We start from the raw sequence: 71,358 nt of genomic DNA, 5'->3' as shown, positions 1-71,358 counted from the left end.
TTCAAAGAGCATGAGCAAAAAAAGAAAGAAAGAAAGAAAGAAAGAAAGAAAGAAAGAAAGAAAGAAAGAAATGCTTTACTGCCCAGGATGCAGACTGTGAAAATAAAAGTTCTCCAAGTGCAGGTCCCTGGTTGATGACAAAGGACCAGCCTCTATGTGCCCTTCAATTCTGGTTCTAAAAAATGCAAATAGCATCAGGGTGGAGGGCTGGAAATTATTGGGATTACAGTATGAGGGGGGGGGACTTAACCCTTTCCTCCTCTGCTAGATTCCTAAGGAATATCCCTCCTCTGAAGTTGGTATTTGCTATGCAGGGAAATGTCCCATTAACACCTAAGGTCATTGGTCATAGCACAGCATCTAATGTATAACATAGCTCCACCAATGAAACACAATTCACATATATCAAGATGCACAGCATGGGTGGGTGTCATGATGACTATAGAACCATGAGCACGTAAGGGGCAGCTTGGTGTCAGGGAAATTTTGTTGAAAGGGCACTTTGCAAAATGCAGGTATGGGGAAATTGTGGCCTTCCAGATGTTGAACTACAATGCTCTGAATCTCTGACCCCTGGCTATGCTGGTGGGGACTGATAGAAGCTGGAGTACCACAGCCACAGGTCCCCCATACTTGGCAAAAAGAAGCACAAGCAGCCAAGGAGAACAATGAAGAGCAAATTATTGACATTTGTGTATCCTTAAGTGTCTTGCTATACTCCAATCACAAGCGCACATAGGAACTCGTTCCACCCCAGCAGCTGTAATGGAGGCTAACAAGGACTGCGGATGCCAGGGGATGTACCAGTGAGAGTGAGACCATACTTTACAGCAAACTTCCTGAATATCCACAGCCACAGGGCTTAGGATTGTAGTCATTCTCAGGAAAACTCAATCTCTCAGTGGCCACTGGGTCTGGGGATAGTGTACTGATGTGCTGCGTAGCAGCAAATAACCATAACAGCCCAGAAGGATGTCAAGCATCGTTGGACTGGTCATGTTGTGCGGATGCCTGATGATTGTCTTCCAAAGCAACTACTCTATTCCGAACTTAAAAATGGAAAGCGTAATGCTGGTGGTCAACAAAAGAGGTTTAAAGGTTGTCTCAAGGCAAATCTAAAAAAATGTAGTATAAACACTGACAACTAGGAAACACTGACCTGCGAGTGCTCCAGTTGGAGAACAGCCTTTACCAAAGGTGTCATGGACTTTGAAGAAACTCGATCTCAGGACGCAAGGGAGAAACGTGCTAAGAGGAAGGCATGCTTGGTAAATCCACACCATGATTGACTCCTGCCTGGAAACCAATGTCCCCACTGTGGAAGGACGTGTGGATCCAGAATTGGCCTCCACAGTCACGGACACATTATTAAAACTGTGTTTATGGAAGACAATCTTACTCGGCTACGAGTGATCACCAAAGAAAGAAGAAGTGTTGTCACTACTCCCACAAACACCAGGAAAGGCCTTAAGCAGAAGAGTAGGTGGGCACTGGGGGGAACTCATGAGGAGAGTACTTGAGGATTGGTGTGGGAGGATGAAAGCTGGGAATTTTCTTCAGTGCAGACTTTAACCCAAAGTGGGAAAGAATTTCAGGTTGTTAAAAGCTCAGCTCTTGTTTGAATTTCATCAGCATCTCTTGTGAAAAAAATTCAGTGTATCTCTTGCCTTAAGCACTTATCCCCTCCTGAGTCCTCATGGAACTCAATTTTTCGCAAATGAATTTTGTCCATTGCTTTTATCCTGACAACATTATGTTTATTTTCCTTCCATGCCTGTTATTAAGCCCTCCTGTTTCGCAGGGCACTTCCAGATTTTCAGTATTTTCAATCAGCTATCAGCAAATCCAATTTGTGCTATTAAAGTTGATTTGGAGGACTTGTGTAACAAATCTGCTTCTTCAAATGATTGAAATTTTGATATAACATTGTCTAAACTCCTCACAAGCAAATCAATATGAATTTCCTAACATCTCTGCGAACTAATTAAGATGAATGCTCAGTATTCCAGGTCACCTGGAAATGCCCACAGTTCTTAAAAAAACCAAACGTAAACAACAAAAATAAACTTTAATAAACCATTGCAAATTCTGTACTGACTGAAATCTTATGCCTTTCCAAAATTTCCCAGGGTGTGTGTGTGGTTAAATAGCTTTTGGAAGACAGTCTTCAAAACAAGTTAGCTAACATGTTCTTTTCAGGCTTTTATGTATACTTCAAGATGATGGCACCATCGTGTGGTCATTTTTATTTTATTTTTTTACTGTTAATGGACAAATTATCTCTGTGTTACGGTACAATTACTATTTTAACCTCATATATCAAAGTAGATATTATCCCAACAGACACCTCTTCTTGTGATCCAGATGTAAATATGGAAGGGGGCACCATGGTGTAGCTGCAATGGCTCTCCCCAACACATTTTGCCGTATGTGAAAACTGGGGTTTGCTTCTCAGTTTATTGTTGCTCTGACCCCCCCCCCAAAAAAACCCATAGGAATTTCTGTCACTCCACACACACAAGGTGGCACCCAACATTTAAATTCCCCTACAATGCTTCTAGTGCTTTGGTTGCCTTATTCCAACATAATGCTTATATCTAGGTCCCGGAGGATTGAAATGGCAGGCACCACCAGCAATAGTTGCTGCTAGACTGACCTCCCCGCCTGCTGCTGAGCCTACCACTCTCAAAGATCAGGGAAAGATGGGGAGCTGAAGAAAGGAGGAGAAGGGGCTCCACCAAGCCACGACAAAAGGAAAGGTAAAAGGTAAAGGACCCCTGGATGGTTAAGTCCAGTCAAAGGTGACTATGAGGTGCGGCACTCATCTTGCTTCAGGCCGAGGGAGCTGGCGTTTTTCTGCAGACAGCTTTCTAGGTCATGTGCAATGGAACACTGTGACGGAAGCCAGAGCGCACGGAAACGTCGTTTACCTTCCCACCTATTTATCTACTTGCACTGGTATGCTTTCGAAGTGCTAGGTTGGCAGAAGCTGGGGCAGAGCAACAGAAGCTCACCCCATTGCACAGATTTGAACCGCTGACCTTCCAATTGGCAAGCCCAAGAGACTCAGTGGTTTAGACCCGCGTTCCTGCTAGGACAAAGGACCCACCTAGGTGATGGGATGCTGAAACTCCCCACCCGGAATTGGTACCAGCACCATGCAGTATATATTTTTTCTTTTATTTCCTTTTATTTAACAACTACTCTGTAGTACTGGTGACCTCAAAAGCTTGCTTAATTTTTAATTGGTCGTAATACTCATATTATGCAACTATTGCTGTTTGAATATTCCCCCCCAATGGACCAACAAGGCTGATTACTTTAATGAAAGATGATTAAATCCAGAGCTGCACAAAAGCTGCTGTCTGACAGAGCTTGCCCAGGGTAAAAGACATATAAATGGGACGAGGGGGACCATAGATCTGGGATAGAGCTCAAGCTTTGCACAAGAGGCAGTGAGGACCACCAACTAGGATGACTTTCAGAGGACTGGATAAATTAATGGAGGACAAGTCAAGCCTATCAATAGCTATGGAGGAGGTTTCTATTACCCTCGTGCAGAAAGTCTGCTGTTTGGTCCCTGGCACCCCTACCCCGTTCCCCCCCCCCTTTAAAATGGTTCAGGGAAATGGGATGAGAAAGACTCCTCACTGCTTTAAGCTCTTGGAGTGCAAGCCTTGCCACGGGCTTTGCGTGCCAAAAGTCCCAACTTCAATCCCTTGTGTGTCTCCAAGGAGGTAGGGCTGGGAAAGAAAGACTCTCTAAATCCTTAAAGAGTCACTGAGCTAGACGGATCAACGAGGTGGGGGAGACTTGGTGCAAGACAGCTTCCATCCCGTGCGATCATAATGCTGTGTAAACCTCCCGCCCTATATATAACAAAGCCACTCAATTCGGTGGCGCGGCAGGCTTCTGCTCCTCCTTTCCGCGCGCGAGAGGACTGGACGCCTCGCAGAAATACCGGTACAGACAGTAATCTGAACAGGGAACGCCTGAACTCCCAACGGCTGCTATTGCTGCTTCTGCGGCCATGATGAGGGGCGCCAAAGAGCCTTGAGGAGAGAGGGAGAGCGCGCGCGATTGGGCGGCACCTGGAAAGCGCCTTGCCAGCAGCGGAGCAGCATTCGCCCTTCGACGCGGTCGTGATGGTTACGGCTTCCTTGCGGGAGCGCGCGTTCCCTCGGCCCCGCCTTTCGGGGGGAGCTGCCCTGTTGTCCCCCCCGCCCAGCGCGCGCTCCCGCCCCGTGTGCGTGTGTCACGGCGGGTGTGGGTGTGTTTGTTTCCTGTTGAGCTCGGAGAACTGAGGAGAAAGAAGCGCAGTGAAAGCAGAAAAGTGTGTGTGTGAGAGAGACAGACAGACAGAGACACAGACACACACAGAGATAGTGTTCCCTGGCGCCAGAAGAAGAGGAAGCCTGGCTTTGGGGGACGCCTTCTCCGCCATGGGCCACTACTGCCTCCGAGCCTCTCCGCGGCCCCTGCTCCTGCTCTGTGTCCCGCTGCTCTTCGCTGTCGCCCGCGGAGCTCCCACGCCCGGGCCCGGGGAGCAAGGAGGTGAGAGAGACCCCGGCCGTGGCGCCCCTCGGGGGCAAGGAGTTGGAGGCGGCCGAGACCGCCCCGGCCCGCTCCTTTCCCCGCCCCTCGCCGCTTTGAAACGCCGATTGCGCGGCTCTCCAGTGTGGACGTGCCCTTTGTGGCCCCCGGAGGGCCCCTGCGTCCTTTCTCCTCTGCCCTTTCCAAAACAGCGCTTCGTTTCTGACGAGGAGCGGCGGCGCCACCGGGGCATGCCGTGATTTGTTTTATTTTATTAGCTTTATTTCTAATAATAATAATACTAATAAAGCTAATAAAATAAAACAAATCACGGCATGCCTCGGCGGCGCCGACGAGGAGTTTTACCCTCTGCGACACGTTGCCGGGGATCCGACGTCCGTTTGCCTGAAAGTTTGTTTTTATGGCCGCGTACGCACGATGCCTGGAAAGCCCGTTCGAAACTCAGCGATGGGAATGCGCGGGGGCAAACCCTATAAACCATGGGCGTAGCGGGGGGGGGGGGACCTGCCTCCCCAGTCAAGTAAACTTTAGATTAAAAATACTTAACTAACTGAGGTTATGTCCCGCCCCCAACATGAAGCCTGCCGCCCATGTTAAAATACTTACAGTATCTAACTGACCAGATACTTAGGTTCTGCCCCTCCTCCCCAAGTCACGGCTACGCCCATGCCCTATAACCTGAGGGCTGCAATGTTTAACTGACGAAAGGGTGCCTCAGCAATATCGCAGATTGGGTGCCCACCTCACCCCAAAATGTATCATGAATCCATGCATCTTTTATTTTTAAAAAATAGAGATGGAAAACTGTTATCTTAAAAAGGGGCTTCTTCTTTTTCTCACATGAAAGGGGATTCCTCCTATCACACCTGTCAACTAAAGCATGTTTCCTGCTTCAGAACTATTTTTTTACAGACATGCAAGTTTGATTGCCTAAGATTTATGAAATCTGGTGACAGCCCTAAAAAACTGTACTGGACATAGCAGCTTGAGAAAGCACTGGTGTAATCAGTGTCTTGTCTCTATTCCTGTCTGTATGCATTCCTTAAGTTGGAACTGAAGCATTAAATTTAAGGGAGTACAGTTGGTTTCTTCAGTCTCTGAATTTGAGGCTGAGTTCATTTGTTCAGTGAGCTAATGTTTATGTTTCAGTGCCAGGCAATAAATAGTTGCAGCAAAACTCTGATATCCAACCATGTGATACAGATTAGTTGCTCCTTAGCACACTTTGATCACTTGATTGTATAAAGAGTGCTATTGGTGTAGGAACTTCAGATCTATGGAGAAACTGCAAGTCCAAAGTTGGCTGTTGTAGTTTGTTCTGGTCTATTCATTGTGTGGTCTTCGGATCACACTGATGCTATTACTTAATTTCATGATGTGGCAAATTGCTGTCTGCATAAAAGTTTGTTTAGGGTTGAAAATAGTGGGGTTTTCTCTTATAAGCTTGAATGGCATTGTTACGCTCCAGTGGGTTGGTTTGTAAGAAGCACCATGCCATATGCTTTGCATACAGAAAGTACCAGGTTCAGTCCCTGCCATCCCCAGTTAGAAAGCTCATATGGTTAATGTCTAACTTAGTATAAGCTATCCTATATTTTTAGTGTCAGTTTTCACTTGAGTAAAACATATAATAGGATAGGGCTATAGCATTGCTTTCTTAGTTTACCTCAGTCACTAGTTCATTTGAACTGTGTATGGGCATAGGAGCATTTCACTTCCTTTAACCCAGATGTTTCCTTGGCCAGCATTTGCGACTGAGTAGACAACATTGTGCAGATGCTGGAAACTAAGATGAGTGCCCTGTTTCTAAACAACTTTCTTGAAATTGAACTAAACCAGACTGTGCCACGTGCTCAGGGTTGTTCTGTAAGACACTTGCTTAGAACGTTATTCTGTAAAGTTGATTGCTAAACATGACCTCATTAATCAACTGCACAATTGTACTGACACTAAATGTCGAATCTTAATGGCATCATATTATTACACCTACTTTGTGTACCTACCTGAGAGCGGTTCAGCACAGCATATATATACAAGTAAATAACCACAGTTTAGGACAGGTACCCCAAAACTTCGGCCCTCCAGATGTTTTGGACTACAATTCCCATCATCCCTGACCACTGGTCCTGTTAGCTAGGGATCATGGGAGTTGTAGGCCAAAACATCTGGAGGGCCACAGTTTGGGGATGCCTGGTTTAGGAGCTTCCTCTTTGCCTAAAATTTAATGTCTAAGAAATGATTGTTGCAAATTATAGGAATGAATTTTGGACTGTCTTAATTTTCTGTGCTAAAATAGGAAGTAAATGTTTACAACCATAAGCAACTTGGCTTAGATTCCTGGCATCAGGGAATCCCACAAACTACTACAAGTAGAGTTCAGCCTTATTTTTTACAATAGCAAAATATGTTATGGGAGAAAACTGCAAAATGAGGGACTAACTTAAAGCATTGTCAATTATAAACTAACACATCATTCATCTACTCTCTCACAGTAGGCTGCCAACAGTATACAAACAAAACTTGCGAGGAATGCCTGAAAAATGTCACGGTAAGTAGCATACAATTGCAGAATGCATCTTGTACTGTAACTTGAAATTGTATATGAGCCTGCTGTGTGCTGTGATGTTAAAGGCCAGCCCAACCCAGAACTGCTCAGGCACTCTAAAGTGCATCCACAGGGCTACCTATATTGAACCAAAGGTGAATGGTTCCAGAAACCCTGCAAATGCAATCTTGGTAGTCAAGATAACCCCACAATTAATTGGTAGTTGTAACCATGAGCTCGTATATGTTCATATTCACTTGCTTTGATATAGGCCAATTGGCTTGCTTTGATTTTATCCTTATCTGTAGGCTTGGGTTGCTGGGCTCTGAGCCCAGAAAAGGGGAATTATCTGTAAGATTTGGTTGTTTGCTATTTATGCCCTCATCTGGTCAGGTGAAGTGATGGAAAGTCCTGGCCAAAATGACGTAAGCCAAATCATCCTGGGATGAATAGATATGAGGCATAGGCACCACTCTTCATTATACAGTATATTTCAAATAAATTAATTAACTAGTCCCCTTCCTCAACAGACTTAAGTTGCAAGCCTGTGATCTCTTATTTGCAAATTGTATTGTGAAATCCCTCTTCCATTTCTTGAGAAATGTTTCTTAATCAGATGCTAGTTTGTCCAACTAAAAAGAAATCACTGTTAGTTGACAATAAGTGCAGATTCATGTTTAGGCAAGGAAAGAGGGGTCGTTAAGTACAAAAAGTTTGAGAGCCAGCATCTTTGAGTTATGTATGAACTGGAGATACCCAAGAAACATCCACTGAGTATTCGGATCTATAATGTACCAGATGTTGCTTCTGAGCAACTTCTCTATAACCTGGACTTGAGCAGGGGTTTTATACAAGTCTCAGTGTACTGAAGCATCCAGAGCTTGGTTGTTGTTTTTTTGCAGTTGTCTGGCTTTTCATATTGGGAAAATGCAGAAGGACTTATTGCATTCAAGTCTTATTTAAAATTTAGTCAAAATAGTTTTTAAGGGTAGCAGAATTTACTATCAGTTTTGGACAAATGCACTATTAGTTTATAGAACTTATTTGGACTCCCTTGCCATTCCCTATAGCACTGATGAGGAACCATTTTCAATAAAAAGCTGCATTCCCTTCTGGGCAATTTCTAAGGGATCACATGCCAGTGTGGGCAGGGCTAGAGGCAGAAGTGTGCATTTTACTTTTGTACTGTAGGTTTGCTTCTATACACATTCATGCATCACTTTCTGTTCTCACTCCAGGCAAGCAGGAATATTATTGGAGTTCCAAGGACACATTCCAGCCAGGCAAAAATATTTGAGAGCCAGATAAGAGAACAGTGGAAGGCTGCATTTGGTTTCCAAGCCTGAGGTTCCCCATCTGTGCCTTATAAGCACAAAAGATTTGTACTAATCACCCTGCAAACAGATTATGCAAAAAATGGCATCTAAATATGAACATGAGGGCTTAATTTGGGAAGTGTATGTGTTATTGTTGTGGCTATTTGACTGCACAGTCTTTTAATGTGCCAGATGCATTGTTTAGAAAGCACTGCAACTATGGAGGTCCTAAAGGTGCACAGTGTATAATTCTGAGTCTTGGAAAAACAGCTTCCAATTTGCTGCCTCTTTCTAGAAGAGTCTGAATCTAATGTTAGTCCTTGACCTTTAGGTGCTTTTGACAGGGTACCCTTTGGGTTCACTTGTGCTGATCACAAGAACAGTCTTCCTTGATCACTACAGTTTTCTGCTTCCATCTATAGCCACTTTATACAGTTTATTTACTGTTCTATTATAGTTCCCAGTTTCCACATGGTAAGAATTTTATTTGGTACTAATCCAATGCATATGTAACAGCCAACTATATATTTTAATGTGGTTGGGGTTTTTTTTTGTGTGGACATGTTAAATGTGATCATGTGTTTAACACAATGAGTAGTTTGTCTCTCTGCTGAATTAAGGGAAGCTTGCTTCAAGAAAGTACAAAGGATTGCAGTTCTAGACTAAACAAGTTTTTATGACCTTTTAAATGACCTACATGTTGATGCTTTTTCAGATGGGATTACTTGGCAAAACAAAACTCAAGAGGACCTAGTGCTTCAGTAGTGCGGTGTTGGGACTAAGTTTGAAGCAGTGCTCTTGAATTCTTGGCAATGCCCTCTAGTCAATAAGATTACATAGAAGCAACATTGATAATGTTGGCATACAGTTGTGTTCCTTTCGCTATCTTTGGGCGATACCCAGCTAGTTCATTCTCAGAATAGGCTGGTTGAAATCAGTGGCTTGAAGTTACTTAACATATTTCAGTGGGTCTTCTCTAAGTATGGATATTGCCCTTCAACTTTATCCTACTCAGCTGTTTTGTTTGTTTGTTTGTTAACCGGCTTGTTGTATTTACCACCTCTTCTTTTCCCAGTGTTTATGGTGCAGCAGCAGCAAACAATGCCTGGAATATCCTGTTCGAAATATCCTCCCGCCCAGTTCACTTTGCCAGTTGAGTAAGGCCCGCTGGGGTGCCTGTTGGGGTGAGTAACTTCCAGGAATACTGCATGTGTCATTGGCATTGCCATTTTCTCTATAAACAATTCCTGGATTGCTTCTTGGATGCAATAAATATTCCTCTTCTCAATAACTTTCTTTAATATTATTTAAGGTATTATAAGTAAATGTATCAGAAGTTTGCAGTCTCCTTACAACATGGGCAGATCAAGTTACTACAGCTTACAAGTTGATAGAAAGGAATGGAACTCCTTTACTTGCTACCAACAGCAAAATGTTCCATGAGGTTATTTTACAGGCAGAGATTTTTTTTTCCTGGATTTTTTTCCTGGATTAAACAGCAAATCATTACTGCAGCAAGATCACGGGGATTCTTTCTAGTTACGTTCCTATATCACAGCAAAGATATTAGCATTTTTAGTGGTTAGTTAGGTGTCACTAGGATAAGCAGAGTATGATGATGCTTCTCCCAGTGTTTTGGTAATTAGAAGGTAAGCAACTTCTGAACATGAAGATTCCATTATGCATTTTGTGTGTGGTTAGTAGTTTTGGATAGTAAATGCATCTAATCCTTAAAAAAGAAAATTTAAAGCTATTGTGGTAGCAGAAGGCTCAGCATGATTGACATCCTATAGAGGACATTGCCCATGCAATGGCTTATTTGTATGAAGCTGCTGCACTTAGTTTGTCCTCCATGCTTTAACTGGGCAAGTTTGCAGTGATTTGTGTAAAATAACTTTAATTTTGAAATAAATGACAGGCCGATTTTAAATTCAGAGTTTGTTTTTTGGCAAATGGCTCACTCACTACTTTTCTTGTGTTATATATTTCAGTGAATTTTGAAGCTCTCATAATTACAATGTCCGTGGTGGGAGGAATAATCCTTATTGCTCTTTGTGTTTGTTGCTGTTGTTGCTGCAGGCAAAAAAAGAGCAGAAAGCAAGTATCTGAACATGTTCTTATTTTTTATAACGTAAATACCAGTAATATACTTACCTTAATGACACCCCTCAAGTTATGGCAAACCTAATCATATATGTCCTAAATGCTCTTGTTTTGTGCAGACCTGATAAGGAGGATGAGAAAGTTGCCCGAGAGAGAGAACAGAGAAGAGTAAGACAGGAAGAGAGGTAAGTTGCTGTCAACCTACAGATGTTGTCAGGCCTGCTGCCACCTTCCCTTTTGATGTTAAGACCAGATGTTTGCAGAAAACATCTGGAGTAACAGGTTGTTGCAGGTGCTGTTTATACATTATTCCTCTGCTGTGATACTTAAATGTGTTGGCCTTGGAGGACTCCAGTGTTTATAAGCATCTGGTTATATTGTAACCTGCTTGAAGGTCCTATTGATGAAAAGCACTTTGAAGATTCTATTGGTCAAAATACAGGGTATAAAATTAATCTTGAATGTAGAAGAAGAAGAAGAAGAAGAGTTTGGGTTTGATATCCCGCTTTATCACTACCCGAAGGAGTCTCAAAGCGGCTAACAATCTCCTTTCCCCTCCTCCCCCACAACAGACACCCTGTGAGGTGGGTGGGGCTGAGAGACTTCAGAGAAGTGTGACTAGCCCAAGGTCACCCAGCAGCTGCATGTGGAGGAGTGGAGACATGAACCCGGTTCCCCAGATTAGGAGTCTACCACTCTTTACCACTACACCACACTGGCTCTCAGTAGGTGGTTGGGAGCTGTCTTCTCACTAACATAATTTCCTTCCTATACAAAATTATTCTAAATTGCAAACATCTCATGACATGTTATATGTCTTGCAGGAGAGCAGAGATGAAATCAAGGCATGATGAAATCCGGAAAAAATATGGTAAGTGCCAATGGCTAGTTGTCAAATGCATAAGATACTTCATCTTAGTGTGCTATATGTCAACATGTGATAGTTATCACTTCAACTCATTACCAGACGGGTGTCCCACAGTTTCTGACTGGCCTTGGTAACCAAGCCAAAAAAACCCTGATTGCCAGCAATCTCTCCCATCTGTTGCACCTCCACACTAATGTTAGGAAATAAACCCTGCTCCCTAACAGTTCAGCTGTTCAGAAAATACTAAAGGCACTCTGCCATAGCTGCCAAGTTTTCCCTTTTCTCGCGAGGAAGCCTATTCAGCATAATTTCCCTTTAAAAAAGGGAGAACATGGCAGCTATGCACTCTGCCCTTAGTAAGGGTACAAAACTGACTGGAGTTTATCTTCTCTAAGTGATTTAACTGATTTTTCTTAAACTGTAATTTTGGGGTCACGGAGAGTCGGACACGACTAAACAACTAAACAACAACAATTCTGATAAGCTGTCGTCAGCTTTTCCTTATTATTATATCAGTACCCCTGACACAAGAAACAATCAGTTCTGGGTTAAGCCAAAATGTTATATTATAACTCTTTAAAATACTTGTCCAAAAACATGTTGCAAGAAAGGAGTTTGTTGTTTCTTTACCAGATGCCACATTCTGTGGAATATTTGGATAGCCAAACCATTGACAAATGCAGTTCACTAGACTTTGATCCACCCACCACCCCCCCCCCCCCCACTTTCATGAATACTGGCAACCACTTTTCATTGCCTCCCCCTGGCTACTTCCTTTTCGTATTTGCCCCTCACCAATATCTTTGATCTCTGTGTTCTAACCAGATGTTATTTTTTTCCAGGTTTGTTTAAAGAAGAGAACCCATACGCCAAATTTGAAAACGACTAAGATTTCTTTTGAAAAGCCAAAGTAAGCTCTGCCAGTGCTGTATATAGAATGTGTAGTACAGCTGCTAAGAGATCCAGTAAATTGCATGCCTTAATTGCAAATGGAAAATTGGTCTTAATAGAAGACAGCTGTTAATATACAGTGAGATAAACGAACAAGCCAAACATACCTCTGAAAACCAGATTGCCTAGCAGGCTGGAGATGTTAGAATTTTTCTTCTTTCTGTCCTGCAGGTGCCTGTGCTCTTATATGTATAGTATAACATAACTTTTGTTTGCTGGTCAAATCTTGGAACAAATTTGTTCATGAAGTGGAGAGAGACAGTGCACATTTCTTGTTGCCAATCTTTTCTATGGTCAACAAGTTATAGCTGTTTTTAATTGAAGGGTAGGAGTTGGGTGGTCATCTAAAAAAAACTAGGTGGGTAGGCTATATGAAAGGAACATAGGCTTTAATTGTGCCACTAGCAAAAAGTGCCTAAATCTATCTTTAAAAACATTTTGTTTGCAGCACAGATGTTTTTATAGTGGGATTGTGAAGGTTTGCACTTTTATATATTAATACTTTTCTTCTGTACTACATATGCATGTTCCTTCTGTTCCTCTGCCTCTTTTAAATCACTTCAACTACAGAATTAGACTGATTTATGTTAGTAACAGTGTGATATGAATGTTTTACTGGTGCTGATTAAATGGCTGCTTGTATTGGAATTTTAAAGGCTCTTCTTATATTTAAGAACTTTGTACTGCTTGCAATTAAGAAGTTGCCAAATACCACTTGTATCTGAAGCAATGTATAATCTTGGAAAGAATGCCCTTAGTAACCAAATCAGAAGAATGAAAAGGTTTCTTTTTTGAAGTAAAGAACCATAATGAAGCCTTGGGGTTGATTTCTGCTGCCTAGAGTAAGGCCTGCCAATAAAATTTTGGCTTGATGCAATAGCCTGTTTTTCTTCAGGCTTTTCTACGTCAAGAGTCCTATGCACTGGAGTTTCTTTATGAAGACAGATTAATAAGGAAAGTAACTTATTAATGTTTACTGTCAAGTGGAAGAGTGGATTAAAACAAAACCGTGAAATAATGATTTGGAAGCCTGGCTGCACTTGGAATGTATAAAATTTGTTTCCAAGGAAACTTTAAACACTACATTTGCCTGGAGTGAAATAGCACCTAGGTCATAAACACAGAACTTGTGAAAAATGTGGAATGATATTGTCATTTCCCCCACCCCAAAACTGAAAGCATTAGATAGTATAGAGAAAGTAAATGTCTGACTTTCATGCCCATACCCTTCTAAAAACATTCATACATATGGAGGTATATTAATTACTGAAGTAGTAAAATTCCATTGTAATCTTAAACTTTATATATGTTGTCAAAGTCACACAAACGTTATACTTTCTATTCATTTAAATATCTTTACTCCTCTGTTGACATCTTAAAAACAAGTTGAAATCTGCTGACAATGCATAGTAAATTCCAGAAATACAGGATATTGTATTATAAAAACTTTCATATAGTTATTCTGCCGTATTAACAAGTAAAATCAATTATTTACTGCAGCAAAATTTGTAATTATTTACTTAATAAAATAAATATTTAATATCTTACGTCTCTTGGCATTCTATCATTCTGTTGCCCTCTTAAGCAAATATAAATAATGGGGAATTATTGTACCACATGGTCATACAATCTCCCTTTTCTGAAGAATATGAGTATGTTGCCCATCTTACGAGTGGGTAGGGATGTCAACATCTGAAGAAAGTGTTTAGTGACAGAATCACAAATTTGAAAACGAAAAATGCTTGGCTTATGCTGTGTGTGTGTGTGTGTGTGTGTGATCTATCTCTCCTCGAAGAGAGGGTATGACTGGCTGGAACTCTGAACAGGCTCCACACTGCAATGTTTTGTGGCAGGTCCCACATACATCTATAACATCCTCAGGTTGTTGGGGCTGGCAGCCAGTCCAAGAATAAAGCCTGCTACCAATATATAACATAGTGGAAGATGGCCTTGAGATGGGAAGCAAATGAAATGTGTCCTTTATTCCTTCTTACTCTGCCGCCCCCAAGAGGGCTGAACAATAATACCTTTTGGGGATGGGGATACACTGCAACATTCCACACAGCCTGATTACCTTGCTGTGTTTATCCACATATATGGGCTATCTACAGGACTTAGTAATCTATTTAGTCTTTACAATACTACTAAGATCTCACTACCTTATGTTGGCTGTTCTAAAATTCTAATACATGTTCTTATTGCCTGGATTACTATAATGTCTTGGTCCCAGTTTCTCTCTCTAAATGTCTTCTATCCTTAGCTCTGTGGCCATCTAATATTTGGCTCACTGTTTAAAAGCCACATCACTACACCATTCATTCACTCATTTTGCATTTAGTTCAAACATCTTGGTATTGGCTCTTCTTTTATCTCTACACTAGTCATACTTCTTTCATCTAATACAGAGGTAGGGAACCTGTGAGATGCTGGCAGGGGCTAATTAGAGTTCAGCAATTCTGGAGCGCCAAAGGTTTCCCTGTTCCTGATCTAATACTGACTTACCTGCTTAACCTCTAGTTTCTTGTGCCATTTATTTCTGCCAGTTCTCTGCAACAGTTCATGCACCTAGTCTATGCACCTGTCTTCCATTATTATTATTATTATTATTATTATTATTATTATTATTATTATTATTATTAAAATTTGTATACTACTCTATACCCACAGGTAGTTCACAGAATAAAATCTTAATTTAAAACCACAAAACATATAATCAAAACAAAAACAACCTAATAACCCCTACATATTTTTAAAGGGCAATAAAAGCTACCTACATGTCTCCTCTTTTTTAATTGCTATCTTGACCTTTTAACAGTCTTCCCTTCAGTCTTCCCTCTTCCTAGATTTCTGCATTGTGCCCAATATTTAACAAACTCCCCATCTTCTTTGTTGCTTCTAATATACGTACAACACTTATGAAAAGCACTTCATTAAAAAATGACATATAGTGAGGCTGTGTGCTGAGTGACAGTGCAGTCCTACAGGTATCTACTAAAAAGCCTTACATGGCACAATCGGGCTTACTCCTTACAACAGAGCAGGGGTGGGGAACCTGCCCCCCTGCAGATGTTTTTTTGGGAGTACATTTCTCATTATCCCTGACCATTGGTTATACTGACTGAAGCTGATGTGAGTTGTCGCTCAACATCTGGAGGGCCAGAGATTCCTCAGCCCTGATTAAGGACATAGGATTTCAGCCTGAGAGAGTGTCAAATAACACTCATCTGACTGCTTTCAAGATACTCTTTGGGAAGAGATCATTGAGTTTTTATCCTACTTAAAATATTTTGTACTTCTTCAGGGTGAACTACCTCACCACCCCAATGAATCCCTCTCCTCAAATATTACCGGTAGTTCCATCTCAAAGGAAACCATTGTGGAGGAGAGAGGTTTTAGAAGTTAACTACCCAAAGGGGAAATATTTCTCAGTTGTCCCAAACCAAATCTAAGTACATGTTGTTCCTTAGTAAAGGGGGAATAGCTGCACTAGGCCAGTGTTTCTCAACCTTTTTTGGGCCACGGCACACTTGTTCCGTGAAAAAAATCATGAGGCACACCACCATTAAAAAAGTTAAAAAATTTAACTCTGTGCCGCCCTATATTATAATTATGACTGTAAGAAACACTTGCCAAATATTGCTTTCCAGCGGGTCAGTGTTTTATGTATTGGCGGCCGCCAGGCTCGTTTGCAATGAGCTTTGGGAAAGAGGAGGAGAAATATTGCTTTCCGGTGGGTCAGTGTTGTGTGACAATGCAAATCGCCCTTCATGTCGCCGCACGTCGCGGCACACCAGCCAGCGTCTCGCGGCACACTAGTGTGCTGCGGAACAGCGGTTGAGAAACGCTGCACTAGGCAGAGGGGGGCAGGACTACTGTGGTTAGAACTGAGATTCCTCTCTCTGCATCACAGCTTGCAGAGAAGAAGGCACAGATGAAAGAAGCAGTGTTTATATGCCGCACTCTAGAGTTTTGAAAGAAAACCAGAAGTTAAAAGATTTATTTACCATACAAAAAACTTTCATTTAAAGCTGCAAGTTATGCTTTTGATCAATTGAACAAGACGGGACATGATCAATGTCTCCACTTCCTTGAAATTGCCTCAGAACACCCAACTAGGCTCCATTGTTTATGTTGCACATATCCAAGGTACTTATTAAGATGTTTTGCCACAACTACTGGTGCAAGATACAGTGCAGGGGTTGCCCAACGTCTGGATCAGCAGTCACATAACACAAAATGGCTGTCATGGGGGAGGAGCATAGTGTAACAAAATTAGAGTACAGTACAGCGCAGTCATTGCTGATTCCCCTCCTCGACCTCACAAATGCAGAGGTCTGCACACATACAACACTGTTAGGGGGCTGCACACAAATAACTGTTAGGAAGATTTGTTCGTAAGGACTCATTCCCCAATACCAGGAGGGAGAAAAGGTAGCCACCCCACACTCACTACACAGACAAAAACCAGAGACAGATGCATCTCTCACTCATGCGCATACCTCACATGCACCTATTTCTGTCCAAGTCCATCTCTCACATTTCATGCATACAAACAGATCACACACACACACACACACACACACACCTCTTCCTCTCTCAGACACATACAGATCCACCCATGAACCTTTCCCTCTCTGCCTAAGGGCATCTCTCTCAATCTTTCTCTCTCTCCACACATATTTAAGCTGCCCTGGGACATGGGTGGCACTGTGGGTTAAACCACTGAGCCTAGGGCTTGCCGATCAGAAGGTCGGCGGTTTGAATCCCCGTGACGGGGTGAGCTCCCGTTGCTCGGTCCCAGCTCCTGCCAACCTAGCAGTTCAAAAGCACGTCGAAGTGCAAGTAGATAAACAGGTACCGCTATAGCGGGAAGGTAAACGGTGTTTCCGTGTGCTGCTCTGGTTCACCAGAAGCGGCTTAGTCATGCTGGCCACATGACCTGGAAGCTGTATGCCGGCTCCCTCGGCCAATAATGCGAGATGAGCGCCGCAACCCCAGAGTCGGTCACGACTGGACCTAATGGTCAGGGGTTCCTTTACCCTTTACCTTCACACACACATACAAGTCTCCCCACAGCTGAAGGAAAGTGCCTGTTGCCTCAACCCCACCCAGTTCATCCCCTACAAATAGACAAGGGCAGTGCTTTTTTTCTGGGGGTTCGCATGCCTCTAAACATTTTGTGAGTCTCAAGTTTGGCCTCATTGAGGGGCAGTATTTCAATATGAGAAGGAAAATGAGAGTACTCCTAAACATTTTTTTTAGAAAATAGCACTGCACAAGGGCACAAAACTAGTACTCACAGGTGCCAGGTTGGTAACCCCTCATAAGAATGGGTGACTCTTGATTGTGATAAATATAGTCAGTGTATCTAAAACGGAAACTAGAATTCAAAAATTTGCTTCTTGTTAAGCAACAGTACAAGTTCTCATTGTCTGAAATTCCCTTATGTTAGTTGTCTCTTCCCGCTGCCTGTCAAATATGGGGTGGTCACTGATATCCCACTCATGGCACAAAACTTGAACAATTGAATTCTTTCTTAGTTCTTCCTAAACCAACCATAGCACAAGGAGACAGATGCTGGGCCAAATGAGCCAATGGTCTGACCCAACAGGGTTGCTTGGGGTTATGGAGGCCACCTGTGTGGCCTTGATCCCCATCAGATATGGCTGAGTGGATACTATTGCTATGGTTGGTTTATTGCCCTGTTTTGTTATGAAAGTTAGTCACCTTCCATTATCTTCCAAAACCTTCCCAATTCTAAGCATATTTGCCAGGGGAAAAGTACTGTACTGTACGGGACTTAGTACTGTACTGTACTCAGAGGACTGTAAAAAATCCTCTTAGATAAGTGGAATGCTTTTTCTTTGCCTTTGTTTTCTTCATACCAGTTTCTTATCTGCATTCAGTGTCATTCAGCTATAGCAGATTTCCTGACAAACTACTTGGCGGAAGTAGTAGTCTTTCTATTTGTATGGCTGTTAAGAATGTATTTCTGTACCAGAGTGCAGTACTGGAATTCCTGCCTCTGTAGGGGTGAATTTGACAAGTCAATAAAAATGTGCAAATATCTGGAAATAATTGTCAGATTTTATTTTTAATAATACGGAAGTCGCCAAGAGAAATATTAATTCAGTTATGATTCATTATGATTCTTTGTTGCTTTCAAGACACAGTTTTTACTTATAAAGCAAAGGACTTAGTGGCTTGGCTCAATAGATCTCTGGGAACCTTTACAAGTGGCCACAAGAACATCTACCGGTACTTTACACAATGCACCTGTTTTTGAGCTTGTGGATATGCTTATTGCTATACTTGAATCAGTAAACAACACTCTCAAATGCTCTCTTAATTCTAATCTGGCTTCGTATTCAGAAGGGATAGTAAGATACCTTTTAGAGTTGCACATAGCACTAGTGAATATTGGAAATGTGAAAGTGTATTATTTTACCATAAAATAGCATTTCATTTGAAAATGTGGCTTTTTAAACAAAAAGGTTCAATTTTCTGAGAGAATGATTAATTACTCTAGTTTCAGCAAAAAGACATATGCTTACACAAATTCTTATTGCTGAAAATGAAAGAGTAATTTCTGCATCTTTTCTAATTTGGATTAACTAATTCCTTAGCTAGTGATCTCTAATAGCGTACCCAGATGATCAGATCAATGTCATCCCATGCCATTTGTAGTCTTTGTAGTGTAAACTTAGAGTAGCCTTACTGCTCCAAGTGAAATATCCATGTCTCGTTTTCTTTCCCAGTCATAAATATGGATGCTGTACATAAAGTACCGTGTGGTTGTTCAGCTTATTAAGAGCCAGAAGAGCAATTAGGGGCACCGAAATGTTAACAGACATGAAGCTGATATGAGGCTTTTCCAGAGTTTGTGCTTAAAGAGTTTCAGCTCCTTTGGGAGTCCAACCTTTGCAGCATGGGTACACCTTGGCATGATTTCAAAATTGATCTGCAACAGTTCAGTTCAGACCGCTGGCAAGAGTGATTTGTCCATCACGTGGCGGCTTGCTGTTGAAAGAGAGCAAGGAGAGGAAAGAAGGGGTGACATCACCCATTATTGGCTTCAATTCTTGCTCCATATTACCTCTCAGGGAATGCAGCAAAAATGTTCTTTTATTTATTTCAACTATTTTGAGTCCACTTAACACTACGGTCTCTAAGTGGTGTACCACAAGTTTACAAAAATAATATAGCAGATATAAAATCAGCTAAAATTACCATAAAATAAGAAAACTTGTATAAAAAATATCTGCTAAAAAAGTATTCACCAAGCACTGGATGTTCAGCAGGTAGGTATGATGCTGTTTCTGATGCTATGACCCTTCTCCAGTTTTCTGTGCTTTAAACTAACTTGGAGCTGTTGTGGCCCACTGTAGCTTAATCCAAGTTGTAAACTGTTTATAGATTCATAGAATGGTAGAGTTGAAAGGCACCCCCAAGGGTCATCTAGTCCAACCCCTAGCTATGCAGGAATCTCAACTAGTTAATATACTACTCATCTCTGATGGCAAGTAATGTGGGGTTGTTGCTTTTTTTTTAACTGTCTTTCATCGTTTCATTATTAGAGATTGCATTTGTAAACCGCTTTGGTGTTGTTGTTTTTATTACAGTCAAGCAGTTTATATATTTTATGAAATAAATAAATATTTTGCATTTTGCCTAGTTTGTTGGCCTCCCAGGAAATATTTAGCTGCCACGAATGAATGAATGAGTTTCCGCACGTTTTACAACCAAGGTAGGCCTGCCCTGAAGTCCTTATGTGGATGCGTGTGGAAACAGAAGGCGACTTTTTCTGTGTATGAGAGCAGATGTGCGATGCCTCGAGTCTATTTCTATGATCGGCTTCTTAGGCCCATGACGTTATATCCCCGAACAGGTCACATAGGGGGCTATGGAGGGCGACCCTCCTCCATTCCCCAGGGTGACTTTTATTCCTTTTCAAAAGGCTTCGCCCCGCCCCTCCTTCCTCCCGCGCTCTGACTTGGCTCCTCCCCTTCCCCATCCCCCCCACCCGCGCACCTTCTGCCGCCCAAGCGCTCCCGCTTCAGCCGGCGATGACGCACCTTCGGCGCCATCGCCGCCTCCGCCCAGTCGAAGCGCGCTCCCGACTGGGAGAGCATCGCTCGGGAGCGCGCCTCGGGAGCGCGCGCCGCCCCACGTGACCCCTCCGGGACCAACCGGGTGCCGAAGATTGCGGGGAGCGGAGCGCGTCCTCGCGGGCAGTTGCTGAGGGCGGGAGAGGAGAGCGCAGGAAGACGGGGGCTCCGAGCGCGTACGGACTTGCTCCTTGAGAGGTCCCTGCCTGACGCGACGCCATGTCCGAGGAGAAGCCCAAGGTGAGTGCGAGGCCGGCCCGCCCTCCGCCCCAGCGCCCCGCGCTCCTCCCACAGCCGCTCGGGCCCCTTCCGAACCTGCCGGCCCCTCTCGGGAGAAGAGCCCGAGGCTCGCTGTGGGGCCCAGGCCCCGAGGGTCTGCGTTCCCCCGCCCCGGTTGTGAGCAGCGAGACCGGGATCCGCCTCACCCGGAAGGAGGGTGGCCCGACCGCGCTCTTCCTCCGCGGAGCTCCCGCAGGAGTTCGGCTCCGCTCCTAGGCCGCGCCGCTTCTCTGCGAACTCCGATCCTGGCCCGCCCCCGCCGGGTTCGCTATTGTCGGGCGAGGCCGAAGGCGCGACCACCACGTGCTCCGCAAGGCCGCGCTCTCTTGCCAGGGGCCGGATCCATCCGGCTCTTTCGTTCTCCCCGCCGCCCACGGCCCCTTTTCCGCGCGCAGTTGGGCCGAGGTGTACACGGACTGGTGTCCAGTAATTTTTTGCACCTAAGAGCCTCCTTCCCCCGCGTGCATCCATATAGTGAGGGAGCTGCCCCAGAACAACCCCACTGACCCCGTTGCGACTTGAGACTCAACATGCATAGGATCTGGCTGCAAGTTTGAGGAGAGGCTTTCAGTGCAGTCAAGTGCTGGCCATTGAATTCAATGGAGGATACCTCCGAAGACGGTATGCGGAGGATTACACTGTTCTGTTTTGCGCGTGCGGAACAATCGCTATCCTCATTGTAACATTAGAACAATTTAATGAAAGGTGATACGTTTAGCGTGGTCCCCATCAGTTGTAAGCTTACATCACAGAGTCGGGGGATCTGATGCATATCCTACTCACAAAGTGCTTAAAGGTGAGCTTTATAGATGAATTGTGTTTGTAGGCTGAAAATAATCAGAAAAGCAGGAGTGAAAGCATTGAAAGGTGGTTTTTTTCAGTTGTTTGGATGGTATGTAGTTTTTTTAATTGGCTTTTTTTTAAAAGCAGAGAGGGATCATTCTAAAATTGAGTCTTTTTGCAGACTTGTGGCAATATCCACACTACATTTAAAGTGTGGTTAACACCCATTCTTTTAATTCCCCCAAAGAATCCTTGGAAGTGGAGTTTAAGAGTACTGGAAAAGGTAGTTCTGTGAGGGAAACTGCAATTCATACGATTTTTTAAGGGGAAATCATGTGCTTTAAATGTATAGTGTGAATCTTCTGCTGTTCAACCATGTTCTGATTCTGTGTGGAATTGTAGAGTTGGAAGGGGCCAGGTTTAAATATATTATGAAACATGTAGACTTTTTAAATAATTACAGGAAAATTGCCTAATACTGGAGGCTGTTTTCCCTCCTGGTGCTGGTGAAGCTAAGACAATTTATTGACTATTAAATGCACTCCAAATTTGGGGTAAGCGATGTAGTTCAGTGAAAGGGAATCCACTTTGCATGCAGAAGGTCCCAGGACCAGTCCCTGGCATCTTCAAGTAGGAGATGAGAATATTCCCTGCCTGAAAAGCATAGAGCTGCTACCAGTTAGTGTAGACCAGAGCTAGTCAACCATGACATCCTCAGATGGTTTGGACTGCAATTCCTATCCCTTGCTCTTGGCCATGCCTGCTGGGACTGATAGAAGTTTTAGTCAACAACATCTGGAGGGTGCCATGTTGGCTACCCCAAATGTAGAGAATACTCAAGTAAATGGATCTGAGTCAATATAAGACAACTTCCTCTGCTGCTTGAGGAAGGCTTTCAGTTTGCATCATGATTAGGCTGTGGATTCTTAAAGCATTTAAAGATCATTTTGAGTAACACATACAGCTAGGGAAATGTCATTACAGTGGACCCTCCAGATAGGAACTTAATTCGTCCCGTTGGTACCGTGTTTCCCCCTTTTTAAGACACCGTCTTATAACTTTTTTCCCTCAAAAAACCACATGGTGTCTTATTTTCAGGGGATGTCTTAGTTTTATTATGTTTTTATGGTACCTATGGTTCCGGGCAGTGGGGCGGCAGGCCTCCTCGGCATGGCCAGGAAGAGGCCAGGCCGCTGGCTCGGCGCTCCGCCCGGTGATGCCTTTGTCGTGGTTTTTTTAATCCCACCCCACCCCCTGCCAACCGCTCCGAGGTTCCTGCTGCTTTATTTGGGGGGGGGCGTGTTTCGCGAAATAAACGCATGAGGATGAGGAGGGCTGAGGGATCCCGCCCGGCCTTAGGCAGGCCACCCGCGCGCCTTCCACCCACCGCATGAGGCCGGCCTCCGGGGAATGCGGGGCCCGGGCAAGGCAGCACCGAGAGCCCCCACGGCCGCCGGGAGACATGACGCAGCCGCCGCCCGCGCAGCCATCACCCTCGCCGCCGCGTCCCTTTCATGCCTCTTGCTCAAAGCGAGGCGCGGCGTTCACTGCGCTTGGAAGGAACCGGGTGCCCATGGATCATGCAGCAAGGGCCCTCCCGACTCCTTCCCAGGCGCCCCTTTCTCCTCCTCCTTGCCGGTTCCGGGCGGTGGGGTGGCAGGCAGGAAGAGGCCAGGCTGCTGCGGCGCTCTGAGTGTTCGGCGCTCTGCAAGGCGCTGCTGGGCGCTCCGAGCGCTCGGCGCGGCAGAGCGCTCCGCTCTGCAGCCGCCGGTACCGGGCGCTGGGGAGGCAGGCCTCCTCGCCGGGTGCTCCGGCGGCGCAGAAGGGGCCAGCAGTGCTCCCGCCGCTGCCTGTTGCCCTGGTGGCGCAACACCGCTCTGCCTTGGGCCATGCAGCCCACGACGCTCCGGCGGCGCGGAAGGGGCCAGCAGCGCTCCCGCCCGTCACTCCAGCCGTGCAGAAGCGCCCGCGGGCCTCCCGCCGCCGCTCAGCCTTGGGCCATGCAGCCCCCAGGGGCGAGCAGCGGCCTCGCCTCCGCCTGGCCCAGCAGCAGCAGCAACAGCAACAGCAGCGGGAGGACAAGGACAGCGCTGCTGCTGGGTCCCGCTGCCTCAAGGCGAGCGGCGCTGCTGCGTGAAGGTATGGCTTATTTTCAGGGGGTGTTTAATATTGAACAAATGCTTTAAAAGCCTGCTATGGCTTACTTTCTGACTACGGATTAAAAAAGGGGAAACACGGTATCTGGAGGTGCCGCTTCTGCGCGCATGCATGCAGCACGTTCGTAACTCGAAATTACGTTACTCGAATGTAACGTAACCCGAGGTACCACTGTAGTGTGAGACTAACACTTGGGATCAAGCTCCTAGAAATCGTTTAAAACTGCTAGTTGTTTAATATGCTATGTTGTGTGTTTAAGCCTACAATCCTAACCCCACTTACATGAGAGAAATCCCTTTGAAGCAACTATGGCTTATGAATAGACATGGTTAGGATTGCGACCTAAGTATAAGTTCCCCAATAGTGAAAGTATAAATGCAGTGGTACCTTGGATTACAAATACTTCGGGTTACAGACTCCGCTAACCTGGAAGTAGAGTAGTACCTCGGGTTAAGAACTTTACCTCAGGATGAGAACAGAAATCGGGCAGCAGCGGGAGGCCCCATTAACTAAAGTGGTACCTCAGGTTAAGAACGGTTTCAGGTTAAGAATGGGCCTCTGGAATGAATTAAGTTTGTAACCAGAGGTACCATTGTACAATTTAAAATCCAAGGGTAAGCCGTGGAGGGGAGATTTCAGCAACCCTTTTGGGAGAAGTTTTTATGCCAACCTTTTCTTTCTATCACTTCCTGTGTTGCTCCCTGCGCTACTCAGTGGAAAAAGAAGGCAAAATTGATGTTTGTAGATTTCACCTCATTTTTTTTACCTTGAAATCCTAATGGAATTTCCTAGAGGAACAAATCTAGAGTCCTGTAGCAGAATAGGGCATTTTCAGACTAAAAAATGTGCAGGGGTTGCTAGATAATGCAGTGAGGCTGCATTACATATCACCTGCAGTTGCTTTACAAATCATACCTGCAAACCAGTTGAGGAAGCAATGCTTTGTTTGTTCATACCAAAATAGTTGTGCTGCAGTCACAATGAAAGATCCAAACATTGCTACAAGCCAATGTTCAACAACAGGATGACACATGGGGAGAAGCAGAAATACCCCATTCCAAATTCCTTTCAACTTAGTCACACGGCTTAGCCACCTTGCAGGGGTTACACCATCCTTTTTGCCAGTGTAAGTCAAACTATTTTTTACAGGTTTGTGTGCCTCTGCTGAGTTTGGGCTGTAGCTTCACTACTGAATAGAATTTGGAATAGGAGTAAGTTGTACTGGTTTCCTGTAGTTTGGTTTGCTCTGCCCTTTTGTTTATTTTATTTAATAACATCTGTGTGCTGCTTAGGCTAACTGTAGCGCGGCAGCTGTAAAAAAAGCAAATTCCATGCTCGGGGTCATTAGGAAAGGAATTGAAAATAAAACTGCTGACATTATAATGCATTTATATAATTCAGTGGTGCGACTATGTTTGGAGTACTGTGTACAGCTCTGGTCACCTCACCTAACCTCGAAAATGATATTGCAAAGTTGGAAATGATTCAGAAAGGTGCGCATGTGCAGCTGCCAGAAACCGCGTCTGCACATGCCTAGATGCCGAAAATTGCTTCTGCGCAGGCGCGATTTTTGGCTTCCAGGCATGTGCAGAAGAGATTTCTGGCTTCAGGGGATGCGCAGAAGCATTTTCCGGTGCCCCAGACATGCACAGCGCCGGAAATGGCTTCTGCGCATGTCCGGCCCACGGACAATCCTCTGTGGGAATGATCCGGGCCACGGCCGGAAAACGTTGCCGACGCCTGTTCTAAGTGCTGCAAGTATCAGCCAGGTTCTTTTGACTAATGCTCCCCAAATACAGTGGTACCTCGGTTTATGAACACAATTGGTTCCGGAAGTCTGTTCATAAACTGAAGCGTTCATAAACTGAAGCGAACTTTCCCATTGAAAGTAATGGAAAGTGGATTAATCCGTTCCAGACGGTCCGCGGAGTAACCGTTCATAAACTGAAGCGAACTTTTCCATTGAAAGTAATGGAAAGTGGATTAATCCGTTCCAGACGGGTCCGCGAAGTACTTAAACTGAAGCGTTCATAAACTGAAGCATGGGTGTAATTGGTTCCGGAAGTCTGTTCATAAACTGAAGCGTTCATAAACTGAAGCGAACTTTCCCATTAAAAGTAATGGAAAACGAATTAATCCGTTCCAGATGGGTCCGCGGCGTTCATAAACCGAAAATTCATAAACCGAGGTGTTCATAAACCGAGGTTCCACTGTACTGATCTGAACTTTTATGTTTTGTTTTGCAGGAAGGAGTAAAAACGGAGAATGACCATATCAATTTAAAAGTAGCTGGCCAAGATGGATCGGTGGTCCAATTTAAAATAAAACGGCACACACCACTAAGTAAACTAATGAAGGCCTATTGTGAGAGACAGGTAAATGAGTTAATTATATTTTTGTATTATTATGCACTTGCTTATTGTGAGGTACATAAAATGGTTCCCAAGGTCCCCATGGCTTATTTGCCCAGATAAATTTTGATGTTAAAATATTTTTTCAAGGCATACAAAGTTTTGATGCCTTTGTGGTATAAAACCCATTATACTATTTTGTTGAAGCATACAATTATCCCACATAATCTTTGATGTGCTTGTTAAATTCCTTTCATTTGCAGGCTGAATTTATTAGCTTTGTCCTAGAACTTAAATTTTCAAAAATCCAGTTACTGTAACCAGTTTCTTCCTATCTATCTTGTGTTGTGAGACATATCTGCACAAGTGTTAAGTCATAATTTATCTCATTTATGTTCTGCAGTGTTAAACTGAAGTATGAGAAAACTTCATTTAATGGGGCTGTGTGATGTGGATAAACCTGGGTGCTCCTGAGATTACGTTAGACCCATCAGACATAACTTGTGTGCATTCAGCTTTACGCATTTGGCAAAAAAGAGTAAAAATTAAAAAGAGGGTGGGCATCCGGGGGGGGGGCGGCTTTGGCAATCCCACCCGCCATTGCACCCAGTGTGTTTTGACTATATGTGATTTTGGCTTGTATGTGCTATTCTTGGAATGTAGCCCCCACCTAAACGGTGGCTTAACTGTATACTACGAGGTGGGAAGTCTTAGGCCAAAGGAGCCCTCTGGCTTTTCTTGCTCTGCTTGTGTTTGCCTCTGGCTCTAGCCTTCATTTGCAGGCGGCCTCTAGAAGGTTGCCTAGATGGGAATGTATTTTGATTCTGCTGTTCATAGAATGTCACCTCTACACTTGACAAAGAAAAGACACTGTCCTAATTACTTTGCATCTCTAGCAGCTCTTCCGAGATTGCTAAATTAGACAAGTTTATAGAAATGTTGCATGAGGTGATAAAATTCCTGAGAGATATTTGGCTCATGAGGTGTGTATCCTCAATCAGCTGTCAGTTTAATTCTATGAAATACTGATGTCTGTGAGCAATATCCATTTTGACATGAACTTACATATGTGGATTTACATTAACTGTCATATTTCAGGGTTTGTCAATGAGACAGATTAGATTCAGATTTGATGGACAACCAATTAATGAAACAGACACACCTGCACAGGTAAGAGAGAGTGGTGTTCATTATACAGTTGAAGCTGACCTTGTGGCTGCTGCCTGTGTCTTGGAAGTTCAAATGGGAATTACGTTGATTCCTAGAATAAAATGTTACTATGGTGAGCTAAATCATTATTAACAAGAGTCCATCAAGGTGGGAGAGAGAAAGCAATGAGGAGGAATGAATTGTATTAGAGAAGCTGTAGGCCCTCAAAATTCACGGGCAATTTCCACTAGTGAGGAAATGGTGTGTAAGGTTTCTGGGGTGTAAATAAGGTTGACACAGACTGATAAGGTGACAGATTTTGGTAGGCTCTCTGTGATTATTAGAAGTAGATATAATAGATCCCTTTACTGGAATTAATCCCAGGCATGATGTAATTCCATGCCTGTGGTACTTTGTGGAATTCTCTCATCATTGATAGAAAATATTAATCTTTTCCCATGGAAACTCCCCTGTATCAAATTTATAGTGTGAGCATGCTACAAAATTACGCCACCAATAAAGGATGCACATTTACAATCATAGGAATAGTCAGAGGTCACTTACTGAGGCTGAAACTCTGCACATTTATTTGGGAATGAATCCTATTGAACTCAGCAATAACTTCTTCTGAGTAAAGATGCTGGGTTGTATCAATTGACGTCCCTCCAGCAGAAGCTTCTGACAGTAAAACCCAAAAGGGAGGTAATTATTATTAATTCCCAGCCCCCTGTGCCATCTTCCACTTGGTTTCAAAGGAGACCTCCCCATTCTTCTGATAGAAGGCTCTACTGGATCAAAGAGTCTTCCATTTCAACAGGACACCAAATGGGCATAAATAACTGCACTGTAAGTGTTTGGCTGGAGTGAGTGCAAGAAAATGCATTCTTCCACAAGAAAGATAGGAATTTTGGGTTAAGAGAGCTGTAGCACATATGAGTGTGTGAGCTACTGGAAAGATCTGGTTTCTATAAGTTTTGAAAGGCATTAATTGGGTTAGGAAAAAAAATAAAGTCTAAGTTAACCAGTTATTCAAACTATGCATGCTGGCTGGCCTCAGAAATATTTGCTTTATCCTATGTAAAATTAATCATGCAAGTTGCTAGATTTTTCTGTATGTTTATACCGGTAGTTGAGGGTCTGTGCCTACAAATTTTTCATTGCCTCTCTCTTCCTGAAGTCCTATGACATGTGCACAGAATTTGGGGGTAGAGAGGCCTGCTCGCTCTAGGCTTTTGCAGAAGTTCCAAGCTGTGCGTGTGCCATGAGAAGAAACAGAATCCATCCCTCCTTCCACAAGTTGTGGAGAAGGGAGGGTACTTTCTCAGTCAGGAGCTGGACATCTGCAGGAACTAACAACAGCAATTCTGTGGAGAAGTTGAGTGAGGAAAACTAGTAGTAACTCACTTCTGCAAAAACCCAGTACCGAGAAAACACTTGTCAGTACCTTTCTGCTGCCACTTCTGAAAGTTGTGGAAAGGAGGAAAGAGCATTTCATCTATTTATATGTATGCTTTATCAAAACAATTCACAAGGTGTAAAATGTAAAGCAATAGCAACTGAAAAAAATGTAACATTTAAATAATCATAGTGACAATAAGCAAGTACATCATAGGGAAGTCAATCCACGATGTTTTATTAAACTAATACAGATAAACTAACCTAATTAGCAGCTTAAAACTAAACTGGAGAGAGAATAAAGCTTAATATGGAAAAGAAATAGTAGTATAGAAAACTAAATTCCACAAGGTATTCTATAAAGTTACCACAGTTAACATACACACACTGGGTGGCAGCCACCCACCTATCTTCACTAAATTCCTCTCTTGGATTTATTTGGAATGACTCTGTTAGCGGCTTTCTTAGCATGCCCTCTGAGATGTACTTTAAGCATGTTAATGTTGGGGGGGGGGAATGCACTGTAAATGCATGGGTATCATGTTAAGAAAGCAGGAGGGGTTGGCAGTACATTAGAAATAAGCCAAGAATATTTAGCCTGCCAGATTGTGAAGAGTACCAGTAAGGGTACTTAGATAATGATTTGCTAAGTATATGGTTTCCTCTGTTTCTACCGTGTTTTCCCCTTTTTAAGACACCGTCTTATTACTTTTTTTTCTCAAAAAACCACAGGGTGGCTTATTTTTGGTGGGATGTCTTACTGGTACCGGTATTTTTATTACGAGTCTGAGGGAAGGGAGGTGTGTGCGTCCCTGGTGCAGCCCTCTCTCCCCGGCCCTGGGATGTTCGCGAAGGGCTGCTCTCTCTCTCCTCCAAGGTGGGGACTCACTTAATAGCAATCTGCTACACTGGAGCTTCTTAAATCTAAACCAGTATAATGGAATCTATCTGTGTGATACAGTCCTAGCAGTAGCCTATACATAAAGCAAGTAAGGATCTCTACCAGCCAGCTGCCCAAGACTGCAAGACTGTCTGAAGTTCCAACAACATAGCACTGCAAAGCACTGCATAGCACTGATAGCAAAGAAGCTACCTGCTGAGAACAAAGAAGCCAGCTAAGCAGCAATTAAGATTGCTGACTTGGTAAATGGTAGCAATTGAGAAGCAATTGAGCCAGCGAGGTGAGGAAGCACGTGTTGTTAGGACCGGCAGTTTAACTTTTGTGTAAAGCAGCGTTTAGCAGCTCCTTTTAGCAGCTCGCAAACAGCGAAGGAAAAAGTCCTTAATAAATAAATAAAAGTCCCCAAGGCAAGGACTGCGATCCAGACTACTTACAAATCCTTAAAGGGGCAGCTCCACAGACAACCAAGCAGCATAAGGTAGAAAGAAAACTGCAGCAGGATTTTTAAAAGGCTGCTTTATGCCCGGTAAAAGCAATGAGACAACAATCAGACACGGGAGATTCCCGTTAAGAGGAAATCAACGTGCATTGAATGGAAGGGAATTTAGGGAAAGGTGGGGGGAAGCGAGAGGTGGGCTGTGTGTGTGTGTGTGTGTGTGTGTGTGTGTGAGAGAGAGAGAGAGAGAGAGAGAGAGAGAGAGAGAGAGAGACGCAGGGGGGGGGAGAGAGACAGACGCGCGCACGGAGGTCTCTCCCTAAAAGGGAAAACAGCCTTTGCATTCTTCAATCGCCCCTCTTTTCTTCCTCGTGCCTTCATCTCCTCCCCACCCCACTTTTCTCCCCTTCACCAAGTAGAGCTTACACAGCTTGGCTAAAAAAATTATTTTTGGATCTTTTTATTTAAAAAAATGCTCTCAGAAACGGGGAAGAGAAATCACAAGGCTTCGGCAGCCAGCAGCTACGGCTGTTCGGTGCATTTTTACAAGCTTTTAAAGGAAATACGTGTCTGTGGAGCGACAGCAAAATGGGGAGAGATTTTTAAGGGGGGAGTTGGCTGGCAGGAGGGGGGTTATTGCTAGTGGGTGAAGGGTCTATCAGTATGTCTTATTTTCGGGGTATGGCTTGTATCGCGCAATTGCTTAGAAATCCTGCTATGGCTTATATAATGACTACGTCTTAAAAAAGGGGAAACACGGTAAGGAGTGGTGAAGGGCACTGTTCCTTCAAGGCTATATAACCTTCCAAGCCACATCCTCCCCAACCCTGCTTTGCCACCCACCCACCCCCGAGTGTTCTTGCCTGAGTGGAATGTGTCCTTGAACTCCAGTAATGTTCCTTGCTTGCTTTGATAGAGTACAGAGATGTGTTGAGTGTGAAGAAACTAGCCTACTGTACAAAGGTAGAATTTTGCTTTTGCCTCTGGCCCTGTTCACCACTGGCATATGGTCCCCAGAGGCTCGCCCAGAAGGGAATGCCTCCCCTGGGCTGAAAAAGTTCCCCATCGCTGCAATACAGCTAGCAGATGTAGTTGCATATTTCTTGTTAATTCTAGAACCCAATGTGAGTTTGTGAGTGATGCAGCTTTTAACACTGGAAGGGGGAAAACTGGTGCTGATATAATAATACATCTAAAGAAACCTCTACACAGTATGCTTCCAAGCAAGACAATGAAGTTAATTATTTGTACCTGTAGCCTACCCTTCACCAAATGATCCCAGGGCAAGTTACAAAAATCTCACAGCTAAAACAGGTACAGTTACATAAAAAAACATAACACAAAACTGCAAAACAACCAATGACAAAATAACAGACCAGCAACACAGAACAAGAGTGCCGCAAGAGATAAGGCATCAACTCAACCAGAGGTCTAGATTAAGAGGTTTTGGTATATTAGAAACAAGATTCCTTAAATATTATCTTTAAAACTTGTTACTTTTTTGTCTTATTAACAGTTGGAAATGGAAGATGAGGATACTATTGATGTGTTTCAACAGCAGACGGGTGGCATGTGCTAAATATCCTGTCCTTTTAGGAAGAGGAATGTAAAATTTCAACTCACTTTATCATCTGTCCTTGGATTTGCTATTAAATAGTAAAGAAATGAACATGCCAATCATACAGGAATCTCCTCATGTTCCGAAGACATTTATCCAAATTATTTTCCTGTCCCTGATATACTGCGTGTGCAAGTTGAAGCTGCATCTGTGGGAAATTAATGCATCATAAAAGTGGGCCCAGTCAAAATTAAATTTTCAAATAAGTAAAATGCCGGTTGTTGTCTGCTGTCATCTTGTTTCTATAAATTGGTGGCCTAAATACAAGCCTACTGTAAAAGAAGGATACTTAATCCTGGCTTTTGTTGTTTCTGTTTTACTGCTTAATTATGTAATGTAAATATTGAAATACTTTTCCTTGCAATAGTAAGTTTCTCCTCAAAACAGGTGGGTTGAGAAAGAAAGGATTTTACCATTAATCACATGTATTACTTTTAAAACTGTTAATGGGATATGCAGAAAGGACAGTACTTTCAGATACATGCTTAGTGACAGTTTAAGGTAATGCAAATGTACATGTGCTTTTTCATAATAAAATAGCATAGAATAAAACAATTTTTTAAAGTAAAGGAATGTCTTTGAATTTGTCAGCAGCTGTAGCATTTGCACAGGTTAAGTTTCACACCTACTATTTAACTGTCATATGTCCAAAGTTGAGCACCAGTGTCTGATAAAATGTTTAAAGAATGGACCAGAACCAGAATCCTCTTAGGAAGCTATGGTGTTCAACTAATTTTAATGGAATTTGTTTAGGAGAAATTCTGAACAGATTGTTCCCAGTGAGAATCACTCCTTATTGATGTATATTAGGCAATAAATAAAGTTGTGTACCTTTTTCTGTCATCTCTCTTGAAAGCTGAACTTTTAACAATTTCCTTAGCTGCTACCTTGAAATCTATAGGCTGGGATACAAAGGACCATGTGCCATGTTCTGTGTGCACATCAGGGATTTCTGCAGTCTCTTCCAGCTATAACTCCTCATGTCTCCTGAAAAGTCTCCTATAGGAGGAGGACCCTTTGGAGTATTGTGCAATACTGGAGGGCTGCAGGGGAGAAATGTGTCCAGTACCTGTTCCCCATGTACATGCAGAGTCTCTTGCTTGTGCATGGTGCTCTTTGGATAACCATCAATTCATAGATATTTTAGTTATAATGAGTAAATAAGGTGTAGCTTTTAAAAATATGGTATCAATATATTTGGGGTCAAGTGTGCAGGAAAATCTCTGTAACGATACATTCTTAAAGAGGCTTGCTGTGTCCTACGTCCTCAAATATTTTGAGCTTCAAAATAATGTTTGTAGTGACATCTGGCTTGATAAAATTTAATTTGCAGAGATCCAAAAATATAAGATCATTCTGTTGACTTTCAGGAGGCTGTTCATTGCTGCTTGAGAATGTCACTTCCTCCTTTTAATCTCTACCCATCATGTGTTAGATTATCTGCTTGCAAGAAATCCTGTTGGAAAAGAGTTTTCTGTTTCAGTTATATGTTGTCTAAGGAGGGATATTTTAAAATCTGTCATTGTTTATTCACAATTTTTTACATTTGTTGTCCTTTACTACTGTACACAGTAAATATAGTTTGTTACTCTGTCTCTTGGCTTATGCTTGATGCTGCTGCATTTCATATGACTGTACTCAAAGCTATATCACTGAAATGCTGACAACTTATTCTTATGTACATCTTTTATTAAAGTTCTTTTATTGAGAGTAAGCCTACTGTTCAGGGCATAAAAAGCAGTTTTTCAAAAAATACACCCTGGAGGTGTTTTTCTTTATTAACTTATAATTACATGGTGATATTATTTATCCTTAATATCTCAGATGAAATGCACTTACTGTTTAGAAAAACAGATGGCGTGGGAGGAAGTGGTGATGGTGGCTTAAAGGGCAAGGCCATATTTTCTATTCAGTATTTCAGAGATAATTGCACATCAAACACCCATTTCAGAAAAAAATTGAAGATTCATTTGAAATTGCTTTTATATGTAGTTACACCTGGAGCATACAGCTGCTGCTTCTTGCACATAAAAAGTTTCACATTTTAGTAATTTAGCTTTAGTGTAAAATTTGAGTTGTTGGAAGGCATATCAGGATTCAGAATGCCATGTGCACAGAAAGTGCATTCTGGATATCTCACAATATGCCTTTACCACAGTAGTGTGCCAAAGCCACATTTTTGCAGTTGTAGCTTGGTGGTGGGCAATGCTTAAATCTTTCACTTTGACACTGGGGGTTGTAGCTATGGAGATGCTGCCATTACTTTCTTAAAGTCTAGTTATCTGCAACTTTTGTTTCAAAACATTTGGGTTGTTGGGAGTCCTGCAGAATCTTTGTTCCTCAACTGTTTGATGCCATCGGCATCAGGTTATTTTTGAGTCCATATACTGTACAACAATAATAGAATTATAGAGTTGAAAGTGACCACAAGGGTCATCTAGTCCAACCCCCCTGCAATACAGGAATTTTTTGCCCAACGTGGGGCTTGAACCCATGACCCTGTGATTTGAGTCTCGTTCTCTACTGACCAAACTCTGATGGCATAAAAATTGCTGCATATATTTGTGAAGCAGAGAAACATCCAAATATTGGAGCCCCTCTGGTGAAGCTACCTTTTTAGGAATGACTGCCTATAGGTAAGTTGCTTTTGTTTTGCCCCAAAATGACTTCTGACCCTAGTTAGTCCAATGAATACTGCTTTGAAGGGATGGATGAATGCTGTGTGTAGATCATGAAGTATGTACTACTCGGTCTCTAACCAGGATTTTGAAATGTCCACATGAATTTAAAACTTAAAACATGGTATGAGCGTGTGATAATGGGTGCAGTGTGAGGATATGGAACCCAAACTAATAATATCCCACGATACTCCCATCATTGGTTTCTTTTTTCTTTTTAATCATTTTTAATTTTAGAAATGAATTTATAACCATACCAAATACACATCCATGTAAAGAGATTACTCTGAATATCTGAAGAAGTGTGCATGCACAGGAAAGATACCAATGACAAACTTAGTTGGGTCTCTAAGGTGCTACTGGAAGGAATTTATTTTGTTTTGAGTAAAATAAAGTTAAATAATTCCTGGCGCTTTGGCGATCCCCTTTCTACTTTGTGAAGAGGCAGAAGTCTGTTTCGTAGCACAGCACAGATTCTCCCTGTGTCTTTATACTGTGTAGATAAAAAACTACACAACTTTTAGAAGACCTCTGAAGGCAGACCTGTATCGGGAAGTTTTTTATACTTGATATTTTACTATGTTTTTATATATGCTGTAAACCGCCCAGATTGGCTGGGGGAAAACCCAGCCAAATGGGCGGAGTACTGTATAAATATGTGGGGAGGTGAAGCCGCTCGATTGACGCATGTGCACAAAAGTAATTCAGCTGGGTGGTGATATACAGGTTGGCTCACAGAAATAGGGGGGGGGAATAGCATATCATATCGTGGACATGAATAATTTCTCTGTTCATCTTGTTAAAATCTACAGTAGGGTAGAAACACGCACTCGCTGGGGCACCAGCATGCCTTCTTAGAAGGAAGCAGTAAAGGGGGGAGTTTGTGCTCTTTCTAACTCGAATAGCCCCGCCAGTGCAAACACGAGTGCCCTGTGGTTGAGAACTATTTACACCAACTCTGTACTGTACTGTACTCTGCATGTTGGGGTTGAGCAAGATCTTCTTTGGCGATCACTCGTAGCAATGCAGCATCCCAGGGCTGCTATCACCCACGTTTTAGATGGGAGTATTGCGGCTTATAACAGCCCTTCAACGCAACTCGCTGTCAGAGGAGGGAATGAGACTGGGTTGGCTTTCCATTCAAAATCACCTTATGTGCAAAACACGACCTCTCAGGCTACACACAAATTATTCCTTCCATTCCGAGGTCAGATTCAGCGCCCACTTGCACGCAGAAGCCCTCGTGCTCCGTTTAGTCCGTTGGCTTGCACACCAGATGGGTTGCACTTTGACCGAAAACCCTGAAAAGACGCGACATTTCCCCATGAGTGGCAACCGAACTGGAAAATCTGTACTGATTTGGCGAGGTCCGCTTCCCAACGTCGCCTAAGGAGAACTGCAGGCTTTCTTTACCGATTACCATTATTCCGGTTCCCCTTCCTCCCCCCCCCCCCGAAGCGAGGAATGAAATAAAGCCAGAAAGGTCGATCGAAAACATTTAAATTGAGGTTCCCTCTAAATATTTCTACCTCTAGGGAGAGAATGAAGAGCCTCCTCCGGGAGCGGCCTCTCTATGGTAAAGGGCAACCGGAAGTGGCTCCTCGGATGGTTCCGGTGACCCGAGGAGCAACAGCTGGCGCCGGATCCGACTCCCTTCGTCACTGCCTGAGCTATGGCGGGCACGGCGCTGAAGCGGCTGATGGCGGAGTATAAACGTGAGTGGGGAGGCGAGGGCAGGCGCCCCCGGGGTCTCTGAGGGAGAGAACTCGGCTACGAGGCGGCGTCCCCTCCGGCGGCACCGGCCGTTTCTCCGGGCTCCGTTGCTGGGGGTGGCGGTGGGGCTGGCGGGTGGCAGTCCCGGCCGGCTTCGGAGCGATGCTTCCAAGTCCCTTGGCCGTTGCTCCCCTCACTCCTCGTCGAGCACCTCCGTGGGGAACCCGTCAAGTCACGCCAGTCTCTGGCAGCCCGGGCCAGGGCAGACATTCAGCAGGCGCAAGGGAAACTCCTTTTTCTGGAACGCCCCAGCGGAGGCCGTGAAATTGGCTTTGGCTTTTTGGGACTGAACTGCCCCTAAGCCCCCACCCACATCAGTCCCCTGCATGTGGAAATCTGGTGCGTCGAGAAGGAAGAGTTTCTCTACCTACAGAAACAATGTAAAGAAATGGACTCACTAGCAGGGCTTCAGTAAACACAATCAACAAAAACAAAAATAGAAACCACAAAAGGATGTTAAAATGATAGGAGTATAGCAGCAAGTAATATAGAGAATTCATATATTAAGATAAAACAAAGTAAGCAGGAGAAGGTATTATGTAAAAAAACCAGAAGAGGAAGTTTAGGGAAGTCATGTGGGGGGGACTGTATTCTGTTATGTGATAAGTTGTAAGTATGGTAAAATTTAATTAAAATTATTTTTAAAAGAGAGAGAGAAGAGTTCCTCTTCAGGGGTGGGGAGCCTGCGGTCCTCCAGAAGTAATTAGGACTCCAGTGCCCATCAGGCCCGCCCAGTATAGTCAATGGGAATTGTAGTCCAACATTGTCCGGAGGGCCACGGGTTCCCCATCCCTTGGTTCACTCTATAGTATTCTCCTTCATTCATCCCCCCCCCCATGTGCAGAGGTGTGGGGTGTTTTCTTTAGGTGGTACAGAAATATCCATTTCCCAAGTCCCCTTGGTGGTTTATATTTGGAAAACAAAACAAAATTTGCATAATGACATATTGTAATAAGCACTACCGTCTGAAGTGTTAACAACACAGCTGATACTTTAGCACTTGCTTCTCTTCTGTGTCTGAATTAGACAGCACCAAACAGAGCGTTCTGCTGTGTGTTCTATTTAAGAACTTGAACAGAAATACAATAGTTAGTTTTTGCTGTGTGGAAGGTGTTTTGTTTGGTCATTCAGTTACCAGTATGTACGAGAACTTGGAATGATGATGCCAAAAAGAAGGTAATATTTTAAATATAGACTGCTCAGGAAGTCTACAGTAGACAAATCTAGTGCCATACAGTACGTATTAACTAATCATGAGAAACCCTTAACAGGCTGTCGGCTATGGTTGCAGAAGTCAGCTATGTATCCCAGTGTTGGACATTTGCCCCAGGTGCATGGCATCTCCAGGTAGACTAAAAGAGGCTCCAGTTCTAAGTTCTGGAGAGATGCTGCTCCTTGAGTATTGAGCTCAATAGTATTGAGCTAAATAGATCAATGATCTGACTCTGTATAAGGCATTTTCTTGTGTTTCTTGCAGCAAAGCCTATGGGAAAGCTCTGGACTTAGAAAAAAAATCCTGTTAATATAGCAGTCTTTTCAAATTTATATCATTAGATATAAAGGTAAAGCTACTTTCATGTGTTTAACTCTGAATGGAAGTATATAAACACAAAAATTAAGAAATACATGGCTCACTTAATGTCGGATGGAAATTTCTCCAGTGCTTTATTTTCTACAGAAAATTTTCTGTTTCGTAAGTTTAATAGTACAGTAACAGTGAATGGAGGCCAGTTACAAAAGCAGTGCAGTATTAAGCAAGTTTGACTGTTTCAATACATTTTTTTAAGCTTTGTTTACTAAATACAAGTAAAATAAATGTGCTAAATAAGACCACTCTCTAGGGCATGCATCCCCAAACTGCGGCCCTCCAGATGTTTTGGCCTACAACTCCCATGATCCCTAGCTAACAGGACCAGTGGTCAGGGATGGTGGGAATTGTAGTCTAAAACATCTGGAGGGCCGAAGTTTGGGGATGCCTGCTCTAGGGCATCAGTTAGCTTTCCAATGCAAGTTAGGATAATTTGCATATGAAATTCATTTTTCCTGGAAAAAACATTAAATATTCATATGATTCTATGATTTTTAATTGTATTTTAATAGATTCTGTTATGTCTTACATTGTATTTTATTGCATTACAATTTGAATTCTATGGAGTAAATATAATAAAATAGATAAGAAATAAAGGGAACAACAAAAATACAATTTAAAAAATCATACAACATCTAGCACAGCACATGATCATTGCTTCCGTAGGCAGAAAAATCATTAAGTAGTCTGCCAAGACCCTCAGCAATCTTAAAGTAGTCCATGGTGGGGGGAGTTTGAGAATCACTCTTTATTAAACCAATCGTTTGATGCTGGTATTTGCATCTTCTCCACTAGAGAGAGCAATAACTCCTCTTTTCACTCCTGTTCACTTCTCCTGTCATCTTCTCCTGCCATCATCTCACATTCTAGATATTATTATTGTAAACAACTAGAAAAGTGGTAAGAATATGCCAGCCTTCCTCAGCCTGTGGCTAATGTGATTTGCAGTCCAAAACACCCCTGCAGAGTCCTAGGTTTGGGAATGCTGGAGTCGGCACTTGTTAATGAACACTGTGGGTCAGATTCAGCTAACTTGCTCTGCTAGCAAAAGCCCATGCAGGGACTTCTGCTAGCACAACAGGGCTTTTGCCCCTGTCAGCCCAAGATGCCCCCAGCCCCCAAATTGGCTTGTAGGGGTGGTTAGTAGAACTCCAAGAACAGAGCATGGGAGAGGCGAGAGGAAATTGTTCCACCAGGCAAGCAGAAATGCTTGCACTGATAGAACATGATGTGGTATTCCTTCCAGTTTAGGAACTAGGAAGCCTAATAGATTCCATCTGCTAAAATAAATAAAAACTTGAATAGCTGTAAAATCTCATGCTTATTGCTTGCTGACTGTATTCATATGTACATACTTTTGCATGCCTCAATATAAATGATAGAATGCAAGCTAGTTTTATACATAAAACAAGTTATCTCTGTGGCAGTGAGAACAAGATTTAAGAATATAAGAAAAGCCCAACTAATAACCCCCCCTCCTCCAAACACATTTAAAAGGGGTATAAGATGTTAATCAGTCAATGACCTATTTAAAGAGAAACATTTTCGCCTGGCGCCTAAAGGTATAATGAAGGCACCAGCCAAACCTCCTTGGGGAGCCAATGCAGAAAAGGCCTGTTCTTGTGTTGCCACCCTCTGGATCTCTTGTGGAGGAGGCACGTGAATAAGGGCCTCTTATAAAAGGCAACTGTTGTAAAAATTTTGCAGAGCTACACGGCCCTAGAATTAAGTGGATCCTTGACCCAGGAAGAGTCCAGGTATCCTGGCAAGCAGACAAAGTTTAAGCGTCTCCTGCCCACCAAATAACAGAGACCAAACCAGGACGTGCGAAGCAAGGCACTTTTATTTTTGCTGTTGCAACAGGGTCCTTCCTCTCACACAGGAGAACAAGGAAGGAACCCCAAACAAAGATGTCTTGCCCTTAAAAAGAGATTTGAAATTGGTTTCAGCCCACCCCCCAGAAGCATCATCCATATGTCACAGAAGGGGTGTAGCCCAAGACCCCCCCTCCCTAGATTCATCATAGGTACATCATGAAAGGGGAGGTCTGGTGGCAGTAATCTGAGCACCCTGGACCCTGCCCCCTGCCCCCAGAACCTAATCAACAAAATTGAGAGATATTTACATTTCCCTGTTTCCCAGCCAAGTTAATCACACCCTTTTGTCTGGCAGTCAGGTATCAGGATGCCAGGGATTATCACTTTAATTCCTGAGACAATGAGAAGGTTCCCCCCACCCCCCTTCTTCCTTGCAGAGGAACACCTGGTCAGAGAGAGTCAAAATGGTGTCAGTCAGGCCTGTTTTCCTGTGCTGCTTCAGACATGTTTCTGTACATTCATGTACATGTTTTATGAACAATTATTATATATATATATATGACCTCAAAATTCTTATAACAATATCCCCCATTTGGGGCTATAATTTTTCTTAAAAATTGTTGCCCCACAAAAGAATAACCAGATGTGTTGTTTTAGTACTTTGGGAGAAGCATTTCTCAAAAATGGTCTACGTATTTCATTTAACAGGATGGTCCACCAATATTGACTGGAAAGTGCAGTTTGTTTGTTTACCCTTTTGTGTGTTCTTCAGGTGTCAAAAGCTAGCTCTCCTCTGGTTGCACACCTCCATCGTGGCACAACAGCAACAATCCCTGGTGAATCCCCTTAGGGCTTTCATATTGACCATGTCGCCTGGCACCCCCCATAGCTGCCACAGGTTTGGACATGTCATGAGAGAGATGCCTTTGCCTTGGGCTTCCTATGGGCCTTTATTATAGGCTCTGGCCTTGCACTGTAGGGAGTTGCCCAGTTGCTCTTAAAGGAAGAAAGCTACTTGCACCTTGGATACACTTGCCCAATTAGAACTGACCCAATTAGAATTTATACAGCCCCATAAAACATGTCCAAATTAGTCAAATTTAACTCTAAAAGGGATCATTCCTGTTAAATCAAGACATAAATACCTTCATTTATCTGGTGTTTCATGGATCTTGGGGCTTATTCTTGGTAAAATGATTTAAAACAATCTAAAATTGTGTAAGAAGGCTGGCACACTGCAGAGTGCCAGGTGGGACAAGAAAACGTGGTCATAAGTTGATCTAATCTAAATACTGGACTATGCAATATCCTGATCCTTTAAAAGGCATACAATAATACAAAAAAAATCATTGGGACACTATACATTAAACATAAAAAAACAATTAAACACAAAATTGGTTCACCCCCCCTCCTTGTGGAAATAACATACTGTCAGACATAGTTCAATGTTTCTGTCGAATATCACACAACATAAAACATAATCATATATCAGTTGTATGTCTTGAGGCCATCATGATCTTGAGACAATTCCGGCTGCTTTTAAATCCTAGGGCACAGAGTCTTGAGGTCAAGGAGAGAGAATGTCCTTGCAATTCACTTTCCCCCTTTGTCCCAAAGTCATTTGACACATTTCAGTGTTCCTATATAACACATAATGCACAAAACCTTCAAATTATTAATTATACGCCACTTGTATATCTTGAGGCAATCAGGTGAACTTGAGATAATTCTTGCTGCTTTTGCATGTATCTCCAACAAGGGGGTTTTCTTGTCTGCCTTCGAGTCACTGGGAGGAAGTTAACAGTACTTCTATGCCAGCACTTCTAAACCTTGCTGAAACGTTATAGCTTTCTAGGTCCTCCTTCTTAGGTTGTGATCAAAGAGATAAAATGTCAATTTGGTTTCCTGTAAAACATCCTTTTGAAAATAGGCCTGCAGGGGGTTGGGGTCTGAAGATATAATTAGTTAAAAAATAATAATAATAAATAGTATAATAATGATAAAGTCAAGAAAGGGGAGAATATTCTAGAAATTTCTTCTTGGGAAGCTGCAAAGAATATAAGATCATAGTTAAGCATTTTATTCATCTAAATATTATTATTATCATTCATATTTAATTACTGCTGTTATTGTCTGCTCAGTCAGTTTAATTTACTTCACCTAGTTTGGCTGTGGAGGAAACAAAGGACAAAAATTTTGTTAATTAGGACACAATCGATAAGTTATTAACATTTTCCTTATGTGGTTCTGAATTCTCTTTGAGGTTCACGTATCTTGTTTGAAAGGGATTAATATTATTATTATTATTTACAGGAAAGAATGAGTTAGATGCTACATTTGTATGTACAGAAAGAAAAAGTAGAAATACCAAAAAAAAGATACAAAAATAAAATAAAATTTAGATTACCACTCACACAACAATTTTTCAAATGAAATTGGACTTGACACAAAGATATCAGATTTTTTTAAAAAAAGAATTATCATTAAATAATACAAAGACATTATAAATTGGAGAGGAACCTTAAAGATCTGAAGGTGAAATATCCAATTAAGATGGAAAAATGGTAAAATAACGGAAAAAGCTTTGAAATTCATCATAATAAGAAATACTCAGGCAAGACTACCTGACAAAATACAGTCACAAAACAATACCTGGTTATTGTTAGAATAATTTCATAGACATAATGGAAAAACTGATTTAATAAATGGAAGCAGATTATTTATAAGCTAAAGAGAAGCGCCAAAGAGAAATGAAATTACTGTTTGTATCTCCTCACTCCTCACTTTTTCTTTCTTTTTTTTTTTTGTGCTGTGGAAGAAAAAAATTGGCAAAACACTCAATCATTGCTACATTAGAAAAGGGAGGGTTATATTAACATAGGGTAATGCTTCGGGGTGAAATGCAAATGAGAGATAAGTATCCATCCTGAGTACCTGCTAGGAAAGAAATGGAGCCTTTTGTTTGCATAGTCTGTCAACTGGTAGACAGCAATTTTCTATGAATTTCCAAGTGTGGAGGGGGCTTGTTTAGGTGGCGTCCCCCCCCCCATTGGGAGATAATTTTGCATTAAGGTTCTGAAAGAATTTCTCTGCACACTGAATCTCAGTATCCTGCTGGAAAGGGAAAATTATTTCATGTGAAAATCAGTCAGGAAATGTTCCTAAAATGTACAGAGTTTTGCATGTTGAACTGGAATTGGCAGCTTCTAAACAGTTGATGGTTCTCAATGGTTCTTTATCTATTTATTTATTTTTACATAAAGAAATTTAAATTTAAGTTTCATGTGCAAAGCATAACCTTGAACCTCTTAATTAATTTATAAACTACTCAAGAGACAGACTTATAGTAGTACTCTGCTATTTATACCTGTGGAAAGAATCTGGCATGTTAAGATTTTGAAACTTGGCAACCATTTAACTTTGATGGACCAGTAACATACATGAGGTTGTTTTCCCTCAGTGGTTCAAAGCTTTACATTAAGAAATTTGAATAATATTTCATGAGCAGATTATAACCTTTTCGCCCCTTAGTTTAAACCTCCTTTTTCTCCTCTATTTTCCTCTTCAAGCTGACATAGCCTCTGTGCATGTACAGAGTTCATGATTCGGCAGTCTATTATACCCTTTTTTTTTTTTTAAAGTGCTGTACCTCTTGACAACATTACCATCTGAATAAAGGAAGGGAAGGGGAAAGAGTAGATTTTAAAGTAGGGTTAGATTTCAAACAAAAGATAGAAACATAGCAGTGTTTTTTTTTTCAGAGCCAGTTTAAATTCTTTTTCCTTGTTTGGAGTCCTAATACAATTTGATACATTGTTTCTTGTTTCTTGCTGCTTAAGAAGCAGGCTTATAAACCTTAAACTAACTTGGAAGCTGCAATAAAAGTTGGGTCAGATTAAAGTCCTAATGAAGTCACCAAATAAACACCTCATACCCCAGGCAAAATAAATCTTGATTTGCCCCCTTTATCTACAGGGTTCGGGGTGAATTCGTAATTGCAAATGTTTTCGTTTGTTTGTTTGTTTTTAATTAATTTATTACAGCCATGGCAGACTAAATTCTCTGCCCCTTTATCTATGGGTAATATGGCCATAGAGCCAGAATTCATAAAATCCTTTGCATTCTCATTGATTTTCAGCCTTACCAATTCCAGACAAAATTTTCTGGCCCTTTATTTACTTGAACTGTTGGCTGGAGTTTTGCAGTTAAAAAAAATAGCTGACAATATGGTGGAAAAAATAACACCAGACATTCATTTTCAATGCATGATATACCATCTCTACCTCTTTCTGAATGGCACCTCAAACTCTTCATGCCAAACTTTAAAAATCTATCTTTCCATCCTTCTCCACCAAAGAGTAATGCTTGACTGAATTCAGGCCATTTCACTATACCACCAGGGTTTAAACTCACTTTTCAGTGCTTACAAACACATTTTCTCTCCCTCCTTTTTCTAAGTTTGGAAAGGGTTGGAAGGGATCTTGAGTAATCTAGTCCCCCCCTTCTGAAATATGGGGATCTCAACACTATCACTGCCCTTAGGATACACATACATTTGAGTACAGACGCCTGACTGGGAAGGAAACACAGGCTATGCCCTATCACGGAAGCACATGTGTGTACTAAGGGAAAAATAAGGAAGGGGAAGATTAAAAGTACCAACGTTATATAGAAGCCTTTAGCAAACCTTAAGATTGGATAAAGATTGGGAAATGTTCAAGACTTTCATATGTGCTTAAACTTTAAACCTTAATAGACAACGTGATAAAAACTTATATAATCACTCCATAAAAAAAAACAATTACACTCTTGTTCCAACTCTGAAAACCAATAATCTTTCCTTGCCAGAAAGCAGAGCTGGGCTGAATTTCAACCCATCACCACATCAGACACATTGCCTTTCACATAGCTCTAAAATGGGGGTTAGAAGGGACCCTGAGGTCATTTAGTCTAACCCTCTAAGATACAGGATTCACAAGATTTGAATGAAAATACCAACTTTATACAGAACCCTTGAGCAGATGAGTTGTTTTTTTCTTAAGAGACTGATATTAGGAGCCCAACAATAACCCTTCTGTCCAACACAATTGAAGTTAAAACTAGACTCAGATAGACAATTCCTGGCTATGGAAGCTCTACCTTTGACAAACAAATCACCTTTATTGGAATAGCTGTTCAATTTTCCTTTAGTCAATATTCATCTAGTCACTTGGAGAAAGACTCCCCTTTGGAGCCTCTCTCAATAACAAACATTTGCACACCTCATTCTCATATTTATAATGTTTAAGATTGATCGGTTCAACATTGTTTCTATACTAGAAATTTAAACAAGTTGGCAGTTTTAACTATGCACACTTAAGAAGGCAGTCTATGGATGTTGTAGCCAATTTAAACACACCCCATAACATTCTAAACCTTGAGTACATCTCTTATCCACTTATAGCTGGAGTTTATGAACATTTTCAAGTTTAAAATATTTTCAAAGCATTGAGCAAGCATTTTTAAACTTACAGCTCGTTATTTTCCTTCATCCTGCCCCCTCTTTTTACTTTTGGAGAGGAAACAATGGCCTTCTACAGCCTCTTTAAAACAAACCTTTACACACTACCTCCACTCTTTTAAATATTTGCCATGTTTTTGGGTTGATCAAGCCCTTACATAAGATTATTTAAGCAAGCTTGCCTTAATTTTTATATTATTTTAAACTATGCATGCTTTAAAAAAGGCAGTCTGTGGGTGTCATGGCCAAATTTTAAACACAAACCCCTAATTTCCTAAACCTGGATTATATCTCTCATTTACTTTAAAGGAAACAACTATCTATAGCAGACACAAGGAACAGACGCACATACACGTAACAGACAACACAGACAACATGTAACATGCAAACATATATAATTTTATACCATAACATACTTTGCAGGATTCCTCACAAAACTTTTCCCATTCAGAGTTCACCAGGGTTAATTTTAAAGCGGAGATTCACTGTATGTTAAAGGAACCTCCTGGTAGCCATTTCCCCTCATCTGGGTGGTCCATAGTAAATCGGACCCTATGTTTTTTTCTTACAAAGTTTTTGCAATTGGTTCCCTTCAAGCTTGTCCGCCCCGGGGATTTCGTGCCAATTTAAGAGAACGAATTGGAGTGGACTTTCATCCTCAAAGTCCTTACCGGAGCAAAGCCTCAGTTGTGCTTTGCCTCGGTTGGGAGTCTGGGAAAGGAATTCCTTAGAGTGGGTTGCACCCATTTTACTTCTGTCTTTTTATACTGCAGTTCTGGGTCCCCGACCCTGTTCCTGGACACTCTTAACTTCCCGAGTCTATGACTCACCCCCACGTCCTAGTGGTGTTCCTGCCTGCCGTTCGCGTGCACTAACTACTAGGCGGCCTGGTGCAGCTAAAACCCTATTGGAACCCTCCCACTGGTCATCAATTGCCTGAGGGTTCCACAGCAACTTCCCTGCCTCTTACACACTAGACTCAGGTCCTACTGAACGCTTGCCTACGCAATGTCAGGTCGGAACTGAGGAATACAGAGTAGAAAGGAACAGGCGCACTTGCATTCCCTGGTCACGGGTCCTACCCAACAAGGGTCGCCGTGGCAGGGGGGCGTCTTCACCCGAAGATTAAGAGCAGAGGAATAGGAAACAGAGCTGGGATAGCCAGATTCCCAGATTGGTAGAAAAGCGACAGTTTGCTCAGACTTCTGCTCAGTTTGGCAGAAGGGAGCTGGGACAGTCTTTCTAAGCTCTGCGTTTAACGTAAAGACTGTTGCCCGGGACCTCAGTTCTACTCTGTAACTGTGCCTGGCAGCCTTGCTGCAACTAAGGTCCAAAGAGGAGAGTAGAAAAGGATAGTCCAAGTGGAGAAATAGATTTTTAGTTGCTGTGGTTCTTAGCTCACCCAAGGTGTCCCCTTTTAATACTCACGACCGATCCTTTCAGTCGAATCCCGTTGTCTCCAGCTTCCAACTGGTTCCTAAAAAAAAACAGCCTTGTCCCTTTAAACGTTGCTTCGTCCTGGGGGTCCCGCTTGGACTCTCAATTACTACCAAGTGCCTCGGGTCCTGAGGTTGGTTTACCCCCCTGCAAAAGAGGCAAGGGCGCGCTGGGCTCCCCTTCCTCAGTGAACCCGGAGCTCAAGGCAAAACTGGGTCCCCGAAGTGGTCGCCAAACTGTTGTAAAAATTTTGCAGAGCTACACGGCCCTAGAATTAAGTGGATCCTTGACCCAGGAAGAGTCCAGGTATCCTGGCAAGCAGACAAAGTTTAAGCGTCTCCTGCCCACCAAATAACAGAGACCAAACCAGGACGTGCGAAGCAAGGCACTTTTATTTTTGCTGTTGCAACAGGGTCCTTCCTCTCACACAGGAGAACAAGGAAGGAACCCCAAACAAAGATGTCTTGCCCTTAAAAAGAGATTTGAAATTGGTTTCAGCCCACCCCCCAGAAGCATCATCCATATGTCACAGAAGGGGTGTAGCCCAAGACCCCCCCTCCCTAGATTCATCATAGGTACATCATGAAAGGGGAGGTCTGGTGGCAGTAATCTGAGCACCCTGGACCCTGCCCCCTGCCCCCAGAACCTAATCAACAAAATTGAGAGATATTTACATTTCCCTGTTTCCCAGCCAAGTTAATCACACCCTTTTGTCTGGCAGTCAGGTATCAGGATGCCAGGGATTATCACTTTAATTCCTGAGACAATGAGAAGGTTCCCCCCACCCCCCTTCTTCCTTGCAGAGGAACACCTGGTCAGAGAGAGTCAAAATGGTGTCAGTCAGGCCTGTTTTCCTGTGCTGCTTCAGACATGTTTCTGTACATTCATGTACATGTTTTATGAACAATTATTATATATATATATATGACCTCAAAATTCTTATAACACCTCCATACTCTGTCCAGGTATGGAGAGAGGTTGTTCTTGAAGTACTGCAGTCCTGAGCAATTTAAGGCTTTATAGGTCACAACCAGCACTTTCAATTGGGCCCACAAACTTAATTGGCAGCCATCGCAGTCCTGTATCCTGTTTTCAGAGTGGTCAACCAGATGCCTCTAGGAAGCATGCAAGCAGGATCTGAGCCTGACAGCAACAGTGGTTTCCAGCAACTGGTATTCAGAAGCATACTGCTTCCAACAGTGGAGGGTGAACATTTTAAAGAGAGAACTGAGTTTCCAAGAATACTGATAATGCATGTTTACTTGGAAGTATCGTAAGTCTAGCTGTATTCAATGGGGCTTATTCCCTTGTGAGTGTGCTTACCCTAACAAGCAAGCAAGCAAGCAAACTAGTAGGATATAAAGTTTACTCTTGTTCTAAATCATTTTCCTGTGTTGAGTTATCTGTTATTGCTGTCAGAAATTATTGTGGCCATATAGATTGTCTTGGCAGAATATTAAATGCCTTGTTTTTGTGGTATTAATTAATGAACTGATAAAAAATACTTTAAAATATTTATTCTTAATTTTAGAGTTGACCTTGAATCCACCAGAAGGCATAGTAGCTGGTAAGGAATCCTATTCATTTTATATCTGTATAACTTGAAATTAGAAAACTTTAAATAAAAAAATATGTTTTTGTCTTTCAATAGGGCCTATGAATGAAGAAAATTTCTTTGAATGGGAAGCTTTGATAATGTAAGTTTATAAGCTATTATTCTTTTTAAATGATATCTACATACATTTTGCTGGTGGACCTCAGAGAACAAAAAGTAATCCTATGTGCATCTTTTAATAAATGGAGTATCAAGTTTAGGGATTCCCCTGAAACAGTTCAGATTGCATTTATCCACCTGCCAACATAAGTCCTCTTAATACGTTCTGAAAAGATAAAAGCTTTACCAACTTGCAAAGAGGGCAAGTTGTCGAGTTCAATAATAATCTACTGTAGTTTTGTTGAATTCATATGCATAGCTGCCAAGTTATCCCTTTTTTAAAGGGATTTTCCCTTATGCTGAATAGGCTTCCTCGCGAGAAAAGGGAAAACTTGGCAGCTATGCATATGTGGCCTTTAGTACAGAAAGAACTTAAGAGTTTTGCATGCCATCACACCACCTGGGACAGACTCAGATAATGAAGAAGAGAAATAGTGTTAGTGTATTGAATTTCACCTAGTTTATTCATAGCCATGTAGGAACAAGAGAGACTTTTCAGCATTGTGCTCTCACCTATCAGGTTTTCTTTTTTTAAAATTGAGATGAAACAGGTGGTGAAATCGCTGAGTTCTAGCCAACCTTAGGGGAGTTATTTTCCACATTTATCCTAACGAGGGTTTGTGGATCTCATTTTCACTCAAAGGGGACCTTGGCTGTTGGAAATACTTGGGCTTTCTTTGCCATAGCCCCAATTTTTTGGGTTTGTCTTGTGAAATCTGCAGATAGCTCAACTTGCCAGTGTCAGGGAATATCTAAAAAAGTTTCAGAAATGAAGAGTACAGACAATGGGAACACAAGCAATATGACACAAGTCTCAAGATCTGGAATTTCTCTGAAGTCCGGTTTTCCTCTTCTGAAGTGCACTCTTTCTGTGTTATTTGGCAATGTGCTGTATAAAATTTCAGATAGGGTCATAGCTCTGGAAAATTGTAGCAGTACAGTATGCATTAAGACACACTGGAAGAAATTAAAATAGTCTGTATACCCTTGATCTGGGAGGCTTTTTCTAATGAGAGAGGAGTGTGTTAATATAACAAGCTGTTACAAATTCGCTGCAAGTTTTGATTGTGTGGCCGTAGCTGATAGAATAGAGAAACACATGCTTATTTTTGTGTATCAGGCTACTAGTCAAATTGCAAGAAAATAAACTTTGGATTTTAATAAATCAGTGATTTGGAAGGAAGTGTGGCCAATATACAGCAGGGTGATTTTTTGTAGTTCTTAAATGCCAAATGTTATTTTCTGCTTTGTAACACACATGGAAAGAGTACTTTGAACATTTTTTCAAGGAATTTGTGTATCAGCATCTTCCCCTCCCACTGTAGTGGAGGTGTAATCAATGGCTGTATTGATAATGAGAGTGCCTAATTTATGAGTGGCACCAATAAAGATTAAGCTACTATACCAGAAATACCAAGCCTTGTATTTCATGATGAAAACTAGTATTGCTGAAACATCATAAATTGAATATTTTCAGTGTGGCTAAAACTGAAAAGAAACACCCAATGATTTTAGCAAAAAAATCTTATTTAGTTTTGCTGTTTCCATCTCATGGCCAGGAGTATGTCCACTTTGGTAAAACCATGCTTGTTTTTAGGGCCTGAAACAAGTGCTGTGATCTTGTGCACAATTTCTAAAGCAAATAAATGCTCACCTTTGATCTTGTCACATCAAAAGTGCAAATAGGCAGTGTTAGATAATGGGAGTACATAAAGACTTCCAGCTTCATACCGTGTGAGTGCTGTGTTACGTAAATCAATTAACTTGATAAGTGAGATTAATGTATTTTCTCTCTCTTATCAGACTATTCTCACTTAGCTTTATTAACTTCAAAAAGGATGGCATTTGAAAACTGTTAGTGCTCATTATCACAACAGTTTACCCCACTAAAATGATACAAAAGTATTCATTGTTTGAACTTGGCTAGCCTAAAGGCTGCTCTTAAAAATAACAAGTACAAATTTAAGCCAATATTTCAAAAAGCTGTCTAGAAATGTAATTATATTTCAGTTTAGTGTAAATGTTTACTTCATTGTGGAATTCCCCTTTGTGCATTGTAAGATTTTGGGAGCAGGGATTGCAGCTGCTTTCATAAAAATTGGGGGGGAAACCAAATGTACTTAAAAACAATTATTATAGCATTAACTGACCTCCCATAAGTGTTTGTTCTTTTGTTCCATATGTTTATGTGAAGTTTTTCTACCCTTTTATTTCCTGTAATTGTATGTTACTGTTAGTGTTATAATGTTTTTGCTTATGTTCTAAGATACATGTAAATTTATGGCTGTTTATCATAATATAAGTTTTTCTTATATCTTGAGCTACATGTGAATGGTGTTTTAAGAAATAAGAGCCCTTCTAGGGCCCCTCAAGTCCAGCATAAGCAATACATGAGACTCCTGCTCAGGACTCCCAGCAATGGGTATTTAGAAGCGTATTGAATTTGTCTATCCGCTCTTTAAAACCAATCATATTGGTGTTCATCACTACATCTTGTTGCAAATTCAATAGTTTAACTATGTGTTGTGTGAGGAACTACAGTCATACCTTGCATCCCGAACACCTTGCACGTGAAACGTTTTGGCTCCCGAAGGCCGCAAATCCGGAAGTGAGTGTTCTGGTTTGCAAACGTTCTTTGGAACCTGAACGTCCAACGCGGCTTCCAGTTGGCTGCAGGAGCTTCCTGCAGCCAATTGGAGGCCGTGCCTTGGTTTACAAACGTTTTGGAAGTGAAACGCACTTCCGGAACGGATTCCGTTTTACTTCTGAGGTACCACTGTACTTCCTTTTGTCACCCTTGAATTTTCCAACATTCTGCTTCATTGAATGACTCTGGCTTCTAGAATTATGGGAGAGGAAGAAAAAATGTCTCACCACCCAGGCATCATTTTATACAGTTTCATCAGGTCGTCCCCCCATTCACCTTTTTATAAACTAAAAAGCCCCATACGTTGTAACCTTTCCTCATAGGGAAGTTGCTTCAGCCCCTTGATCTTTTTGTTTGTACTTTTCTGCGCTATAGTTTATATTACTCTATTGCACCTAATTATCAGCAATCATTATGTACTGAGAGCTGGAAGAGTGATATACAGTCTGTAGCAAGTGACTACTTGCTCAGTGTCGCTATTTTAAAGTTTATGGGGGTAGGGTGGAGGAAGTATTAATGTTTAACCCCTTAGAAATTGTAGCAGCAAAACTACCTAGACTTATTATCACATTTAAAGTGTAGCAAGGAAGCCTAGTGGGAACAGTGTTTAGGAATAACTTTTCTGTGCAGGTTTATCATTAAGCAGTGAATTTATGGTGTGCTATAGATATAGGCATCTTAAAGTTGTGTGTCTAATGGCTGATCCAAGGTTTTTGTTTTCATTACTACTACTTTTTTGTAATGCTATTTGTAATGCTTATTTGTAATGTAGTGCTGTGGTTTGTGGGGTCATGGAGAGTCGGATACAACTAAACAATATTTGTAATGCAGGTTTAAAGTATTGGTATGTTCCTGCTAGTTCCCATAATGCTAAGCAAAGAAAGGAGGCATGCTATTTCTCTTCTCCCAGAAGTGAGTGGCTTTTCTTGTTTAATATCAAAGAAATAGCTTAGATTGGGAAATGATAGTTGCCTTACAAATAAAAGGCAAAGATCAACTGCCCAGACAAATAATTTTTTATTCTAAGACCAAAAACATCCATTTGGTTCCAGTCTAAATATGCAAATGATTTTTTAATATATACATATATACTAAATTGCATCCTACAATGCCATAATAGGAGACATTAAGCATGTATTTTGATTTTATGGTGGAAGCTATATTATTTCTCCCTACTATGGTGACAGAGGCAATTTCCACGTGGGGAATGTTGGTTCAGAATGTTGCTTTGATAGTTCTGTGCTACCTAATATGGAGTCAGAGCGCTGGAAAATTTCTAACTTAGAACTTGCTCCCACCACCTGGGAAGCTGAAATAATTTTTTTCTGCTACACGTGCATAGGAACAGTGAAATAACCAGCACAGCCTTATTTAATTCCAGTATTATACCCTAACTTTTAAACAAATACTCAGGGTATATTACAAGCAAAATAAAAGCAATGACAAATGATTAAAAAAAATAATTAGAGCTAAATCAAAAGTATAAAAACAAAGTTATAAAGCTGTTACTTTTTATAAAAAATAATTTATTATCACTGTGATTTAGACTTCTTCTTCTGTAGTAACTTGAAATGCATGCCAAGTATCTTCTACTTCAGTGAATAGAGCGTTTAACACTTTTCATTCTTAATAACATAGATTATGGTTCCTTCAAGATGTTAAGGTACCTGACACTTCTAGTTTTCCTATAATAGCGGAGGTTACTGCCCCATTCATATACATAAGGCTTACATTTGCAATTTCTAACACCCACTACATCCATGCTGTTGTCTCTTTGGATATTCACAATACAGCAGAAATGCTTTCTGATAGGGCTTAAGGGTTGTATCCAACAAAGTCATGCACTGAATAGGCCCATTTAAATCAGTGGACCTTAGTTAGCATGACTTGGATACAACCCAGAGTGAGCAACGTATATCTCATTATAAACAGAGGAACCTATATGTTAGGGCAAAATTCTGGGTGCGAGAATGCTCAGCCACCTAGGTCATCAGGCAAGGGCCTGTGGTCGTTGCGGAGTATAAAAGGAAGGAGTCCAGCCATGATCCGGAGCAAACAGCAAGGTTTATTACTGCGCAGCAGGTTCAATGCCAGACTGAACACCGTGAACAGGGCTGCAAGAACTTTTAAAAGTTCCCACCACCACCACCCCATAATGCACATCGAAAGCATCATACATACATCACTTGTGACAGGGTAAAACGTCAGAAAAGGGGAAGGTGCAAGGGGCATTAGCATACAGGTAAACAGGAGGTAAACAGGATTAACATAAGGTAACAATGCATGATGTCCCAGGACATTGATAAGCAAGTACCAGTAAGTATCTGGGAGGGGATCCTTGAGTACCTGGCAGGGAAAAACAATGGGTCCAGGTGTGTGTATTGCCTCTGGCTTCGGAGGGTCGGGAATGGCAGGAGATGGTACTTGAATGGATTATGGATATGCAGAGGAGCACCACCCTGGCTACCTGACCTCTTGCTTAAAGGATTATGGCTGTTCCCTGCATCCCTGGGAGCCCTTAGCCAGAGTCGCAAAAGGGGGTTTCATTTAGAAATAAAGATACACGGTATTCATTCATAAAGAAATATGGTTACATAGTGTCTCAGGCAACAGAGAAAGGGTAGGAAAAGGAGCCTTTATTACACAGGGCTTGATCTTGAGGGGTTTGTGTTGGTGCGATACTAGAGTGGTGTTGTAGGATCAGACGGGGTCCTCTTGAGGGCATTTGTGCCAATCTTGATTCCCAAATGAAGCCTCATTTGGGTGCCCCCCCCCTATAAAATTCCCTAACACTATATATATATATATATATATATATATATATATATATATATATATATGTGTGTGTGTGTGTGTGTGTGTGTGTGTGTGTGTTCAGCAGTAAGTTCCACCGAGATCAGTGGTTTTCTCCCAGGTAAAGTATGGGATTGCATCCTAACCAGACCAAGGGAAGCATAGAGGAAACTTCAGGTGATTGAGGATCAAAAAACACTGTTCTTGTAAGCAGATAAGGGTTCTTCTAAAATAAAACATCTAAACATAGCATTTGTCAAAATTGCCTATAAACTGTTCAGGAGTGTTCAGAGCATATACCAGTGTTGCTAGGCCATCCCAGTCCAGGAATCACAAGTGGGTAGAGTGATACCGAGTTAGTATAGGCTTGTTCCTTGAGTGTGGGAACCAGCATCAAATCCTTACTCAAGCATGAAACTATCTAGGTGGTCTTGGACAAATGCACAGAAATTAAAGGGTAAAAATAAGGCCCTCTGAGGGGTTCTGCTCAATGCACTTAAGCTATATTAGGTGAACAGATTGGAAAGAAGAATCTGTTCTGTTTTATGGAAGGAGAAACACGTAATAGTGAAGTTCTACTTGGCTAGACTATGATGGTTCCAAGATTTTTTTTTGCCAAGGTGATTGTTGAAGGAAAAAAGGAGGGGGAGTGTTTTTGTTTTTTAGAGGAGGAGAAGCGATTTAGGCCCAGGAAGAAATATGCTAGAAGTGACACTGAGAAAAAATGAGAGGCACAGGTTGTGCATTTGTAGGAAGGAAATAAAATAACAATAGAGAGGTAGCAAAGGTTGAAACTCCTACTTCTAATACTTATTACTTATGAGGACTCTAATTCTGAAATTCCGCCTTATGTTTGTTGTTTTGTTGTTGTTCAGTAGTGCCCCAAAACACGTGTTCATTACTGCCTAGAAAAGCTATGGGCATACAGGTGGAAGTTTCCACATTGAATGATTTAGCTTGCCAACAATTATGGTCAGTGCTTGGTGTGTATGTAACCCCATTTATAATCTGGGTGTGCACCTTGGGTATACTTATCTTCAAAGTCTGAAGTCTGGCCAGCATGCACATCCTAATTGCATATCCTGAAGTTGCTTGAGGAGTTGTGTTAAAATCTAACATGCACATCTTTCCATCAGACCATTAGAGAAATAATAAACACTGGTTATACAATGCCTTGCAAATGGCAGTTTCTGACACTTTTGTCCATGCATTATAACAGTGTCTTCAAAGTAGCAAGATCAAGCACCTGTAGGCTATATCTCTTGACGTGCAGGCACTAAAATCTGGAACATGCCTTGGAGACAGATTGAATATAATTGAATAAACACACCCTGGTAATTAAGCAGTGTTGTGACCTTCCTAGTAATTTAATGTGCAAGCTTTGATTTCTCTCCCTTTCAGCTTCTTGTTTTAGGTTAGAGAGGATGTGAACAAGTTAACTCTTCATAATCAAGGCCTCCGTCTAAGAAAAGAGCATGAATTTTTCAGTACACATTGGGTTTCAATGTGTAGTATAGCCTTGTAAATAAGCTCACCAAAGTTACTTGTCTAATATTTTGTTTAAGTGGCACAGAAAGTAGGGTACATGTGCTTTCCACAAATTGCGCTGGCAGTTAACATACGGAGCTGAGGGACAAGCTTATTGTCTTCTATGACAAGCTCAGAAAATTAACAAACAGGCTGAGGACAACTAAAGAGACCTGTCCCTCCTTTGCCAGCCCACTCACTCGCTTGCATGGACTTTCTTGTCACCTGTGGTTTCCAAACAAGGTGTTGGGAGAGACAGGACCAGTTTAGTACCTATACTGGCCCATGCTGAAGCAGCTTCTGTAGAAGTGGTTACCATCCAGCATGAAAGCTCGCATGCTGTTAATTAGCTATGACAAATCACCAGTTGTAGAATGGCAACCAGAGTGTAGGGCTGTGTGGATTGGACAGAGGTGTGTCTGATGGCCTCTTGCAGAGATCAGCAGGAAGCCCCCAGATGGGTCTTTTCTAGGGAGGGAGAAGGGCTGAGGCAGCCCATGATCCATTGGAAACTGAGCTTGCTGCTCTGTGTCATGTGACAGCATTGAGCCCAATCTGGGCCTGATCACTTGGTTGCAAAAGCATAAGTGTAAGAATAGTGTGTCAGTAAAGCTGTATCCTTACTATTAGGTGAGAAAACAGGGTTTCTGATTCTCTCCTTTTGAGCCAAGTAGTGGCTTAGCTGTGGTATTTAGTGATGCATTTCCTTTGAGAATAACTTCGCACTCACCTCCTGCTGCCAAAAAAGCACTTTCTTAACCTGGTATTAGGAATCAGACCTCCAATATTGGATGTTACAACTTTAAAACAACAACCACACAATAATAACTGAGAGTTAATCCTATTTCATATTTATAATAAAAGGAGTACAGCTGTATACAGCTTATGTATGTAAAGACCCCACAAGTGGAGTGATTTAAACTGAGGTTATTTTAAATCACAAATTATATATGAAGTTAGGTGAGGGGCAGGTGGAGATGCAACTGTCCATGTACAGTTGGATGCTGCATTAGAAAGAAAAACGTAAGCCCAGCCAAATAGGGCTTGCCATTACTGCTGATCAGCTGATTAGTGGTAACTTAGGTAAACTTCAGATTTTTCTTCCTAGTGTGGCTTGCCATAGTACAAAGGAAAAAATGGCTCACAGTAATGTCATGTGGGCAGGCCCTGAGAATGGCTCAGGATCTGGCCCACTAGCTGGATCCAATTCTCTACTCCCGCCATAGCATACAAAGTGGTGCAAATTAGAAATAAAAATATATCCTCTTGGGGTCATTTAATGATTCCAAATATGTAGGACGGTTAAATAGCAGTTAGTTAACTGGCCATTGTCCATTGTGGAGGAAGCAAGTGGTGGTGATCCCTGCAGCACAGGCTTCCCATGCTTCTTTAGCCCTTGGTTCTAGAGAATGATTGCTGACTCAAATAAGTCATCTATGGCAGTGCCAAATGTACAGTTGCATCAAAGCACTATGACTATAACATCAATTATAGTTTATCATCAACTTATTTATGTTTAGGAAAATATATATAAAATAGGCAGGTGGTGTACTACAATATATACACATAAAAACAACATGCAATAATCGTAAAACTGACTCACTCACTTGGGCAAAATTTAAACAAATGAATGGGTCTGTCAGCATGAAAGATACTCAACAGCTCCCTGAAAGTTAGCAGCAAGGATGCTTGCCAAATCTCTACTGGATTACATCTTGGATATCCTCTTGAAGATTGATCTGTTTGAAATGAAGAATACTAAATAGTTTATAGTCAGTTCATACAGTCTGGAAACTACTTACATGTTATAATTGCATGTATCTACTAATCTAGAGACTTCCTTGTGCTGCTGAAATACTTGATTGCCATCAACTTTCATTTTTAGTAGCTAATATTTTGGAACTAGTTTGAAAGTGGTGCCAACTGTTTCCATGCTGCATAGATGTAATGTTTCTTTTGTTTCAGGGGCCCAGAAGACACATGCTTTGAGTATGGCGTTTTCCCTGCTATTCTGAGTTTTCCTCTTGATTATCCTTTAAGTCCTCCAAAGATGAGGTTCACATGTGAGATGTTTCATCCCAACAGTAAGTTCTACCAATAGGTGCCTTTATGCTTTCTACATGGGTCAAGAATGTCATCAAGTCCAGCTATCTAGAAAAAGCTTAATGGACCGTTAAAACACTTCGGCTATCTTCAGCAGGAGCTATTATCTGGACCTACCCTTTGATTTTAGTTGTTGTTCATTATTGTACAATTAGAGAACTATGTACTTAGTCACTGGTTAACACCTTTTAACTATGTTTTACTCATAAGCCACTTTGAATTGCGGTACAAAATAAAGCAAAGTACTAGATGTGATCTTCTGTATACCATTTACCCCTAATGTCAGTAATTTCATAATGTAAAATGGCCTGAAACAGAATGGAGGAGATAGAGGGATCTGTTGGAACCGAAGCTGGTCTCACTGCCATCACATGATAGGATCAGCAACCTTGCTTCCCCATCTGATCTTATGCCCTATCCACCTTGTGTCCATAAAGTCCTGTTGGTAGGGGAGTGGAGAGGTTTGAGTTACAGCCTGAGATGACAAATACTTGACATATGGATTTACCAATGAGATTAATTTAGCTCGGCAGTAGTTCCATTTCTGGTGACATTTTGTCTTTGTTTGCCCAACTAATAATAATAATAATAATAATAATAATAATTTTATTTATACCCCGTCAAGACCAGGCTCAGGGCGGCTAACAGCAAAAATACCAACGCAAGTATAAAAGAAACAATTCAATTAAAATGCAGATTAATACAATGTTAAAATTCAATTTTAAAATTAAAATCTACAAGTAAGATAAAACCATTGTAAGATAAAACCTTAGGGGAGGGTAACTGCGTCAGTCCAAAGGCCAGGTGGAACAGCTCTGTCTTGCAGGCCCTACGAAAAGATGACAAATCCCACAGGGCCCTAGTCTCCTGAGACAGGGCGTTCCACCAGGTCGGGGCCAGTACTGAGAAGGCTCTGGTCCTAGTCGAGGCCAGCCTAACCACCTTGTGACTCGGGATCTCCAGTATGTTATTATTTGTGGACCTTAATGTCCTCTGCGGGGCATACCAGGAGAGGCGGTCCCGTAGGTACGAGGGTCCTAAGCCGCATAAGGCTTTGAAGGTCAAAACCAGCACCTTAAACCTGATCCTGTACCCCACCGGGAGCCAGTGCAGCTTGTAAACTACTGGATGAATGTGATCCCGCGGCTGGGACCCCGTAAGGAGTCTCACAGCGGCATTCTACACCCGCCGGAGTTTCTGAGTCAGTTTCAAGGGCAGCCCCGCGTAGAGCGAGTTACAATAATCAAGCCTAGAGGTGACCATCGCATGGATCACTGTAGCCAGATCAGGTTGAGAAAGGTAGGGGACCAACTGCTTAATGCGGCGGAGATGGAAAACAGTAACTTGTTGGTCTCTGCATAATTCCCATTGTCTTAAAAGAAAAATTCACAGGGTTGAGCCCTCCTTTCTGAATCCCATGTCTTTAATAACAGGAGAGCTGGAAACTTTTCTAGGAGCATTATAGGCAGATACCATGAAGTAGCAATTGGAGAAGAAGAACAAAGATGCCCACCAAAAGCATGGAGCAGATTCAATTAAATAGTTGTTCTAGTGGGAATCTCTGCAGTGAGTCCCACTAGTGCAATGAGGCTTTTCTTCCTGCTCCACCTCCCTAAATCAGCTCTGCAGAGCATGAGTTAACAGTGTAACGTTGGAAAATGTTGGTCAGTTCTCTTACCTGGGCAGCTATCTTTCTACAAGGGCCAACATTGATGCCAAAATCCAGCATTGCCTGAGCTCTGCGAGTGCAGCTTTCTCCGGATTGAAGCACAGAGTGCCGGGACATTTGCAGGGAAACCAAAATGCTTGTTTACAAAACTATTGTACTACCAGCCTTACTGTATGCTTGTGAAACATGGACCACTTATAAAGACCATCACCACTCCTCGAAAGATTCCATCAAAGGTTCTCTCTGAAAATTTTTACATATCACTTGGGAGGACAGGGCAAACTAATGCCAGTGTACTGGAAGAAACAGAGATCACCAGTGTCAAAGCAGTGATTCTTCAACATCAACTTCATTGGACTGGTCATGTTGTTCAGATGCCTGATTTTTGTCTGCCAAAGCAACTACTCTTAAAAAATGAAAAGCATAATGCCGGTGGTCAACAAAAGAGGTTTAAAGACTCTCTCAAGGCAAATCTTTAAAAATGTAGTATAAACACTGACAATTGGGAGACACTGGCCTGCAAGCACTCCAATTGGAGAACAGCCTTTACCAAAAGTGTCATGGACTTTGAAGACTTTAAACTCAGGACGAAAGGGAGAAACGTGCTAAGAGGAAGGTACATTTGGCAAACCCTCACCTTGATCAACTCCTGCCCGGAAACCTATGTCCCCACTGCAGAAGGACATGTGGATCCAGAATTGGCCTCCACAGTCACTTACGGACTCACTCTTAAGACCGTGTTCATGAAAGACAATTTTACTTGACTGTGAGTGATCACAGAAGAAGAAGAAGAAGAAGAAGAAGAAGAAGAAGAAGAAGAAGAAGAAGAAGAAGAAGAAGAAGAAGAAGAAGAAGAAGAAGAAGAAGAAGAAGAAGAAGAAGAAGAAGAAGAAGATGAGAGGGGAGATGGTCCCATCTGGCAAGCAGAAATGCTTGCACTAACACAGGCATCCCCAAACTGTGGCCCTCCAGATGTTTTGGCCTACAACTCCCATGATCCCTAGCTAACAGGACCAGTGGTCGGGGAGGATGGGAATTGTAGTCCAAAACATCTGGAGGGCCGAAGTTTGGGGGTGCCTGCACTAACAGAACAATTGTATTAGCATGATGTTGAATTCAGCTCTGTGTGACTAACTCTCTTTTCATGTATTATTTCCCCTAAGTTTGACTATTGGGACTTTCAAAGCATATCATCTTCACCTCTTCTATTCATGTTCCTCCTCTACAGAATAGAGATCCATCAAGGTCTTGTCTCCCTTTCCCTCAGCTATGGATAGACCAACAACAACCATTCCCTACCCTAAGGCTGTAGTGAGGGAGTAAACACAGTAACCTATATATAGCTCTTAACAAGTTTCAAACTTGCACAGAAATTAGCTGAAGGGGAGATTTGAAAATGTGCCTGGCAGCTTTCTACCACCCATTTCACTCTGCTGTTATTTTGGGTGGAGAGTAGCTGGACAAATGGAAGAACAACCCTGGGGGGGAATGAGAGAGAAAATAAAAGTGAAGAGCCAAATCTCTCTCCCAGTCAGTGGGTTAGAAGAGCAATACCAATTTATATTTATACGGTAGCATGGTCTTTCTCCATCTCATTCAAAGTGAAAAACAGTAAAATGGCACAAAACAGTAGTGCAAGGCAGACTGTTAAAAGTGCACCAAAGGTTTGTTGACTTTTAAAAATCTAGCATCTTCTAGGCTGTAGACCTACTTGTTAGGGGAGTATTTTGGGGAGGGGGAACTTGTCTTCTATTTTAAGACACCTTAAAATAAGAACTAATTTCAGTGTAATCCTAGGCACGCCTAACTGGAAGTAAATTCTATTGTGTTAAATGAGATTTATTCCCAGGTAAAAGGATTAGGATTATAGCCTAAAATGCATAAATGATGGACAGTGTTTGGACAGAAAGCATGTGGGGAAACATGTTACACTAGAGGATTTGGAATCCCTCAGAAATTGATCTATTGACCCCTCCTTTTTATCTAGAAAGATGTGTGTTTTAAGAACATTAGCTCTGTAGTTGCAAAAAGTATATTGTTGCCTCCTAGATTCTTCCACTTTCTTTCTGTTTTTCTTAAATGACTGTTGTGTAGAGGAGGCTAAAGAACAAAATACTTTTGTTCTCCACAGTTTATCCAGATGGGAGAGTTTGTATTTCTATTCTTCATGCTCCTGGGGATGACCCCATGGGCTATGAGAGCAGCGCAGAACGGTGGAGCCCAGTACAGAGCGTGGAGAAGATCCTCTTGTCAGTGGTCAGCATGCTGGCAGGTATGAAACAGCAGTTCTTCTCCAAACACTAAGCTAGGAAAGCTGTTCAAGCAGCATCCAATTAATGGGCTGCTAAAATGCCAAGGGTTTCAGCAGCCACCTTAGAAGCTGTTTAGCTATGGTTCTCTTTTATGTAGTCTGCTGTTCCCTTAGATTTGGCATTGGCTTTTCTTTACGATAAATTGTGTCTGCGGAGAGAAAAAGTGGCCAATTTCATCAATGTCTTGCTTCCCAAATGTAAGCCTTTATGTTGCTACTTTTGAAGACTGAAGAATGGCTACTAGCCACAATGACTATGTTGTACCTAAACTGTTGAAGACAATATGCCTCTGAATGCCAGTAGCTGGGATTCGCAGCTGTTGTGCTCAGGATCTTCATGCAAGAACAGAGTCCTGGGCTAGATGGGCCTTTGGCCTGATCCAGCAAGGGCTCCTTAGGATGAGTTGAAAATCCTATGTCCAGATAGTTCATTGTTTTACCTAAATAGGAGAAAGTTGTTACTCTCCCTCTATGGTGAAGTGCAAGGCAAGCTGATGAACTGCAGTATGTTCAGATGACAAGGGTGAACAATACTACTCATTCTGGCATTGAAATAGTCATTATTTGATGTCTTATTTCTGCAACCCCCTGCAGACATGAATGGTATGTGCTTATGCACATGAACTTTGGCTTAAAGAAATCTCAAGGAACTGTATGTGAGATTTGCTTTAATTAAGAAACCACCATTCTACTAATTTGCTATCAAAACAGCTACAAATTTAACAACAACAACCAAATACCAATTCAAAATCAAACTTACAGGTCCAGTTTAATTGAAGATGGAGTAGCTCAGACCGTCAAATGTTTTATGTGGGTTGCCAAACTAAATTGTTCAGTGCACCACCTAACCTACAATCCTGGAGTTGTTTTCAGTCCCTATACTGGCAGTTTTCTGTGGCTGTTGATGCCTCAAATTCTGCAGCTCCATTTCTTTAACACTGTGCATGTGCAGTTGTGGTATAGTGTACATACTGAGTAGCCCCATTAAAATATTGGTTGGGTCTGTGATCCATGTATAGAGTCCAGTACATTGTGTACCTTGCAGTTCTGCAAGGTGGTCTAGGGTGCCAACAATCCTTGGAAGCAGTAGGGGAGGATATTGAAGAGGCAGAGGACCAGTCAGAGTCTTAGGGTACATTCAGATGTAATGCTAAACCCAGTTTTTCTTCTATTTCCCTTTTCAGAACCAAATGATGAGAGTGGAGCCAACGTAGATGCTTCTAAAATGTGGCGGGAAGACAGAGAGCAGTTTAACAAAATAGCCAAGCAAATAGTCCAGAAATCACTTGGGCTTTAAAAAAAGGAAGGAACTGAGACATTTGACAATCATAGTATTTGATCTTTCATCAGACAGACAGATGGCAGTACTCCGTGTTGATAGGAAAAAGCAAATCTTGCAAAATTGTTGACTGGGTGTCTTAATAACACACACATCCTCTCTCCCCACTCTCTTCCCTTTTTCTTTACCCTTTTGAGAGTGGGGAATCTCCCTCCACCTAAGACATGTAAGTAGCTGCGATACAAGTGGATTTAGTCATAGGAAAAAGGTTGCATAGTGCTGTGGTTTCTTTGCACTTGTGGAAGCATGGAAGCATTGCATAGCATCTGTGTCTCTTGTTATATTTATATTTTCCTAACCCTTTTCAGTGCAGTACTGTGCACTTTCTGGTAATGGGGTTGAGAAGATCTATGAATTAATAACTGCTCAGCACCATGGAAAGCTGCTGAAACACCATTGGACTCCCTTGTCTGGAAATGGAGAAATGCCGTTCTAAGGATGTCTTACTTCATAATTGGATGTAACTTTTGAAGGCCTCAGATTCTCTCCTCCTTAAGACCGCAAAGCAACCACCCTTGAAGTCCAATGAGAACATAGTTAAGCTGCTGGACAAGAGTATTTTGAGAGCAAGTGAATTACTGTATCTAATGGAGGTAAATCAGAGAAGTGGCCAATGTAATCAGTGTCTTGCTTCCAGGTACAGCAGTCCACCTTCTCAAATGTAAGCCTTCATATTGCTACTTTTGAAAGCCTTCAAGCACTACTAAGTTCCTCTTGAGACATTATTTGAACTTGGTACAGCTCCAGAAAGTTTGATAAATAATCCTCATTTCTAAAAGGTATTTGTTTCCTCTAACAGCTATCTCTACTCATAAGAGATGCTGGAAATACCTTGTATTGCAGCAGAGCAGACTTTCCAAAGTTAGTCTTCAGTCCTCAGCTGACGACACTTAAACCTAATGCAAAGAGGTTGTCTTGAATCTAATGTCACCCAAACTGTATTCCTAATAGAAATCTGGAGAACAAAATCAAGTGTGAATATTATTTGGATTAGCAGGACTTGATGGTATTCAACTTCAGTTACTCGTTTATTTTCCTGAGTGTGCTGTGGGAGGGAATCTTTATCTTGGAAGCTCTAGACTAAGTACAGTGGTGCCTCGCTAGACGAATTTAATTTGTTCCACGGGTCTATTCTTATAACGAAAAATTCGTCTAGCGAATCCCATAGGAATGCATTGCATTTTTTTGATTTTTTTTTTTGCCCATAGGAATGCATTAATTGAATTTCAATGCATTCCTATGGGAAACTGCGATTCGCTAGACGAATTTTTCGTAAAAAAAATTCGTCTAGCGAGGCAACCTCCTCTAGAAAAATCCTTTCTTTAAGCGACAATTTCATCTTACAGGGCTTCGTTAAGTGAGGCACCACTGTAGTACTAGACATCCTCTAATTTCTTAGTCTAGTACCAGGAGAATAAAAGTTATTGCTTTACTTTCTTACTGGCTGGGAACAACTGAGCAGTAAACGGGTTCTTGATGTGTATTTCAAAGCCAGGTTATATAGCAGTTGACAGCCATTTCTTACTACATCTGTACTACTTTAGGATGCCAAATTTAAAGTTACATTGCAAGAAATACTATTAATATCTCTTGCTTAAGCTTGCATTTGAATTATTTTTATACTGTTTACAATTTAATCAATTTCCGATTGAGAGGGATTATCATTCTCTCTGAAATTTCATGCATTGAAATTCAATTTCATTTTTACAGTGGCATAATTTCCAGGAAAAATAGCTCTCATAATTTGATTGATCCACAGCGGAAGCTGAATCTAGGCATTTTTTAGCAGCATTTTCTGTGGGAGCCGTCCCTGAGTTAGAAGACCTTTCTACTTTAAAAGGTTTTGAGAAAGAGATGTTACTTTAGGCATGGATTAGGGGAGGGTGGAAGTAGTAGTATTTTTCCAAAACAACATCTACAAGTGATGGTTTTCATGGCAAACAGGAGGTGTTTATTCTACAAGTTGTAATTTAGCTTGACGAGTCCAACAAGACAGCAGCATGGAAAGAAGGTGCTCTTTGTTTAATGGTGATTACATAAGGGAAAGCTGTCCTGGTCTTAACACAGTATTCAAGTGTATTTAAACACATTGTTTTATATTGGACACAAATATTGTCAATGAAAATAAACACGTATTTTCCTTAAAGTACAAAATCACTTGTACTACTGTTTTTGGAAGATGTCCTACTTTAACACATACTACATGTGGAAGAGAGTGTATTTACCTCAGATTAAATACCACCGTGAGAGAATGTGGGGGTGTTTCAGATTGTAGAAAATTAATTGTAGAGTTGGAAGGGACACCCAGGGTCATCTAGTCCAACCCCCTGCAATGCAGGAATGCTTCCAACAATCATCTTTGAGTGGGCTCGTACCAGCAAGAGACATACAATGTATTTTTTTGCCCCAAGTGTGACCCACCCTCACTGATGGGCAGATACGTACCAGTTTGTAAAGAAAGAACATCAGTGATCTTCTATTTCATCTGGGATTTGATGGGCAAGTGTTTATAGGCAGGGAAGTTAATTGTCTACCACAGGGGTAGGGAACCTCTGGCTCTCCAGAGGTTGTTGGACTCCAATTTCCTTCATCTCTGACCATCGGTTGTGTTGGCTGAGACAGATGGGAGTTGGGGTTCAGCAATATCTGGGGGGCCTCAACCACTCAGCAGCTACAGTTCTTCTCAACCATACACATACATACACTGAGTTCACAACAGAAATACTCTACTTATCGGCTGTGCTGGCTGATCACTATTGAAGACAGATCTGATCCAGCATAGACAGTCTTCTGTTTTCATACAAAGGCCTTAATACTCGTACAGGTATCTATAGTCCACCTATGGTGGGGGAAACTAGGTAGCCAGTTCTTTAGCAAGCACCTACTTTTTGTGGCAAGGTCTGAAGCATTTTTTAAGCTTTTTGAACTAATGCCCAAGATGTAACCTGTTTTCCTGAAAACAAGATATACCCCCAAAATAAGCCGTAGCAGGATTTCTAAGCATTTGCGCAATGCAGTATAAGCCATACACCAAAAATAAGACATAGTGATAGGCATAGTTCTGGAGGCGCCAAGGAAGAGGCGAGGCAGGACCCGTAATAAAAAAATAAGACACCCCCTGAAAATAAGCCATCGTGTGTCTTCTTGAGGAAAAATAAATAGAAGACAGTGTCTTTATTTGTGGTGGGAAACACGGTACTATTTCATTACGAGGGGAAATGAGCACATGTGTTTAACTTACATTGTAGATCAGGCATGTCAAACCTGCGGCCCTCCAGATGTTTTGGCCTACAACTCCCATGATCCCTAGCTAGCAGGACCAGTGGTTGGGGAAGATGGGAATTGTAGTCCAAAACATCTGGAGGGCCGCAGGTTTGACATGCCTGTTGTAGATGGATGGGCTTGCATGATAACTTAATCTGGGGACACTTGGGCCTTTTGGTGTGCTGGCAATGAAGGGAACACATTATCTTGTGTGATTCACCTGCCTCCATGTGTATGAAATTTAGAGATGATTAGACTGCTATTGGAAGAAGCCATGAGGAAATCGCAACCAGCTCTAAAGCTTTTTGCTCCGAAATACGGTTGTTTAGAACTGCAGCTTTGGGAGAAGATTGCAAAGTAGTGCTCCGAAAGGCCGCTGCTCTCAAATCTTATTAGTGCCAGAGTAAGAATGAATTTTGTCCTCTATTCTTTTGACAAGGATGTGTGTGTGTTAGCAGGCTCTGCATCCCTAGCTCCTGGCGACATTTCTAATTGGTATACCTTTTCTTTCCTCTAAGAAACAATTACTGTAAAACTTGTTCCTCGGCAGATGTTATGATTTTTTTTAAAAAAAGGTGTTACTATTAAATACATGCAAGTAACTTTTTAATCTACAGTTTTCACCTTCTTTCTGCTTAGATTGTTTGCTTTAGGCTTTGTAGTTGGAAAGGATGCAAACAAATGCCTCTCCCCTGGCAGCAAGGGCTGTGTTAGGACACACAAGACACACACACAGGCAAGGGAGAGACTTAAATTAATCATGTCTTCCATCCCTCACCCCACTTCTTTGGGGGGGGGGAACCTGCTGTATTTAATATGTTGGAACCACATAAAACAGTTGATGCTTGAGGGCAGGGCTGATCTCTGGATTCTTACTGCCTTCTTGTGTTTGGCCCAGTTCTCACTTCGCGATTATCAGCATGTTGAAAGAAATATGCGTGTTCTACAATCTAGCTGGCATGCTAGCTTTAAAGTTACTACATGCACTGCAATTGACACCTGTCTTTGTTTTGTTTTGTTTTTTACTTTCAATTTTCTTGGCAGGGTCCCGCTTCACAGTTAGGGCATGAGCGAAAGAGATCCAGTTAAATATCACATCATGAGCTGCTGACATTTCATACGTTACTGAGGAGCTAACACCCTACCAATAGGCCCCAGCCACCACTGTAACCAGCCAGCTGACTTCTATGTCCTTCAATTCATGGTCCTTTGGCCCTATCAAGGAACTGAAATCTATGCTCTTATAGCTCATTATATCTCCATATTATGCCTCACAAGTAGTCCTTTTATTTTCTTATCCCTTTGCCGCCTCTCTTTGAGAGGAAGCTTTTTGTCTAAGCAGTCAGAGAATAATTCCACAAGAAACAAAAAGTTGGAAGGGACCCCGAGAGTCACCTAGTTCAACCTCTGATCATACTGTGGGGTGCTTTCATTAACCTGTACACCCTCAGGAGGAGTGGAATATGCTCATCCGAATCCCTTTGGTGCTGCTGGACAAACGTTGCCAGTTCTATCCCCAACATGTGGTTTAACCATGCCATCCAATTGAGGCCTAGCTTGAGTATTGTGGATGCCTAGAATTTCACCCACTTTCTGGAACACCCTTGACTCAAAGTTCCTGTGATCAGAGTGCAATTTCCCCCAGCACCTGAAAATTGGGAAAAAATAAAAGGTCAACCAAGGCATTTGCCACTATCACAGCTTCCTTTTTTTTTTTATAGCAGACGCCTCTGGCCACCGTGTGAAATAATCAATGGAAACCAAGATGTAGCAGTTGGGTCCCAGCACATCCACTGCCACATGTTGCATTGGGGCACCATCCGGTATTGCTGCATTGGGGCTCTCTGTGCTGGGAAGGGAGCTTCTTTGCTATGCAGGCATCACACCTTTGACACGCAACTGTCCACGCCAGTTGAACCCCCAACATGTGGTTATAGAATCATAGAGCTGGAAGAGACCACAAGGGCCATCCAGTCCAACCCCCTGCCAAGCAGTTAAACCTCTCCTTAATGCCAAAGAAAATGACACTGCAATTCCAGAAGATTTGGAATTAAACTTGCTTCGTAGCCTGCCTTTTGGAGTTTATATCCTCTCAAGATGGGTTACGACAAATGCTGCAGCATTAACATTCCAGTCGTTAAACCAGCAGTAGTATAAACGGCAAATAGAACGGTGTGTGCAGATTTAGAGATTACAGCATTCTTTAAAATTTGGACTAACCCAAATGAGAACAATTAGTTTCAATGGAAGTATTGTCTCTTGCGGCCTCAGGCTGGTACCCTGGATAGCGCCAGAAGGAAAATGTTAAATCTCCTAAAGCCAATCCATGTAAAATCCGGCAAAAACGTTGCTTTTCACTCCTTTGGCCACTTGGTGGTGCCTCCAGTTTGTCTAAATGAAAAAAATCGTTCCTGAAATGAAATAATCATCTAGGCCAGGGGTGTCAAACTCAAATTCATCGGGGGCCGCATCAGCAGTTTGGTCACCCTCAAAGGGCCGGTTGTATCTGTAGGACTATGTGTCCACTCTTTATTATCATAAATTATTGTCACTGCATTCAATTATTACTGTTTTTTGTAATTATGTAAATAATAACTAGCTCTGAAAGCAGAAACATAGTCAGAATAATGGCAAGTAGATATTCAAATGTACAATTATTGTACAATTTATTGAAAAATGATTTTTGGTAACTGCACTGGGTGGTGGAGGCTCGCTAGGGTTTCATGCAGGACCTTTGCAGAGCTACTAGTACCTGGAGATGCTGGGGTCCTTCTGCATGCAGGACAGATGTTCTGCCAGTGAGCCACCACCCTTCACCAAAGGGACTGGCTGAGGTTGACTCACTGGAGCTGCTCTCCTCGTTCCAGGGTTTAAGGGCCAGAAGTATAAAGCAGCATCCTATGTTTCTGAGGAGAGGGAGAGGGAGAGGGAGAGGGAGAGGGAGAGAGGAAGGAAGGAAGGAAGGAAGGAAGGAAGGAAGGAAGGAAGGAAGGAAGGAAGGAAGGAAGGAAGGAAGGAAGGAAGGAAGGAGGGAGGGAGGGAGGGAGGGAGGGAGTTGGGAGGGAGAGAGGAAGGAAGGAAGGAAAGGGGAGAGAAAGAAGAGTAGGAAATAAGGAAGAGAATAAAGAAGGAAAGAAAAAGAAAGAGGGAGAGAAGACGGAAAGGGAGAAAGAAGGAAGGAAGTAGAGGGAAAGAAAGATTAAGAATGAGGGAGAGGAAGAAAGTTGGGAAGGACGGAAGGAAGGAAGGAAGGAAGGAAGGAAGGAAGGAAGGAAGGAAGGAAGAAAAGAGGGAGCAGGAGGGAGAGAGGAAGGAAAGAGGTGAGAGAAAGAAGAGTAGGAAAGAAGGAATAAAGAAGGAAAGAAAAAGAAAGAGGGAGAGAAGACAGAGATAAAGAAGGAAGGAAGGAGAGAGAAAGAAAGAATAAGAACGAGAGAGAGGAAGAAAGAAAGGGAAAGGGGGGGGGTCGCCGCCTTGATTTAGCGCCAGAAAAGAGCGCGAAGGGACCCAGGGGCAAAAAGCATTTCCCCGGCCCCAGCTGTTTGTCGGCGCTTTGTTGGCGCGGCGCTTCAGCAGCAAGGTCCCACTGCTGGGTCCCGCTGGCTGGGGCGCTCGGCGGGCCACATGACGAGGTCTGGCGGGCCGGATTTGGCCCCCGGGCCTTGTGTTTGACACCCGTGATCTAGGCCTAAACTATAAGAAACATGGAAAGAATGCAAGAATCAACCAGTCCAGTCAGCATGGAAACATCCTCTGCTCTCCAGGAACAGATTGTCCCCTATTCCTTGAGACTAATTTCTGGTTGCTGGCCTTTAACATTCACAGAGCTAGAAAAACTTTTACCGGCATTGCAGGAGTATGAGACCATCAGCATAAATTGGAGCATTTCACATGTGTGGGTTAAATTGGTTTTGGCTTAAATTAGCCTGCATCACGAATATAAAACCTGTGTTACCTGCGCAAGGTGATTCCTATGTGGCATATATGGTGAGTGAGGGAATCAAAAGCTTGAGAGGTTTCGCAGCTGTGAAAATGTCTTCAGACTCTATAATAGAATGGCTAAAACGTTATACGCAGAAGAATATATTTTCATCTCAATGGATTTGGCGTGGAGGTTGTATCAAACACACACACACCCCGAGCCTCTGAGAACTGGCTGTAATGCACCAGCATCTAGAGTCCTACAGCTAAACTAGATGTGACTTTCATAATGTAGCTGATTTCCTTTAACAATACATGGAGTGAATCATTGCAAGGGGTTGGACTAGATGACCTTCGGGGTCCCTTCCAATTCTACAATTCTATGATTGTGGTGGGGATAGGGAAATTTAGCCCTTTGCTGCTGCCACAGCCCCAATCAGAATTGGACCCCTTCCTGCACCTGCTATTTGCAGCAGAGAAATGTGATTGCAAACATATCTTTGTTGTGTTCATGTATGGTATATATATATATGTATATGCCATGAGAGGATTCTTTTCTTTGGGTGCATTTCAACAGAAGCAAATCTCAGACAAAAAAGATAATAAAAGTGTGCTTTGTTTACATATTGATATTCTGTGGCTGAAAATGGGAGTGCCAATGCTTGCTCAGAACCGCTTGTGTAACATATAAATGGCCAGTATCAAAACAAATGTAAAATAAATAACTATCTGACTTTTAGAAGACATCTGCAGGCAGCCCTGTTTAGCAAGTTTTTTAATGTTTGATGTTTTATTGTGTTTTAAATATTTTGTTGGGAGCCACCCAGAGTGGCTGGGGAAACCCAGCCAGATGGATGGGGTATACCGTAAATAATAAATTACTACTATTACTACTCAAAGCCACCAACAGGAGTCTGACCAAACTGTGGGAGGCAGTGGAAGACAGGAGTGCCTGGTGTGCTCTGGTCCATGGGGTCATGAAGAGTCAGACACGACTAAACGACTAAACAACAAAACAACAACTACTAGTAGTAGTAGTAGTATTCTGTAAACACAATGGCACTTTGAATGTGTGGCCGCCTCCTTTAGCAGTTGGACCCTGTACTGCATGAACAATCAGCTTTTAAAACCAAGGGGAATTTAAAAAGCAATTTGAGAGAGGGCATGGATGAAGGTCAGTGATTCAAAGGGATCTGGAGTAAAAAAGAAAGAAAAGGCATCAAGACAAAGTGTTGGCACAAGTGCCATGTAAGTATCTAACCATCTTTCTGGATCCTAGGCAAATGCCATCATTTACCAAGGTGAAAATATACAACTCTTAATTATACAGTGGTACCTCTACTTACAAATTTAATGCGTTCCGGATGCACATTCGTAAGTCGAAAAAATTTGTAAGTCGAATCCCATAGGAATGCATTGGGAGAAAAAAATTTGTAAGTAGAAGCAACCCTATCTAAAAATTCGTAAGTAGAAAAAATCCTATCTAAACCGCATCCAAGATGGCGGACGGAGCTCCATTCGTAAGTAGAGTTGTTCATAAGTAGAGGTACCACTGTACATCCTAGGAGGCCCAAGCTCAACAGTTTACATGCGTAATAAAAACCCTATGAACTAGTTGTTCCAGACAAAGTGACTCTTGGAGCGGGAAGCTTGCAGCAGAGAAGGACACACGCATTTGAAACCCCATGAAGGCAGTTACAGTGGGAAAGTGGCAAAAAGAGGGAACATCCCTTCCCACTACTGCTTCTCTGTTGCAAATCTAT

At 42.0% G+C, this 71,358-nt stretch overlaps 3 protein-coding genes across 4 annotated transcripts; all 3 read left to right on the top strand.

The window, feature by feature from the left end:
• Positions 1-4,175: 4,175 nt before the first annotated feature.
• PTTG1IP (PTTG1 interacting protein) lies at positions 4,176-14,954 on the top strand. Its single transcript, XM_035133682.2, has 7 exons — positions 4,176-4,554; positions 7,047-7,102; positions 9,491-9,599; positions 10,407-10,512; positions 10,638-10,703; positions 11,343-11,389; positions 12,229-14,954. The coding sequence occupies exons 1-7, from the start codon at positions 4,443-4,445 to the stop codon at positions 12,273-12,275; spliced, it is 543 nt and encodes a 180-aa protein (XP_034989573.2). The 5' UTR covers positions 4,176-4,442; the 3' UTR covers positions 12,276-14,954.
• A 5,545-nt stretch (positions 14,955-20,499) lies between these two features.
• Positions 20,500-33,224, top strand: LOC118093846 (small ubiquitin-related modifier 3). 2 transcript variants are annotated; one of them, XM_035133604.2, is made up of 4 exons: positions 20,509-20,685; positions 25,911-26,039; positions 27,114-27,185; positions 31,413-33,224. In XM_035133604.2, the coding sequence occupies exons 1-4, from the start codon at positions 20,665-20,667 to the stop codon at positions 31,473-31,475; spliced, it is 285 nt and encodes a 94-aa protein (XP_034989495.1). In that variant the 5' UTR covers positions 20,509-20,664; the 3' UTR covers positions 31,476-33,224. The 2 variants fall into 2 exon arrangements, with proteins under 2 accessions (XP_034989496.1, XP_034989495.1); XM_035133605.2 differs by lacking the exon at positions 27,114-27,185 and having other exon boundaries at positions 20,500-20,685.
• A 2,541-nt stretch (positions 33,225-35,765) lies between these two features.
• Positions 35,766-64,556, top strand: UBE2G2 (ubiquitin conjugating enzyme E2 G2). Its single transcript, XM_035133607.2, has 6 exons — positions 35,766-35,907; positions 47,839-47,874; positions 47,959-48,004; positions 56,954-57,072; positions 60,892-61,032; positions 62,256-64,556. The coding sequence occupies exons 1-6, from the start codon at positions 35,865-35,867 to the stop codon at positions 62,366-62,368; spliced, it is 498 nt and encodes a 165-aa protein (XP_034989498.1). The 5' UTR covers positions 35,766-35,864; the 3' UTR covers positions 62,369-64,556.
• The last annotated feature ends 6,802 nt before the right edge of the window (positions 64,557-71,358 follow it).

Source organism: Zootoca vivipara, chromosome 5, assembly GCF_963506605.1.
Source record: "Zootoca vivipara chromosome 5, rZooViv1.1, whole genome shotgun sequence".
Taxonomy (NCBI): domain Eukaryota; kingdom Metazoa; phylum Chordata; class Lepidosauria; order Squamata; family Lacertidae; genus Zootoca; species Zootoca vivipara.
The sequence above is the reverse complement of the archived record's forward strand: the minus strand, read 5'-3'. Positions and strand labels throughout refer to the sequence as shown.

Bases quoted from the DNA above. Each gene is read 5' to 3' on its own strand.
- UBE2G2 (XM_035133607.2), top strand. From the start codon at position 35,865: ATGGCGGGCACGGCGCTGAAGCGGCTGATGGCGGAGTATAAAC. The intron at 57,073-60,891 runs GTAAGTTCTACC...TGTTCTCCACAG, and splicing joins TGAGATGTTTCATCCCAACA to TTTATCCAGATGGGAGAGTT. The intron at 61,033-62,255 runs GTATGAAACAGC...TTCCCTTTTCAG, and splicing joins AGTGGTCAGCATGCTGGCAG to AACCAAATGATGAGAGTGGA.
- LOC118093846 (XM_035133604.2), top strand. From the start codon at position 20,665: ATGTCCGAGGAGAAGCCCAAG. The intron at 26,040-27,113 runs GTAAATGAGTTA...GTCATATTTCAG, and splicing joins AGGCCTATTGTGAGAGACAG to GGTTTGTCAATGAGACAGAT. The intron at 27,186-31,412 runs GTAAGAGAGAGT...TCTTATTAACAG, and splicing joins AAACAGACACACCTGCACAG to TTGGAAATGGAAGATGAGGA.
- PTTG1IP (XM_035133682.2), top strand. From the start codon at position 4,443: ATGGGCCACTACTGCCTCCGAGCCTCTCCGCGGCCCCTGCTCCTGCTC. The intron at 10,513-10,637 runs GCAAGTATCTGA...TGTTTTGTGCAG, and splicing joins AGGCAAAAAAAGAGCAGAAA to ACCTGATAAGGAGGATGAGA. The intron at 10,704-11,342 runs GTAAGTTGCTGT...TATGTCTTGCAG, and splicing joins AGAGTAAGACAGGAAGAGAG to GAGAGCAGAGATGAAATCAA.